This window comes from Aquarana catesbeiana, linkage group LG10 (genome assembly GCF_042186555.1).
Source record: "Aquarana catesbeiana isolate 2022-GZ linkage group LG10, ASM4218655v1, whole genome shotgun sequence".
NCBI classification, from domain to species: domain Eukaryota; kingdom Metazoa; phylum Chordata; class Amphibia; order Anura; family Ranidae; genus Aquarana; species Aquarana catesbeiana.
In genome coordinates, this window is record NC_133333.1 from 71,804,380 (window position 1) to 71,876,468 (window position 72,089).

Genomic DNA, 72,089 nt, shown 5'->3' on the forward strand with positions numbered 1-72,089 from the left:
GATGTGCCAACACAGGAGCAGAAACAAAGGCAGCCTTGAGACTCTCAAAGGCCTTAATGGACTCCGGAGACCAACTCTGTGGGTTACCGTCCTTTCTGGTCATATCAGTCAGGGGCTTGACCAGAGATGAGAAGTTACGAATAAACTTTCGATAATAGTTGGCAAAGCCCAGGAAACGCTGAAGAGGACATAAACCCATGGGTCGGGGCCACTGTAGGACTGCCGAAAGTTTCTCTGGGTCCATCGAAAAACCAGCAGTGGAAATGACATAGCCCAGGAATTTAACCTGTTCACAATGGAACTCGCACTTTTCCAGTTTACAATAGAGATTGTTTTCTCTTAGTTTTTGAAGCACTCGACAGACATCTGTGTGGTGGCTCTCCAGGGACTTGGAAAATATAAGGATATCATCGAGATAAACCACCACACATAACTGCAACAAATCTCAGAGGGCATCGTTGATAAATTCCTGGAAAACTGCCGGGGCGTTACAAAGGCCAAAAGGCATTACAAGGTACTCATAATGGTCTGTTCTGGTATTAAACGCAGTTTTCCACTCGTTGCCCTCCGTAATCCGCATGAGATTGTATGCCCCTCTCAAATCAAGCTTCGTGAAAACTGTTGCTCCCTTGAGGTGGTCAAATAACTCTGTAATCAATGGAATCAGGTAGGCATTCTTAATCGTGAAACGATTGAGACCCCTATAATCAATACAAGGTCTCAGTTCACCACTCTTCTTCACAAAGAAGAAACCAGCACCAGCAGGAGACGAGGATTTCCGGATAAAACCTCGAGAAAGTGCATCTGCAACATACTCCTCCATGGCCTTATCCTCCAAGACCGACAAGGGGTAAACCCGGCCACGAGGGGGTATGGCACCAGGTTGAAGATCGATTGTACAATCATAAGGCCAGTGTGAAGGCAAACTATTGGCTTGACTTTTGTCAAAGACATCACTAAAATCGTGGTACTCCTCCGGCAGGGAGGAGAGTGAAGAGTTGCACAGGACCTTGGCTACCTTCTGCCAATGCCACCTAATGTCTGTCCATGACAGGACCTCAAGGTTTGGGCGTTCCCTGGACGGGTAGGACAAGACTTCAAAAAGTGACCTGCCTGGCCACAATAAAGGCACAATCTCTCCCTCCTCCTAAAGGCTCTCTCATCCGCAGAGAGACGCATGAAGCCCAAGTGCATGGGTTCATCTTCACTGACCGACTCGGTACCAGGAGGCATGGGAGGTGAGGGAGGCACGGGTGGGACTGCAAATCTCGGAGGCAAACGAGTCAATGAGAATGGCAAACGTAATCAACCTCTCCAGCTCAGTGGGTATATCTCGGGCTGCTATCTCATCCTTGATGGAATCCGAGAGACCATGAGAAAAAGCAGCCATGAGGGCCTCATTATTCCAAGCAACCTCTGCTGCCAGAGTACGGAATTCAATGGCGTAGTCGGCAACAGTTCTCGTACTCTGTTTGATGAACGTGAGGCACTTGGCAGCAGAAGCTGAGCATACGGGAACGTCAGATACCCTTTTAAAGGAGGCCACAAAGTCAGGGTAACTCAAGACAATAGGTTTTTGTGTCTCCCATAGAGGGTTTGCGCAGACCAAGGCTCTCTCAGAAAGCAAAGATATCACGAAACCTACTTTGCTTCTGTCCGTGAGAAACACCTGGGGCAGCAAAGTAAGTCTCAATCTGGTTGAGAGTCCCTCTGCATTGAACTGGATTGCCCCCAAATCGCTGGGGAAGCTGAGCGGAACCAGACATACCACTTATAGGGGTAATACTCGAGGCGGGTGCCTGCACAGAGACTGGCGCAGCAGCAGGGATGGCCTGCAACTTAGGTTGTACTGGAGCAGCCACAGTGGGAGTTTCCAGGTGAGTCGTGTGACTCAGGAGCGTTTGTAATGCTATGGCAAACTGATCCATGCGGTGATCTTGCTCATCCAAACTGGAAAAAATATTACCAACAAGTGGATTGACTGTATCTTCTGAATTTATGGCCTTCCCCTACTATCAGGAACCATGAATCAGACCGAGACAGAAGTATAGTTAAATCACACTTGTTTAATAATAATGATATAGGCAATAAAGAATAAATTAAATAAATAAAGTTTTTTCAGTATTGCAGCAGCGCTGCTGCAATACAGAAAAAACTTTATTTATTTAATTTATTCTTTATTGCCTATATCATTAACTGTTATTTAAGTAGCTGCTATTTATTCATTTATTTATGTGCTGCATATATTCTGTTGGATACATCGTACTAGGCGCAGAGCATTGTTGTTTTTAGGCAGGCACATACAACACTTTATTTCTGTTTAATAATAATAAGAAGAAGAAGAAAAACAGAGTAATGCCCCGTACACACAGTCGGACTTTGTTTGAACATTCCGACAACAAAATCCTAGGATTTTTTCCGACGGATGTTGGTTCAAACTTGTCTTGCATACACACGGTCACACAAAGTTGTTGGAAAATCCGATCGTTCTGAACGCGGTGACGTAAAACACGTACGTCGGGACTATAAACGGGGCAGTGGCCAATAGCTTTCATCTCTTTATTTATTCTGAGCATGCGTGGCACTTTGTCCATCGGATTTGTGTACACACCATTGGAATTTCCGACAACGGATTTTGTTGTCGGAAAATTTTATATCCTGCTCTCAAACTTTGTGTGTCAGAAAATCCGATGGAAAATGTGTGATGGAGTCTACACACGGTCGGAATTTCCGACAACAAGGTCCTATCACACATTTTCCATCGGAAAATCCGACCGTTTGTACGGGGCATAAGCGTAGTCAAAACAAGCCAGAGTTCAGTAACCGGATAGGGTAGTCAGCCAAGCAAATGTCAGAGAGCCAGGGATAAACGTTGTAGTACAGTAAGCAGGATCAGGAGCCAGAAGGAATGTCAGCCGAGCAAGTCTTCAACAGGAACGCAGGAGAAAGTCTCTGTGATGTTGACAAAGGCAGAGATCAAGTGAGCTGGATGACTGTAAGTCGGCAGGACTGACAAGCAGAATCAACAACAGCTGGGTAACTGTGGAGAGAAATGGGAGCGGGCAATTAGCCGACAGCTGAGCAGCCAGCTCAGAGAAGGAAGGGCTGAACCCAGCCCTGACAAGAAGTCAATAGAAACAAAGATAATTCATTCCGCATTGACTTCTATTACATGCAATACTGCATGTGGCCAGAGGTGGGGGACGCCGGAGAGCCTCAATAAATACTCAGGGACAGCTCGGCTGAACTCGGAAAGCCTCGGAAAGGCTCGGAAACACTCTGGAAAGGAGTATTTTGGAGTGCTTCAGAGTATCTCCGAGTCATTTCCGAACGGCTCTGAACCATTCCGAGTGTCCCCGGCGCCCCCGTACCTCTGGCCAAATGCGGTACTGCACCACCCATTAGCTTGAATTCTGCCCGTTTTGCGAGACAACACAAACGCAAACCAAGTCAGAATAAAAAAAAAAGTTGCTCGTCTTTCAAAACGCTTGTTAACCGCGTTACTCGTAAACTAAGATTCCATTGTATTGTACATTATTAAATACAATATACAAACAGGATATGTCCGGGCTGTCCACCCATGGTTTACTACCATACAAGGACGGGGTCCCTTTACATGGGGTGTGGTCAAGATACCCCAGAATATATTATCCAACTATGGGCATATAACTTTTAATACATTTTTCAACTTGTTTACTGCGTGCTAGTACATAACATATATTTTACAGTAAAAATTAGATTGCAAGGGGGGCGCATGCGCGGCGCGATGCAGGAAGGACGCGAGTAATTCCAGCTCCATCTGACCCGGCCAGAGCGGCCTGAATAACCAGAGCTGTACACTACGCTGCCGAAAATACTCCACACCCCTCGGGGAACCCTCCGTGCATGCCGGTAAGAAAAACCGGGCATTTTTGCCGTTCACAACACCACCTGTAAAGTTGAACCTTGAAATAAAGGACATCAACGCCAGCTGCATTGTCTCATACATGGTTTACTTCAGAATGAATCGCACTTCTTTGGAATAATGCAATGAAGTTTACAAGGCAGTAGGAGTTTTATAGAGAATGGTTGTACAGTAATCTTATGGTGGGCACAAGCCCAAAGTAACACATCACAAGTACGCATTTCATTAAGTATTTCAACACAGGTTTGGCTAACGGTTTGGCTAGAAAGACTAACTTTTAGGGGTCATCATAACCCAAAATATTTCAAACTGACAAGTTGTTTTGACAGAAAGGGAGAAATAATTGTAGGAATAATTACTTGGAAAGAAGTTAAGTTGACATTTGGACAGGGACTTTCTATGTCAACATCTTTCCCTATCTCATATTCCGAGAATTGTGTCAGATCATTGGCAGAACATTTTAATGTCAACTGGTCAGCCACATGTGTTGCAATACCAAAAGAATTCAGAAACAATAATGGAAAACAAATTAAATGAGTATTATCAAGAATTCAGAAATATATATATATATATATATATACTGAAGAAGAACTCTGGATATACAAGAAGATATGGTTCCTATATTTCCCATATCTTCGCAGCCCCTCCTGTGTTTAGAATTCTTTTGGTATCCCTTTTAAGCCTCTTCTGTGTCTTTAGGTTGATCTCCAGGTATGCGGATCACCATTTCATGAGCAGTTCTGACTCGAGACCTTAAGGGCTCAGAAGAACCAATATTAGTACCAGCACATGTAATTATTTTCAAACAACATTTATATAACATTTATACCTAATTCCTACAATGTATAAAATACCATGTAAAATTCCAGAAAACCATCCTGCAATACCGGAAAACCAGTTGGGAGGATTGAGCCAGGAAAGCCAGCTTTCCCAGTTACCTTCAACCCAAGTAGTTTCGGTATATTCTTTGTGAAATTTAACCTTCATTTGCTGTACCTTTTCTACATGCAAAATGATGGCATCTTCAGTCTTAGTATCATTTCCAATGTAGTTAAAACAAGTAGTTCCCACTATGTCGCATATTCCTCCTTGACTGACCGTGAGATAATCCAGCAAAACCTCTTTTTGATCATTTTCAATTCTATAGCAAGGGCTATAAAGTTTCTATTATACAAGGCAGTAATGTTATCCATCAGGTCTGCCAAATCAATGATGAAACTGAAAGCCTTTTTAATACAACATCTATTTACCCAAGGAATAGAAAACAATGGTTTAATCTCTCTGTCATGTGTTTCAACATTTGTAAAATTATCATCTGACTTAGGATAAAATGTAGGCCTATCAGGAGAATCATCATCTTTCTCATTAATCTCAGAGTCCTCTTCCTCTTTTCCTCCCGGGATTTCATCTTCTCCTGGAGCTGACTGATCAGTGAGGTCCCTTTTAACAAGGTGCACAAAGTCTTTTTTAAGAAAGTGTATAAGTATTTTGTGGAGCTGTGTTTCTTGAAAGTCATTATCCTCCATATACCAAGTAGCATGCATGACTCTACCGAAGTAACAAACCCCATCAGAATTCAAAGGAACCCAAGTGTATGCTTTCTTTCCACAAATGAAATAATAACCTGGTGAGGCAGCACAAGCTTTATTGAAATTATATTCTTGTAGGCACATCAATAGCTTCATATTATTCTGCCGGGAATGTTGACGATGTGTGTAATCATGTAATTCCTGATATCTGTCAGTACTCCACACAACATCCTTACCATCAAACCAGTACTTGATATTGGCATTATCCATGCAGTTGGAGTTCTGGTAGTACTCTGGTAACCCTGGGAAAGCAATTCAGGTGTATAGGTTCTAGTAAAGTTAATGCAAATAGCTGGTTTTCTCAATGAAGCATTTGTGAACAGTAGAAGTGAAATAGCTCTGTCAATCATTGTTCTACTGACTTCACCAAAGTGTACACTGTCCTCTATTTCAGCTAAAGTGCTAGGTATTCCTAACAAAGAGGAGAAAGTCTTATGAGAAATAGGTGCATGTGTGCATATCCAGCAGTTAGTGATATTCAGCTTCTTGGCAGCTTGCATCTGAAACCGGTTCAAGTTGTGACATTTCTTCCACTACAGTAGCATTAAAAAGAAAAGTGTCTTGTATCTTACCCTTTTCTTTCTTGTATGTCCACTCATATGCCATGACTGTAATCGATACCACCACTCCACCGCAGAGGATAACACTCCAGAGCTTCACATTCATCTTAGGCCCTAGGAGATTCATTCTGCAGTCTTCTTGCTCGCGCACGAGTCAGTGGAGGAGATGACCTGGAAGGTAAAGGTACAGAACAATTCTTGCCAGCAGCAGACCGGCTTATATTCTCTTTTGGAACCACAGACTTCTTACAGTATGAACCATGCACCCTATACTTATAGTCTTTCAGCTTCACTGCGGTAGGAGACACAAGAATGACCCGAAATGGTTCTTTCCACTTAGGGGACAAAGTAGTCCGGGGTGTGTGATTCTTGATATACACCCAATCTCCTAACTTTAGTCCATGAGTTCCTTCACTCGTGTCCACAGGTTGTCCTGCTTTCGCTCTGGAAAAAGTATCAGAAAACACATTTGCCAATTTGCAATGTCCATTCATTAAAGTCACTGTCTCTGGCTGCACAAGAGATGAATGCAGTCTTTTAGGCGGTCGCCCAAATAATATGTCAAAAGGTGACAGTCCATGTTTCTCTTTAGGGGTAGTCCTAATGGTAACGCTTCTACCCATGTGCTTTGTCCATTAGCAGTTATTTTGGCCAAATACCTCTTCAGGGTTTGATTGCTGCGTTCCACCATCCCACTAGCCTGAGGTCTGTAAGGAGTATGCAATTGCTGTTTCATACCCAAAATACTTACTACTTCTGCCATGAGTTTATTATCAAAATGTGTACCTCTATCTGAGGAAATTATTGACCCTATACCAAACCTTGGGATCAATTCCCTCGACATTTTACCACAGTTCTGGCATCATTTTTGGACGTGGGCCAAGCCTCTGCCCAGTTAAAAAATTGATCAATGCAAACCCAATAATACTTAAATCGACCACAAGGGGGCATATCCGAGAAGTCAATTTGCACAATTTGAAATGGCTCCTCAGTATGTGGAATATGCTTCATGGGAGTGGGCACCGACTTTCCAATATTATGCATTTGACATATAGAACATTCAGTAACTTTTTTAGCAACATATGCAGAAAAACCTAGAGCCCACCAATCTCTGGCTACCACCCGACATATCCCTCCTGTTGAGACATGGCAAGGCCCATGGCTCAAAGCAAACAAAGAAGGAAATAATGTCGGAGGAGCAACCAGTCTGTTTTTTAATCTCCATACACCATCTGCCCCACAAACAGCTCCCTCTGCGGTCCAAAAGGATGTATGAGGCGAGCTTGCCTGTAGAGCTGATAAAATATCCAGATCCACTTGAAGATCCGTGAGCAGGAATGTTGGAAGCGCTGTAGTTGGCTCATAAGAATGTATAGCATCTTTAGTATACCTATCAGCCAAAACATTTCCAAGTGATATGCTATCATCTGCTCTAGTATGTGCTTTACATTTAATTACTGCAACTTTAAGAAGCAGCTGGACCGCTGCCAATAATCTAACAATTAACTCTTTATGTTGCATAGGGGTTCCTGCTGCTGTCAGATAACCCCTCTCTTGGCAGAGTTGTGCAAAACTATGCATTATGCCTACAGCATAGGTTGAGTCACTATAAATATTTACAATAGCCCCTTGTGCTTGGGGTTAATAAATTGCTGGCATAAGGAGTAAATCTAAAGTCTCCCTTTACTTCAAGTATGTTTTACTCCCATTCCTTCAGTGGTTATAACTATAGTTACTCCTATATGTATTACTATACCTCTGTCTAGTAGATAGTCAGGGGAGTATGGCAATAAAACAAAAGAACATTTATGACACTGACCTCCCATTCTTTCTTATAGAGGTTCAGTGACTTTGGTAGTAATTACATCATTACTTACCCCGACCAAAATTACCTGCTGATTCGAAGTGGAAACATTGGCATCACATATATTTAACAAACTCTTTGAATCGCCTTTATCTATTAAACACAGAATAGACAAACCATTAACGGACACATCAATCATTGGTTCTGTATTTTGTCCCAAATTCAAGACAGCAAGTTCAGGGAAGGAATGACAATTTCATTATAATCAAATCACCATACTCCACTATCTGCTGAAACTGAGCCCCCACTCTTGGGGCATTTCTAACATACATCTTAGTTCTGCTAGACTTAGCTCATCTTTTCCTTCTACTTTAAACAGCTAAGACCTATAATTGTAGAATATTGAGGTAAAAACTGCCTACAATATCCCACTAATGCAAGGAATGCTCTCAACTGTTTTAGAGCTGTGGGCATTCGTTGCTTTGCAATTACCTTTTTTCCTTTTATCTGTCAAATGTTTGATACCTTGGGAGACACAGTGGCCCAGGTATTGTACTTTTAATTTAACCCATTGTACTTTTACAGCATCTACTCTTTGTCCTATACTTGCTAAAAAATTCATTAAAGAGATTGAGAGATCATCCACATATTGCACTAATACTGATCCCATGGATGGCTGCCACTCATCTAATTTACTCTTGAGCGCCTGAGAAAAGCAACTGGGGGAATCATGATATCCCATTGGCAATCTAGTCCAGGGAAGTTGCTTTTTCTCAAACTTGAAGGCTAGCAACCATTGATCATCTGGATGAACAGGAACACTAAAGAAGGCTGAGGCAAGATCAATTACAGTAAAGTGAGTTGCTGAAGGAGGTATTGTTGTCAGTATAATAGAGGGGTTGGGTACCACAGGTACTGATGCTATAATTACCTTGTTGACTGCGTGCAAATCATGCACCAACCTCCATCGACGGCTATCCTCTCCTGTTTTTATTGGTTTGGGAACTGGATAAATAGGAGTATTAGCAGAACTCCTACAAGGAGTAAGAACACCCTCCTGTAGTAACTTCTCTATTACTGGCTTAATACCGTCAACTGATTCAGGAGATAAGGGGTATTGAGGTAGTCTAGGTACTGGCAATGTAGGGTCTCTATTTAACTGTACAGGGGCAACTTTCATAAGACCAGGAGTGTTTACTCCTGTTACCCATATGGAGGAGTTAATTTTTTGTTTGGCCTCTTCTGGAATTCCTCCCTCCATATCAGCTACTAATAAAGACATGAACAACAGATCAGTTGCTTCTTCTTTTAACCTATGCGGTATGTCAATGAAAGTTTTATCCGGAGATAAAGCAATGGTTACCCCCATTTTAGAAAGTAGATCTCTTCCTAATAAATTACAGGGGGAATGTGTAGACAATACAAATTAGTGTTCTGTTGAATGCTCTCCTAATGTCACCGGTACAGATTGTGTAAATCTTGCAGAAATTATATTATTACTTACTCCCACCCAAGAAACTCTTTCATTGGAAAGTGGTCAGTTAGGATCAAAGACATTTAAAAGAGACCGTGAAGCCCCTGTGTCTATGAGACCACACAAATCAATACCGTTTACATTTATTTCAACCATTGGTTCATCAACAGAATCAACTTCAATTACAGCTAAAGCTTGATAAAATGTGTTATCTATATTGTCACCACATCCCAGCTTATCCTAGCGCTCCCTACAGTCCTTGGCTATATGCCCACTCAATCCACACTTGTAGCAAGTGGGGAGGGCACGAGGCTGCAGGGTTGGGAGTCTTACTCTATTTGGGATGATTTGTTGGTATCGGGACTGAATTCTAGGGTTTATGCGTTGTCCCTCATTTTGTCTCCAATTAACACGCTTTTGCTGTGGCGCCCCATAATTAGAGATATATAGCACTCCCGAAGGTGGGTAAGGGGGGGCCGCTACCGGTACACCCTGAGGTGCTACCTGCACTGTAGATACTGGTACCCCCTTAGGTTCAGGGACTTTTTCCTTAACCTCTGGTAGTTGTATATTCATCATTTTTGTTTTATATTCATCATTTTTGTTTTCTCCTTCTTTTCTACCTTGTCTTTCCATTTTTGTAACACTTCGTAAGCTACTTCAACTAATTCAGGAGCAGGTTTCTTTCTCCATCCCACCTTACGAAGCTTTATTTCTTCCCTAATTTCAGGCAACATTCCATCCACCAATACATTCACCAACTCTGGTCGCTTCATATCACTTTCATTATCTGGAATCCAATCAGTATGCTTCTGAATAGCATCTTTGAATCTATTCCAGTAACACTTCCTCACCTTTCTTTTGAACAACATCCATCAATGCTTGCATATTTTGCAAATACATTCCATACATCCACATACTTTTTTGACACTGCACAATCAATCAAGATCCACATATTCATATATGTAGCTCGTTACGTTTTCTCTATCCACATCAACTTTTTATACCATTTCTTTTGACATCTCTCTAAGTTGGGCAGATCTGCAATAATTGCCCTAATCTCATTAGGTTTCCAGGGGACATAAACTTTTCCTAGTCTTGCGGTGTAATTACCCTGGCCATCTTCTTCCCCCGGCAAAGCTACCTCTCTCAAGGGCATTTGTCCAAATGGTTCTAATTTGGATTTAAAATACTCTTTTGTCCTTAGTCTATCTTCTGGGGTATGCTGGGGTAGTAATCCCAAGCGTTTTACCTGTTGCCTAGTTAACACAGGCGAGGCATGATCTCTAGGACTCCCTACTGGAGGAGTATTAGTATCCAATTTACTTAATTTATTAAATCTTGCTAAAGCATCTGCTCTTGCTGGAGTATACTGCCACAGTTCCCCATCTTTTTCAAATGTCATTGTATTATCTACATCATAGAATGATTGTTCTCTACGGTAATGTGGGGAATACTGTTTATTAACAAGTTTACCTATGAGTCTACACTGTGGAGTTTCTGTCATAATACTTGGAGTGGTCTCCTGTATCCCCATTAGCTGACTCCCCTCCTGTAGTCTCCACTTGCTATACCATAGGTGCAGACGCTCCTAATAATTCTTTTCTTATCGTATCATAAGGGGAAGCCCAAGCATTGGGCATTTCATCCTCATCTTCTACCTGTAAAGCAGCTTTCTCTGAACACATTTTATAGGGGGGTGGTTTTAAATTTTACTAGATAACTCTTCCCAGGCTGCTAAACATTCAATCCCCCCACAATCAGACCTTTTAAAAAGCAAATTAAACAATGCATCAATTGTAGGTGTATTAGGGGGACCTCTCTGGTGGCCCCCGTTCAGATGGGTCCCTCCCATACTCCTTTTTGTTAATTTACACCATTTTACATGATGTTTCAGGGCATCTGGGTCTCCACTCACCATCATTTTGATGATAGGAGCACTTGGTTGCAATTTAACAATACTTAGCCCTTTTGCTTTTGCTATTTTCAGTAACTTTTTTTTCTTTTTTTGTTAACCCAAATGTATTCATGACAGGCAAAACATTTTTTTTTCCATATTTATCACAATTTCTCATTAGTCTCTTTAGAAATGACAATAATTTGGAACTCCGGGACTGAGAGCTCCACCGTTTAACATTATGGCTGTGTACCAGCAGCCCAGTACATAAGTTGAGATATCTCACTCGTTCTACTCTCAGAAGGACGTCTCCTTTCTGAGTGGTAATAGGCTAGTCCCTATCTAGACTCCCTATCCCAGAGAACACACAGCAGGTCATTCACCTCACTTGTAGCTATCCGCTGAAGGCAATATCTATCCGCCTTAGGACCACAAATGCGCAAAAAAAAACATACAAAAAAAAAACATACACAAAGAAAAACAACACCACCACCAACTTCTATTCACTCTCTAGAAATTGTGGTACCTGCACTTATACATCCCTTTATACAATATATATATATATTGTCATTTCTGGAGACAAGGAGAAAAAGTCAAGCGCTTAAAATGATCATTCTTTAGCATGCTTTAAATTATAATAGGTACCTTTAACATTCTTTAGTAACCATACAGAGACAAGTATGCAGGCAAAATCAAAATAGGAAACGTGTTACCTTCTGTGCCTGCACTCCCCCAACTAGTCCCTCAACACCGCACAGAAAAGACAGTATTTATAATGAGAAAATAAAAGTTTTCTCACCTGAGGCCTCATTGCTGCTGTCTGTCCTGGAGAGTGTGGAGAGCCAGTGGTGGAGATGCAAACAAGAAGAAACGTTCGGGGTCACCAAATGTAAAGTTGAACCTTGAAATAAAGGACATCAACGCCAGCTTCATTGTCTCATACATGGTTTACTTCAGAATGGATCGCACTTCTTTGGAATAAAGCGATGAAGTTTACAAGGCAGTAGGAGTTTTATAGAGAATGGTTATACAGTAATCTTATGTTGGGCACAAGCCCAAAGTTACACATCACAAGTATGCATTTCATTAAGTATTTCAACACAGGTTTGGCTAACGGTTTGGCTAGAAAGACTAACTTTTAGGGGTCATCATAACCCAAAATATTTCAAACTGACAAGTTGTTTTGACAAAAAGGGAGAAATAATTGTAGGAATAATTACTTGGAAAGAAGTTAACCACTTAAGGACCGCCTAACGCCGATTTACGTCGGCAAAGCGGCACGGGCAGGCAAAATCACGTACATGTACGTGATTTGCCTTCCGCGGGTTGGGGGTCCGATCGGACCCCCCCCCGGTGCCCGAGGCGGTCCCGTTCTGTTCCCCGGCGATCCGAGATGAGGGGGAGGCCATCCGTTCGTGGCCCCCCCCTCGCGATCGCCGCCGGCCAATGGGAACATTCCTTTGCTGCTGTATGCTAAACAGCAGCAAAGGAAATGATGTCATCTCCCCTCGGCTCGGTAGTTTCCGTTCCAGCGCCGAGGGGAGAAGACATCAATGTGAGTGCACAACACTACACACACAGTAGAACATGCCAGGCACACAAAACACCCCGATCCCCCCCCCGATCGCCCCCCGATCCCCCCCCCAATCACCCCCCCCCTGTCACAAACTGACACCAGCAGTTTTTTTTTTTTTCTGATTACTGCATAGTGTCAGTTTGTGACAGTTACAGTGTTGGGACAGTGAGTATTACCCCCCTTTAGGTCTACGGTACCCCCCTAACCCCCCCTAATAAAGTTTTAACCCCTTGATCACCCCCTGTCACCAGTGTCGCTAAGCGATCATTTTTCTGATCGCTGTATTAGTGTCGCTGGTGACGTTAGTTAGGGACGTAAATATTTAGGTTCGCCGTCAGCGCTTTATAGCGTCAGGGACCCCCATATACTATCTAATAAATGTTTTAACCCCTTGATTGCCCCCTAGTTAACCCTTTCACCACTGATCACCGTATAAACGTTACGGTTGACGCTGGTTAGTTCGTTTATTTTTTATAGTGTCAGGGCACCCGCCGTTTATTACCGAATAAAGGTTTAGCCCCCTGATCACCCGGCGGTGATATGCGTCGCCCCAGGCAGCGTCAGATTAGCGCCAGTACCGCTAACACCCACGCACGCAGCATGCGCCTCCCTTAGTGGTATAGTATCTGATCGGATCAATATCTGATCCGATCAGATCTATACTAGCGTCCCCAGCAGTTTAGGGTTCCCAAAAACGCAGTGTTAGCGGGATCAGCCCAGATACCTGCTAGCACCTGCGTTTTGCCCCTCCGCCCGGCCCACCCAAGTGCAGTATCGATCGATCGCTGTCACTTACAAAACACTAAACGCATAACTGCAGCGTTTGCAGAGTCAGGCCTGATCCCTGCGATCGCTAACAGTTTTTTTGGTAGCATTTTGGTGAACTGGCAAGCAAGCACCAGGCAGCGTCAGGTTAGCGCCAGTAGCGCTAACACCCACGCACGCACCGTACACCTCCCTTAGTGGTATAGTATCTGATCGGATCAATATCTGATCCGATCAGATCTATACTAGCGTCCCCAGCAGTTTAGGGTTCCCAAAAACGCAGTGTTAGCGGGATCAGCCCAGATACCTGCTAGCACCTGCGTTTTGCCCCTCCGCCCGGCCCAGCCCAGCCCACCCAAGTGCAGTATCGATCGATCACTGTCACTTACAAAACACTAAACGCATAACTGCAGCGTTCGCAGAGTCAGGCCTGATTCCTGCGATCGCTAACAGTTTTTTTGGTAGCGTTTTGGTGAACTGGCAAGCACCAGCCCCAGGCAGCGTCAGGTTAGCGCCAGTACCGCTAACACCCACGCACGCAGCATACACCTCCCTTAGTGGTATAGTATCTGAACGGATCAATATCTGATCCGATCAGATCTATACTAGCGTCCCCAGCAGTTTAGGGTTCCCAAAAACGCAGTGTTAGCGGGATCAGCCCAGATACCTGCTAGCACCTGCGTTTTGCCCCTCCGCCCGACCCAGCCCAGCCCACCCAAGTGCAGTATCGATCGATCACTGACACTTACAAAACACTAAACGCATAACTGCAGCGTTCGCAGAGTCAGGCCTTGATCCCTGCGATCGCTAACAGTTTTTTTGGTAGCGTTTTGGTGAACTGGCAAGCACCAGTGGCCTAGTACACCCCGGTCGTAGTCAAACCAGCACTGCAGTAACACTTGGTGACGTGGCGAGTCCCATAAATGCAGTTCAAGCTGGTGAGGTGGCAAGCAAAAGTAGTGTCCCGCTGTCACCAAAAAGACAAACACAGGCCCGTCGTGTCCATAGTGCCCTTCCTGCTGCATTCGCCAATCCTAATTGGGAACCCACCGCTTCTGCAGCGCCCGTACTTCCCCCATTCACATCCCCAACCAAATGCAGTCGGCTGCATGAGAGGCATTTTCTTTATGTCCTCCCGAGTACCCCTACCCAACGAACCCCCCAAAAAAGATGTTGTGTCTGCAGGAAGCGCGGATATAGGCGTGACACCCGCTATTATTGTCCCTCCTGTCCTGACAATCCTGGTCTTTGCATTGGTGAATGTTTTGAACGCTACCATGCACTAGTTGAGTATTAGAGTAGGGTACAGCATTGCACAGACTAGGCACACTTTCACAGGGTCTCCCAAGATGCCATCGCATTTTGTGAGACCCGAACCTGGAACCGGTTACAGTTACAAAAGTTAGTTACAAAAAAAGTGTCAAAAAAAAAAAAAATATATAAAATAAAAAAAAATAGTTGTCGTTTTATTGTTCTCTCTCTCTCTATTCTCTCTCTATTGTTCTGCTCTTTTTTACTGTATTCTATTCTGCAATGTTTTATTGTTATTATGTTTTATCATGTTTGCTTTTCAGGTATGCAATTTTTTATACTTTACCGTTTACTGTGCTTTATTGTTAACCATTTTTTTGTCTTCAGGTACGCCATTCACGACTTTGAGTGGTTATACCAGAATGATGCCTGCAGATTTAGGTATCATCTTGGTATCATTCTTTTCAGCCAGCGGTCGGCTTTCATGTAAAAGCAATCCTAGCGGCTAATTAGCCTCTAGACTGCTTTTACAAGCCGTGGGAGGGAATGCCCCCCCCCCACCGTCTTCCGTGTTTTTCTCTGGCTCTCCTGTCTCAACAGGGAACCTGAGAATGCAGCCGGTGATTCAGCCAGCTGACCATAGAGCTGATCAGAGACCAGAGTGGCTCCAAACATCTCTATGGCCTAAGAAACCGGAAGCTACGAGCATTTTATGACTTAGATTTCGCCGGATGTAAATAGCGCCATTGGGAAATTGGGGAAGCATTTTATCACACCGATCTTGGTGTGGTCAGATGCTTTGAGGGCAGAGGAGAGATCTAGGGTCTAATAGACCCCAATTTTTTCAAAAAAGAGTACCTGTCACTACCTATTGCTATCATAGGGGATATTTACATTCCCCGAGATAACAATAAAAATGATTAAAAAAAAAAAATATGAAAGGAACAGTTTAAAAATAAGATAAAAAAGCAGAAAAATAATAAAGAAAAAAAAAAAAAAAAAAAAAGCACCCCTGTCGCCCCCTGCTCTCACGCTAAGGCGAACGCAATCGGCGGTCTGTCGTCAAACGTAAACAGCAATTGCACCATGCATGTGAGGTATCACCGCGAAGGTCAGATCGAGGGCAGTAATTTTTGCAGTAGACCTCCTCTGTAGATCTAAAGTGGTAACCTGTAAAGGCTTTTAAAGGCTTTTAAAAATGTATTTATTTTGTTGCCACTGCACGTTTGTGCGCAATTTTAAAGCATGTCATGTTTGGTATCCATGTACTCGGCCTAAGATCATTTTTTTATTTCATCAAACATTTGGGCAATATAGTGTGTTTTAGTGCATTAAAATTTAAAAAAGTGTGTTTTTTCCCCAAAAAATGCGTTTGAAAAATCGCTGTGCAAATACTGTGTGAAAAAAAAAAATGAAACACCCACCATTTTAATCTGTAGGGCATTTGCTTTAAAAAAATATATAATGTTTGGGGGTTCAAAGTAATTTTTTTGCAAAAAAAAAATAACTTTTTCATGTAAACAAAAAGTGTCAGAAAGGGCTTTGTATTCAAGTGGTTAGAAGAGTGGGTGATGTGTGACATAAGCTTCTAATGCCGCGTACACACGGTCGGACTTTTCGTCTACAAAAGTCCAACGGACGCCGACGGACTAAAGCTGGCTGGTAATCCGATCGTGTGTGGGCTTCTCCGGACTTTCAGCAGACTTTTTCAGCCTCAAATCCGACGGACTTTAGATTTGAAACATGCTTCAAATCTTTACGTCGTAACTACGACGGACCCCGAAATCCGCTCGTCTGTGTGCTAGTCCGATGGACAAAAACCCATGCTAGGGCAGCTATTGGCTACTGGCTATGAACTTCCTTATTTTAGTCCGGTGTACGTCATCACGTACGAATCCGTCAGACTTTTGTGTGGTCGTGTGTAGGCAAGTCCGTTCGTTAGAAAGTCTGCTGCAAGTCCGCCGGAAGTCTGTCGGACAGGCTGTCGGACTTTTGTAGACGAAAAGTCTGACCGTGTGTACGCGGCATAAATGTTGTGCATAAAATGCCAGGACAGTTCAAAACCCCCCCAAATGACCCCATTTTGGAAACTAGACACCCCAAGCTATTTGCTGAGAGGCATGTCGAGTCCATGGAATATTTTATATTGCGACACAAGTTGCGGGAAAGGGACACATTTTTTTTTTTTTTTTTTTGCACAAAGTTGTCACTAAATGATATATTGCTCAAACATGCCATGGAAATATGTGAAATTACACCCCAAAATACATTCTGCTGCTTCTCCTGAGTACGGGGATACCACATGTGTGAGACTTTTTGGGAGCCTAGCCACGTACGGGACCCCGAAAACCAAGCACCGCCTTCAGGCTTTCTAAGGGCGTGAATTTTTGATTTCACTCTTCACTGCCTATCACAGTTTCGGAGGCCATGGAAAGCCCAGGTGGCAAAAAACCCCCCCAAATGACCCCATTTTGGAAAGTAGACACCCCAAGCTATTTGCTGAGAGGTATAGTGAGTATTTTGCAGACCTCACTTTTTGTCACAAAGTTTTGAAAATTGAAAAAAGAAAAAAAAAAAAGTTTTTTCTTGTCTTTCTTCATTTTCAAAAACAAATGAGAGCTGCAAAATACTCACCATGCCTCTCAGCAAATAGCTTGGGGTGTCTACTTTCCAAAATGGGGTCATTTGGGGGGGTTTTGTGCCACCTGGGCATTCCATGGCCTCCGAAACTGTGATAGGCAGTGAAGAGTGAAATCAAAAATTTTCACCCTTAGAAATCCTGAAGGCGGTGATTGGATTTTGGGGCCCCGTACGCGGCTAGGCTCCCAAAAAGTCCCACACATGTGGTATCCCCGTACTCAGGAGAAGCAGCAGAATGTATTTTGGGGTGTAATTTCACATATGCCCATGGCCTGTGTGAGCAATATATCATTTAGTGACAACTTTATGCAAAAAAAAAAAAAAAAAGTATCACTTTCCCACAACTTGTGTCAAAATATAAAATATTCCATGGACTCAATATGCCTCTCAGCAAATAGCTAGGGGTGTCTACTTTCCAAAATGGGGTCATTTTGGGGGGTTTTGTGCCACCTGGGCATTCCATGGCCTCCGAAACTGTGATAGGTAGTGAGGAGTAAAATCAAAAATTTACACCCTTAGAAATCCTGAAGGCGGTGATTGGTTTTCGGGGCCCCGTACGCGGCTAGGCTCCCAAAAAGTCCCACACATGTGGTATCCCCATACTCAGGAGAAGCAGCTGAATGTATTTTGGGGTGCAATTCCACATAGGCCCATGGCCTGTGTGAGCAATATATCATTTAGTGACAACTTTTTGTAAATATTTTTTTTTTTTGGTCATTATTTAATCACTTGGGACAAAAAAAATAAATATTCAATGGGTTCAACATGCCTCTCAGCAATTTCCTTGGGGTGTCTACTTTCCAAAATGGGGTCACTTGGGGGGGTTTTGTACTGCCCTGCCATTTTAGCACCTCAAGAAATGACATAGGCAGTCATAAACTAAAAGCTGTGTAAATTACAGAAAATGTACCCTAGTTTGTAGACGCTATAACTTTTGCGTAAACCAATAAATATACGCTTATTGACATTTTTTTTACCAAAGACATGTGGCCGAATACATTTTGGCCTAAATGTATGACTAAAATTTAGTTTATTGGATTTTTTTTATAACAAAAAGTAGAAAATATCATTTTTTTTCAAAATTTTCGGTCTTTTTCCGTTTATAGCGCAAAAAATAAAAACCGCAGAGGTGATCAAATACCATCAAAAGAAAGCTCTCTTTGTGGGAAGAAAAGGACGCAAATTTCGTTTGGGTACAGCATTGCATGACCGCGCAATTAGCAGTTAAAGCGACGCAGTGCCAAATTGGAAAAAGACCTCTGGTCCTTAGGCAGCATAATGGTCCGGGGCTCAAGTGGTTAAGTTGACATTTGGACAGGGACTTTCTATGTCAACATCTTTCCCTATCTCATATTCCGAGAATTGTGTCAGATCATTGGCAGAACATTTTAATGTCAACTGGTCAGCCACATGTGTTGCAATACCAAAAGAATTCAGAAACGATAATGAAAAACAAATTAAATGAGTATTATCAAGAATTCAGAAATATATATATATATATATATATATATATATATATATATATATATATATATATATATATATATATATATATATATATATATATACTGAAGAAGAACTCTGGATATACAAGAAGATATGGTTCCTATATTTCCTATATCTTCACACACCTAACCCACTATCTTCTGAACGCTGCAGGCAAGCAGGCCAGGAAGATGTCCCAAGATGGCGCCAGCGCTGGCACACACGCGGCTGCAATGAAACAGCTTTCTAATCCATCCATCCACCCTCTCAACAATGGGAACTGTGAGTACTCATCCCCATTATCTAAAGCTGATTTGGATGCCAGCCTTACCACAATCTTTGATAAGCTGGTAAATAAAATAGAGAGCAAAGTGCATAAAGCTACTACGGCCCTATCTCAGGAGATAGCCAATATAGGAAACCGCACAGACATATTAGAAACCAAACACATATTAGAAACCAAAACTTTCACTTGCTCATAATGATTTAAGAAAGGACTATGAATCTCTGGCTGATAGCTTTGCCTTTATTTGGATAATAGGATAATAGGAACAGACGCCACAATATCAGACTGCGAGGTGTCCCTGAAACAGTCACTGATCTGATACAAGCGGTTTCCAAGATCTTCCATAATCTTCTCCCTGACAAACCAATGTCAGCGTTCACATGCGACCGTATACACAGAGCCTTGCGCCCCAAACCCCCACCTGACAAACCACCTAGAGATATTATCATGTGCATGAAAGACTTTCTTATCAAAGAAGAAATCATGCATGCTTCCAGAACCTCCCCAAACATTGCTTTTGAGGGCAATAGGCTGCAAATCTACCTTGACATCTCCCCAGCCACCCTGGATAGAAGACGCAGAATGAAGGAAGTCACAAACATCCTACAAACAGCCCGAATAAAATATAGATGGGGATTTCCTTTCAAGCTTACAATTCCACATAATGGCTCCACATACACTGTGTATAATGTAATTGAAGGCAAAGAACTGCTCGTCAAACTAGGCCTACTTGATCCAGAACCACCGAACAGATTTCCATCCACTCCAAGACTCTCCCCAATCTGGTTGACTCCAACTTCCAGACGCAATACAGCTGAACAAAGAAGATGGCGTCAACCTTTCCAGAACCAAGCCACTTGATCACTTTAATTAATTGACGTTTCTTTCTACACAAGGTTCCATTTGTTTTGTTGCCCTACCCTGATAGAATTTTGGTTCTTCTTTACCATTCCCCATTTGAATGGATCATTTTGAGCACAGACCTACTCACCATATTGCCAACATTTGAACTTCCCTCACAATTGGAACTTGGACATCATCGAGATCACTAAGAATTTAAATGGAAGAACAAAATATCCACAACCCCACCCCAAACCCTCTTCTTCCCCCACTCCTTCCCATTCCCTCCCTCCTACCCATCCCTTCAATTTTGCCTCTTCCCCCCCACCCCCTCCCTTTTTTTTTCTTTTTTTTTTTTTTTCTATTTATCACTAAATGGTATACCTGTGGCTAAAATGTGTTTTTACTAGTGCTTAGAATTGTAACTCTTTAATAGGAGAACTTGGGGTTAGTTAAAAGATGAGACATAATCTTCTTGTATTTCAACCCTCAAAGGTAGATAGTACCTATCTCTGCTGTTACATTAACCCCTCTGGTTGGTATTTAATAGTTTTTGTTCCAGTTTACTCAAATAGCCTGCTAAGTCCGTCGTCGCTGGATTGTCCCCCCACCTGCCTAGGCGGTTAACTGCTGCATCCTTAATTTGGAGGATGACGCACTTGATGGCATTCGCAGGATCAGGACATGTTTGTCCTCTTGATTCAAGTTTAGATTTTTGTGACAAGATATTTCTTGTCCCTTTGTTTTTGTTATTTTACATTGCAGTATTTACCAATTTTGTTTTTTTGGTTGATACTTTTTCTAAAGTAAAAAATGGAAGTTACAGTAAGACTTTTCAATCTCATCTAATGATCCAATGTTATATTCTTTTCTGTTTCAAATACTCATGTTTATAATTTGGTATACATTTGATAATAATTTCTCTACAAATATGGTATGGAGAGTCACACCTACTCAGAGTGCTAAGCTTTAATCCTCCTTTATACTCTCATATGCTTTTCACTTATATTCCACTTTGTGGAATTATGATTGTCTTTTTTCATAAGCAGACTTCCCTACAAGTTACCAATGGTTCTTAAAGTAATATCTCATAATGTTCATGGCTTTAACACACCCCACAAAAGGAAAATGGCCTTTCAACACTACAAAAGAATTGGTGCAGATATTATCCTCTTACAGGAAACTCATTTTTCTTCTTCTAGACACCCAAACTATTTTGACAAAACATACAACCAATTTTATTATACCACATATCACAATAAAACCCGTGGAGTTGCTGTCTTTATACTTAACATTATTATTTTTGACCCACAACATATATACAGAGACCCAGATAGCCGCTATATCATTATTAAAGGTCAGATAAATAACAAAGAAATCACCATTGCATCAATTTACGCACCTAATGATTCTCAATCTACCTTTTTCCAGAGCTTTTTCGAGTCTCTGGAAAAACTTACCCTATTTGATTATAGGTGGTGACTTTAACCTAACAGCACACCCAGCCCTAGACAGAAGCAAAATTTCCCCATCCACCAAAGCTTTCCCTAAGTCTTTAAACCGATCTCTTAATAAATTTCAACTTATTAACTCCTGGAGGACACATAATATAGGTGCAAAGGTTTATACACAGTACTCACACCCCCATGATGTCTACACTAGACTAGATTATATTTACTGCACGCCTATATTGTTAGCAAACTCCTCTAAATCTATTATACACCCATGCCCCTGGTCGGACCATGACATTACATTTTTTGAAACTTCACATATAGGTCTCAAACTCTCCCCCTACAATTGGAGATTAAATGATACAATCCTAACAGATGCCTCAACGACACAGGCCATTACAATACAAATTGAGAATTATTTTACTGACAATGTCAATGATGAAACTCCTCCCACTATGCTTTTGGGTGGCACATAAAGCAGTCCTAAGAGGCCATTTAATTAGCCTCACTGCAAACAGAAACAGACGGAGACTCGCAGACATCAAAAGTCTTACCAAAGAACTAAACAACTTATACCATAAACTGCAAGTAACTCCATCACTAGATATTACCAAACAAATACAAGACAAGCGTAAAGCTTTGGATCTTATACTTTCAGCAAACACTGAGAAATCATTAAGATTTTCCAAGGCTAAATTTTTATTACATAGCAACTCCCTCTCATCTATGTTTGCTAAAAAACTTAGTCATGAACACAAACCCCCACATACATATAAACTCAGGGACCCCAACGGAAATATGATCACACACCCTCAAGAAGTACTTAAAATATTCTCCTCATTTTATAAGGACCTTCTCTCAAGCCCTCAACCTCCTATAGACCAAACATCTAGACTGTGGATGGATGACATTCGACTACCCTCTCTCACCCCACAGCAAATAGAGTCATTGAACGCCCCCTGTTCAGAAATGGAACTGACCCGAATTATAAAACCCCTTAAAACCTCCACAGCTCCTGGCCCAGATGGTTTTTCATCTTCATATTATAAAAAATTTGCCCCCCTTCTAACCCCTCATTTGACTAACCTTTTTAATTACATTCTCAACGGCGGTCAATTTCCTAATGAGATGCTTCTAGCTAATCTTTCCCTTATTCCTAAACCGCTTAAAGATCACTCTCTTCCTCAAAATTTTCGCCCTATATCAGTATTAAACAATGATCTCAAAATCTTTGGAAGACTACTTGCAGACAGACTGGCAAAAGTTATCACGAATCTAATACACATTGATCAAACCGGTTTTATCCCTGGAAGACAAATTGTCGATAATGTTAGACTGGTCACTAATATTATCCAAGACGCAAATCTACACTCGCGTAAGCTTTGCCTCTTAAGTCTGGATATTCATAAAGCGTTTGACAGCGTTAGCTGGTCATACCTTAACTTTATACTACCCAAATTTGGGATATCAGACAAATTCTTGCTGGGATTTAACGCCCTTTATCATAATCCCCGAACTAGAATAAGAATCCCAGGTCATAACTCAGAATTTTTCCCCCTTAGTAGAGGAACTAGACAGGGATGTCCTCTTTCCCCACTTTTATTTGCCCTTGCTCTTGAACCATTAGCCCATAAAATAAGGAATAACAATGATATAAAAGGATATACTAAAGGGGAAAACAAATTTAAACTCAGTTTATATGCTGATGATGCTCTTATATTCCTCACAGAACCTATTACCTCTATCCCATCCCTCCTTAAGGAACTGAAACTTTTTCATAACATCTCTGGTCTCAAAATTAATATAAATAAAAGTTCTGCCATGCCAATTAACCTTTCTCAAAACACGCAAAATTTATTATCGAGCAATTTTCCTTTGATATGGTGCCCTAATTCATTTAAGTACCTTGGAGTTTCTATAACCCCAACACATAATCAATTATATAAGTCCAATTATATTCCTCTCTTTTCCAACATCAACACTATCCTTAACTCTTGGTCTTCATTTCATATCTCGTTCCTAGGCAGAATATGTGCCATCAAAATGACAATCCTACCCAAACTTTTATATTTTTTTCACACCCTACCAATTAACATCCCAAAATCCAAATTATTCTCTATACAAAGAAATATTAACAAATTTATATGGGCAGGTAAAAAGCCCAGATGCAGCTATGCCTTGATGCATAGACCCCAGTCTGCGGGAGGTTTAGGTCTTCCCAACATCTGGCTATATTACCTTGCTGCTAGACTAACCCAGCTTTCCCAATGGTTTAACCCCCATACACGAGACCCCTTGGAAAAAAATTGAAATTACCTCTATTAAACCACTGTATCTACAAGGAATATTATGGTCTAACACCACATCATACAGTAAACTTTCTAAACTAAATATTATAGTTGCCCAATTTCTCCAACTTTGGAATATACACAAAGATACTTTCAAACTTTCCTCTAACACCCCCCCCTTAGCATCCTTTTTAGGTGACACCAGATTTCCACACGCATATAATAACGAAAGAACCTTCTTAAATTGGATTAATAAAAATCTTACTACACTTAGATCCCTACAACTAAAATGGAATTTTACCCCATTCCCTTCATTACAATCTATACATGGCCTCCCTTCTTCAGAACTTCATCATTACCAACTAATTAAGAGATTCTATGCTGAGTGTTTTGCACTTTCAACAAACCCCTCCAACACAGTATTTGAACAGATCTGTATTTCCTTTTCTAGAGACAGAGGTTTGATCTCGAAACTATATAATTTCTTAAACAGTGTTGGAGTCCCAGATAAATCCGCGCAGATGATTAAATGGGAGTCAGATTTAGGCATCACATTCAGCATAGATGACTGGTCGTCTATGTCAATTAATCTACGGAAAAGTAACAAAGCCATATCATTCAGAGAAACCCCAATTAAAGTATTCTCAAGGTGGTACCTAACCCCAGTGAAATTACATTCATACTACCCTTCAGTGTCTCCAAATTGTTTCAGAGGTTGTTCAGATCCTGGCACATTCATTCACATATTCTGGTCCTACTCCCACCTAGACCTAATATGGCGTAAAGCCTTTGAAATCATTGAATCCTCCTCAAAACAAAAAATAACACCTATACCACAAATTTGTTTATTATTTGCTAATGTCCCAAATGTCCCCCTTCCATGTACCAGACTAATTCATTCTCTATGTAGCTCTATACTCTGGATGATTGCTTACAATTGGAAATCCAATAATCTCCCATGGCTACAAGTTGTTTCTAGAATGGAATTGATTAAACTTGCTGAATGGATATACCACACCCTTAACGATACTATACATATACACAAAAATAAATGGTCTTTTTGGATTTCAGATTAGCACTTATATGTTTTCGCTTACTTTTTATCTATATGACTTTTGTACCTGTAAGTTTTTGTATACACAGTCTTCATGATTACATGTTTTCATTTTGGACTTATAATCCAAAAATGTATCTCAGTTTCCTACTTTAAAGATAACTCTGTAACATTGTGACATGCTCTGTTAATATTCTTATTTTTTTTATACCTCTGTGAAACTTCCAAATAAAACTTTTGTAAACAAAAAAAAATTAGATTGCAAAATTATGTTCCAGGGACATAACCAGCATTGTGGTTAGTTTGACAAGAATTATTCAACTTACTCTTTTCTATAGAAGCCTCATTGTTTAACACAAACGGCAAAATAATAAAATAAGCTTAACCACTTGACAACTGGGCACTTAAACCCCCTTCCTAACCAGACCAATTTTCAGCTTTTGGTGCTCTCACATTTTGAATGACAATTACTCAGTCATGCAACACTGTACACATATGAAATTTTCGTCCTTTTTTTCACACAAATAGAGCTTTCTTTTGGTGGTATTTGATCACCTCTGGGTTTTTTATTTTCTGTGCTATAAATGAAAAAAGACCGAAAATTTTGTAAAAAAATGCATTTTTCTTCATTTGTATTATAAAATTTTGCAAATAAGTAATTTTTCTTCATAAATTTGGGCCAAAATTTATACTGCTACATATCTTTGGTAAAAATAACCCAAATTAGTGGATATTATTTAGTCTGTGTGAAAGTTATAGAGTCTACAAGCTATGGTGCCAATCACTGAAAATTGATCACATCTGATCACACCTGATGTACTGAGGCCTATCTCATTTCTTGAGACCCTAACAAGCCAGGAAAGTACAAATACCCACAAAATGACCCCTTTTTGGAAAGTAGACATTCCAAGGTATTTAGTAAGAGGCATGGTGAGTTTTTTGAAGTTGTTATTTTTTCACACAATTCTTTGCAAAATGAAGATTTTTTTTATTTTTATTTTTTTTCACACCAAATTGTCATCACAACAGGTTATTTCTCTCACATGGCATGTACATTACACAAATGACACCCCAAAATATATTCTGCTACTCCTCCTGAGTATGGGGATACCACATGTGTGAGACTTTTACACAACCTGGCCACATAAAGAGGCGCAACATTGAAGTAGCACATTCAGGCGTTCTGGGTGCATAAATTACACATCTAATCTCTCAACCACCTATTACACTTTTGAAGGCCCTGGAGCACCAGGACAATGGAAACGCCCACAAAGTGACCCCATTTTGGAAAGCAAACACCCCAACGTATAATCTATGAGGCATAATGAGTCTTTTGAATGGTTCATTTTTTTCCAGAAGTTTGTGGAAAATGTGGAAAAAAAATGAAAACGCATTTTTTTTTACACAAAGTTGTCCATTTCTAAGATATTTCCGACACATAGCATGTACATAGCAAAAATGACACCCCAAAATATATTCTGCTACTCCTTCCGAGTATGGCGATACCACATGTGTGAGACTTTTACACAACCTGGCCACATACAGAGGCACAACATTGAAGTAGCACATTCAGGCGTTCTAGGAGCATAAATTACACATCTAATCTCTCAACCACCTATTACACTTTTGAAGGCCCTGGAGCACCAGGACAATGGAAACGCCCACAAAGTGACCCCATTTTGGAAAGCAAACACCCCAATGTATAATCTATGAGGCATAATGAGTCGTTTGAATGGTTCATTTTTTTCCAGAAGTTTTTGGAAAATGTGGAAAAAAAATGAAAACGCATTTTTTTTTACACAAAGTTGTCCATTTCTAAGATATTTCTGACACATAGCATGTACATAGCAAAAATGACACCCCAAAATATATTCTGCTACTCCTTCCGAGTATGGCGATACCACATGTGTGAGACTTTTACACAACCTGGCCACATACAGAGGCGCAACATTGAAGTAGCACATTCAGGCGTTCTAGGAGCATAAATTACACATCTAATCTCTCAACCACCTATTACACTTTTGAAGGCCCTGGAGCACCAGGACAATGGAAACGCCCACAAAGTGACCCCATTTTGGAAAGCAAACACCCCAACGTATAATCTATGAGGCATAATGAGTCTTTTGAATGGTTCATTTTTTTCCAGAAGTTTTTGGAAAATGTGGAAAAAAAATGAAAACGCATTTTTTTTTACACAAAGTTGTCCATTTCTAAGATATTTCCGACACATAGCATGTACATAGCAAAAATGACACCCCAAAATATATTCTGCTACTCCTTCCGAGTATGGCGATACCACATGTGTGAGACTTTTACACAACCTGGCCACATACAGAGGCGCAACATTGAAGTAGCACATTCAGGCGTTCTAGGAGCATAAATTACACATCTAATCTCTCAACCACCTATTACACTTTTGAAGGCCCTGGAGCACCAGGACAATGGAAACGCCCACAAAGTGACCCCATTTTGGAAAGAAAACACCCCAACGTATAATCTATGAGGCATAATGAGTCTTTTGAATGGTTCATTTTTTTCCAGAAGTTTGTGGAAAATGTGGAAAAAAAATGAAAACGCATTTTTTTTACACAAAGTTGTCCATTTCTAAGATATTTCCGACACATAGCATGTACATAGTAAAAATGACACCCCAAAATATATTCTGCTACTCCTTCCGAGTATGGCGATACCACATGTGTGAGACTTTTATACAACCTGGCCACATACAGAGGCGCAACATTGAAGTAGCACATTCAGGCGTTCTAGGAGCATAAATTACACATCTAATCTCTCAACCACCTATTACACTTTTGAAGGCCCTAGAGCACCAGGACAATGGAAACGCCCACAAAGTGACCCCATTTTGGAAAGCAAACACCCCAACGTATAATCTATGAGGCATAATGAGTCTTTTGAATGGTTCATTTTTTTCCAGAAGTTTGTGGAAAATGTGGAAAAAAAATGAAAACGCATTTTTTTTACACAAAGTTGTCCATTTCTAAGATATTTCCGACACATAGCATGTACATAGCGAAAATGACACCCCAAAATATATTCTGCTACTCCTTCCGAGTATGGCGATACCAAATGTGTGAGACTTTTACACAACCTGGCCACATACAGAGGCGCAACATTGAAGTAGCACATTCAGGTGTTCTAGGAGCATAAATTACACATCTAATTTCCTTACAATCTATCACATTTTTGAAGGCCCTTCATATTTCTAACACATAGCATGAACATACCAAGAATTACACCCTAAAATACATTCTGCTGAGCAAAGGGTAAACAAAAGATTACCTGTAGTTTTAGTAGTGCAGTTGTCCACAGGAGGAGAGCCCTGATCCAGGCAGCAGGCAGGGACGTGGTCCTCCACAGTGAATGGAATTGTCCAAGCAGCGGGCAGGAATATTGTCCATAGTACAGGCAGGGATAATGTCCTTGTACAGTCCAGGGTCAGTGCACGTAGAGACATTGCCAGCAGTGCCAAAATATTGGTCCTGGTAGTAAGCAGGAACATGGTTCAAGTAGCAGACCAGGAAAGAATGGGGACAGGGGTAGAGGCTTCTCCCACCCAAATCTCTTTGAAGCCTCCGAGTCTCCAGACCCTAAATCTGGGAATGAGAAAACTAAAACGTTAGATTTCTTCATCCAGAAAAACATTTCTGGAGCCCCTCACATATGTGAGACCCCTGTGTTCCCACTAGCATAGCAGGGTAAATGATCAGTCCAAGAGGCAGGCAAAAAACGTGGTCAAACAGTCCAGGGTCAGTTCCAGAGCAGGCAGAGGTAGGTACAAATCAGCGTTAGGCATAAGCTTGGTCGTATAACAGGCCAGGGTCAGTTCCGGAGAAGGCAGAGGTATGTTTATCGTTAGGCAGAAGCTTGGTTGTATAACAGGCCAGGGTCAGTTCCGGAGAAGGCAGAGGTAGGTACAGTTTTAGTGTTAGGCAGAAGCTTGGTCGTATAACAGGCCAGGGTCGATTCCGGAGAAGGCTGAGGTAAATCAGGTTCAGTGCAGTGGCATAAGGGGTGTGGAGGAAAATTACAGGAAATGAGAATTACGTTTACCATACTTCCCTAATATTGTAGAGAAGTATGGTAACGGCGGAAACATTCACTTATACAGAGGCCTGGTTGGGAAGGACAATCGGGACAATAATACGTGGTGTCTCTTCTAATTCCTCTTCTGGAGCACACCCGGCATTTTTTCTGACGTCTGTGGCCTGTTTCACGGGGGGGGGATTTTGTCAGGAAAGTGGCGTTCGTGGAGTCTGCTCACGGAATCAGAGCGAATATTTTCTGGTGGGCTTTCAGGGTACAAAAGGGAGGAGATTACTTGTTCCTGGTATTGCAGATAGGATACGGGGGTCTCAGTAGATTCTTGGTAAATTACGTAAGTGTTGTACATGGCCAAACTGAAAAAATAAATGGACACTTTTTTATACCAGTGACGGGATTTTCTTGTGGGAAGGTAGGGTTCAATCATCTGATCGTTGAAGTCCACTCCCCCCATAAATAAATTGTAATCATAAATACAAGCAGGTTTCTGGATTGGGCCGTTTCTTCTTGGGACTTCCACGTAGGTGTCATTGTGGATTGTCGTCAGCATGTGGACGTTTCGTCTGTCCCTCCACTTGACAGCCAATAGCTCCTGGTTCCGCAAAGCCACCGTATCCCCTCGGCGTAGCCTTTCATTTACCAATTTTTGCGGGAAGCCTTTTCTATTGGTTCTTACAGTACCACATGCTGGGGTGTCCCTCCGGTGAAGATTGCGGAAGAGGGGCAAGCTAGTATAAAAATTATCCACATAAAGGTGGTACCCCTTTCCAAGCAGTGGATAAACGAGCTCCCAGACAACTTTGCCGCTGGTTCCAATATATTCTGGACATTCAGGGGGATGCAGTTGGGTGTCCTTGCCTTCGTACACCCGGAAGGCGTAAATGTACCCCGTGGCTCAGTCGCAAAGTTTATACATTTTAACCCCATATCGGGCCCTTTTGCTTGGGATAAACTGTTTGATGCCAAGCCTGCCTGTAAATTTTACAAGGGACTCATCAACAGAAATATTCTGGTCGGGGGTATATAGCTGGGGAAATTTTTCTGAGAAATAATTTAGGAGTGGCCGAAGTTTGAATAATTTGTCAAATGCTGGGTCATTTCGGGGAGGGCACTGGGTGTTGTCATTATAGTGAAGGAAGCGCAAAATCATAAGGTATCTTGATCTTGGCATTTTTGAAGATAAGAGTGGCATGTGGTGGACGGGGTTAGTTGACCAATATGAGTACATTTCGTTTTTTTTTGTGAGACCCATTGTAAAAGTTAGGCCTAAGAAAATTTTAAATTCTGCTATGGTAAGCTCTCTCCACTCAAAGGGACGGGCATAACTAGAGCCAGGGTTGCTTACGATGTACTGCTGTGCGTAAAGGTTGCACTGGGCCACAATGGATGATAGAAAGTCTTCGGTGAAAATCAAATTAAAAAAATCGAGCATGCAAAATTATCGGTGTTCACCTGGACACCTGGCTGGGCGGTAAAAGGGGGGATATTTGCTGCTCCGGAATTAGGGGGAAGCCACAGGGGGTTTTGAAGGGCATAGGGTAGGCTGGCATGGCCTCTATCCCTTTGGGGCTGAGATGACACCCTACTGGTGCCTGGCCTTTGTTGCAGTGGCTCTTCACTGGAGGTGGACGGCACTGCGCTGGAGGTGGACGGCACTGCGCTGGAGGTGGACGGCGCTGCCCTGGAGGTGGACGGCACTGCCCTGGAGGTGGACGGCACTGCTCTCGAGGTGGTAGTAGGCTGCTGCTCCACGCCAGAACGCCTTCTTTTCACGGGCACACGTTCCTCTTCTGATTCTGTATCGGACCCGCTGCTTGTCACGGGTTCATAGGCCGAATCCTAATCGGACAGAGACTCAGAGAGCTCCCCGCTGCTCTCATCGGTCATGCTAAGACGCTGGTAGGCCTCCTAGGCCGTAAATAATTGTTTTGCCATACTGGTAGCTGGTGAGGTTGATGTGGCGCAGATGAGCACTGATGGGCACAGGTGGCACTGGTGTGGCTCTGGCTGCACTGGTGTGGCTCTGGCTGCACTGGTGTGGCTCTGGTGGGCACAGAGGTGGCTCTGGTGGGCACAGAGGTGGCTCTGATGGGCACAGGTGGCTCTGATGGGCACAGGTGGCTCTGATGGGCACAGGTGGCACTGGTGTGGCTCTGGCTGCACTGGTGTGGCTCTGGCTGCACTGGTGTTGCTCTGGTGGGCACAGAGGTGGCTCTGGTGGGCACAGAGGTGGCTCTGGTGGCACTGGTGGGCACAGGTGGCACTGGTGGGCACAGGCGGCACTGGTGGGCACAGGCGGCACTGATGTGGCACTGGCGGCACTGATGTGGCACAGGCGGCACTAATGGGCACTGGCGGCACTGATGGGCACAGGTGGCACTGGTTGGGCACAGGTGGCACTGGTTGGGCACAGGTGGCACTGGTGTGCACTGTAGTGGCACTGGTGTGGCTCTGGTTGCACTGGTGTGCACTGTAGTGGCACAGAGGTGGCACTGGTGGGCTCAGGCGGCACTGGTGGGCACAGGCGGCACTGGTGGGCACAGGCGGCACTGGTGGGCACTGGTGACACTGATGTGGTACTGCAGTGGCGCAGATGAGCACAGGTGGCAATGATGGGCACAGGTGGCACTGATGGGCACAGGTGGCACTGGTGTGGCACTGGTGTGGCACTGGTGGGGCACTGGTGTGCACTGGTGTGGCTCTGGTGGCACAGAGGTGGCACAGAGGTGGCACAGAGGTGGCACAGAGGGTACAGATGTGGCACAGGTGGCACAGATGTGGCACAGATGACACTGTTGTGGCACTGTTGGGGCACTGTTGCGGCACTGTTGGGGCACTGCTGTGGCACTGCTGGGCACTGGTAATAAAAAAAAACTCACTGTTCGGCACTGTGAAGCTCTCCTCTCCTCTCAAGCTGCATCGGTGTGAGGAGAGGAGAGCGATGAACTTGTGCTGACCCTGCAGCACAGCCTTTGTTGACATTTGTGATCGCTCCGTCATTGGACGGAGCGATCACATGGTAAAGGGCCGCTGTCATTGGCCCTTTACCGCGATCCGTGTTGCGCCGGGTCCCGTGGACCCGGCGAACACGGATGTTCCCGTGTGCGCGCCCGTCATAGTACGTCCTCCCAGAGTTATCCAACCGCCCTGCAGCCGTCATTCGGCTATGGGCCGGTTGGTAAGTGGTTAAAGAAGTCTTCCAGACTAGGTTTCACTAAAGCACAAAGCATTGTAAATATTTCAAGGGGCATTTACAAGATCCTTTAAACCTCCTCTTTTGTCACATCGTGACAACCTGTCTATTGGATCTTTACAACGTGAAGTTTGCCCCTCAGTAAAATCAAGCTGTCCATTTATTTCATCTAATGCTTTTGTATTAAATGTATGAAATGTTCTATTTGTGCTAGTTAAAATGCACTTATAGCATTGTTCCTCGACACTTCAATCGCAGGTGCTCTCTCTCCACCTCCGCGCCCTGTTCTGACGATTGGGAATTTTTCCACTAGTGTGACTCCTCGTAAGCCACGCATGAGCATGTTGGACTCCCCTTCTGATGTGCCGGTCAACCGGGGACTCTTGTGGGATCAATTTAAGAGGTCTTAGAGAACCTTAGGATCAGGAGATACTTTACAACACAGTGTGACTGGTAACTATACAATATGATGTTTGCTATTATTTCTATATTTATATATATGAATTCCAATATATGAAAACACTTTTTCACAGCGAACAAATCCTCTGAAGAAGACCCAGTGGGGTTGAAACGTGTCAGAATTCGTGTACTATCAACATTTTTGTGTTTTAATGTTTTGTACTATTGTGTTTAGCTTCATTTGTTTTGTTTTTATATCTCCTGTAGCACAGCTCATATTTTAACTTTCATTGTTATTGATGCCATTAATAAAAACCTATTTTAAATCCCATGCAGTATTTTTCTACCATATCTACCATATCCGCTGCCTGGAAAACCCCATATGGGGGACACTCCCTTTTTCCAGCCTAATTTCACTGACCACCCTCAGGGAGTGGTACGGTAGCTTCCCTCTTGACTTTTGGCGATATCGTCAACTCACTGATTTTGTCTCCCAACAGCGCCACATATCTCCAATTACAATTGCCTACCCTTACAGAGTTTGAACGCATGTGGGTAGCCGAAGAACCTCTACAGCATATGATCTCAACTCTTTATAAATTACTTGATTCGGCTCCCCCTAACCCTAAACCATTCTTCATTAGGGAATGGGAGTGGGATCTCAGGTGTGAGTTCGCCAAGGAGCAATTGCTCCACTTGTACCATCTCACACACTCTAGCTCAGTAGACTCTAAAACACAAGAAAAGAACTATAACATGCTGTCCCAGTGGTACAGAGTGCCCACTTCCCTTGCTAGAATTTACTCATCAGTCTCTGAGTTGTGTTGCAGGGGATGCGGGCAGAGGGGAACACTCCTCCATGTTTGGTGGGACTGTTATTATTATTATTATTATTATTATTCAGGATTTATATAGCGCCAACAGTTTACGCAGCACTTTATAATATAAAAGGGAGACAATACAGTTATAATACAATAAAATACAAGAGGATTAAGAGGGCCCTGCTCAGAAGAGCTTACAATCTAATAGGGTGGGGCAGGTGGTACAAAAGGTTGTAACTGTGGGGAATGAGCTGATGGAAGTGGTAGGAGATTAGTTGGAGACGTGATAGGCTTTCCTGAAGAGATGAGTTTTCAGGGATCGCCTGAAGGTAGCAAGAGTAGGGGATAGCCGGATAGATGGAGGTAGCGAGTTCCAAAGGATGGGAGAGGCTCTGGAGAAATCCTGGAGACGAGCATGGGAGGAGGAGATGAGAGAGCTTGAAAGCAGGAGGTCTTGAGAGGAGCGGAGAGGTCGATTTGGATGATATTTGGAGACAAGATTAGTGATGCAGCTCGGGGCAGACTGTTCGTTGGTTTCACCCTTTTGGTCTGCTGTCCGCAGACGCATATCGGATAGTCTAGGTATAGATGTACCTTTTTCGCCGAAGCACTTTCTGCTTCACATCCCTCCCATCCCCCTCTCTCACTATAAACGCAGTGCTCTCCCTTACCTCCTCAATGCCGCAAAGCACCTTATATCGATTCATTGGAAAAGCCAGCGGGTTCCGAGTGAGTTGGACTGGTTTGGGAAGGTGACAGTGATGTTGCTTTGTTAACTTTGGTGAATCCTGCGTTTTAGCAACTTGTCCAGGTGAACCAAACCCTGAATCAGGTTCAGAACCAGATACAGAATTAGCATTGATGTTCCTAGTGTATCTACAATGAACCAGGTGCGTAGGTACACACCTGGTTCATTGGCTGATAGGATATATCTATATCCCATCAGCCAATGAACCAGGTGTGTTTGCCAATTTATAAAGGCCTTAGCGTTACTTGTATATAATTTTCTTTTGTATATTTTTTTTCTTGTCTTATATGTTCCTTCTTTACTTTATTTTTATTGTGCGAGCCCTCTCTCCTTCCCCCAAAGTGTCAGGGGAATGTCCACTTAGATCGAAAATCTAGGACAGGGATGGGCTTGTACTAGTAATAGTTATACTCATAGTGTAATGTATTATGGTGCTACTGATATCAGTATTTGTTCTTGAAGTGCATTTTGCCTTCCCTTTCCCCCTACCCTTTTGCCTGTACAAGGTTTTGTATGACTTAAAATGTAAAATAAAATAAAGATTATTTAAAAAAAAAGATCAATTCAATTTCCCCCACCCACTGCACTGATCACCTGCTCAAAAGACATGCAATTCCCTCTTCTGGGGGGAGGGGAACTGCAGGGGCTTCCCCGTGCACCTGGGGCCAAAAAAACCCTCTTATTTTCCTTTATCTCTGTTACTAATTAACAGGAGCAACGTATATTAAGTCACACTTGGACCAAAATTAATATGCCACTCGTTTATTTCCGGGTACAGTGGAACCTTGGATTACGAACATAATCCGTTCCAGGAGAATGCTTGTAATCCAAAGCACTCGCATATCAAAGTGTAACGCTTCAGGCAGTGAACTATGTTGGGTTGTGTGGATCACAGCTTCGGGAGTCTATGAATACTATTTTCATAACAGTTAACTTTAAATTTGACAGCTATCAGGTAGGAAGACTCAGATAAGTTTGGAAATACAAATGGTTTTATTTAGAGTGGTAATACACAGCCATAACAGGGAGCTTCAGAGGTAACTTAAGCGTGGTAGCAGTACACAGGAATAAAGTTTATAGGAAACGTAAAGATACTTGCAGTGAGAGGATTTCTGGTGATGGGGTCACCCAGTGGCTTCTTGAGAGATGTACTGGTCTCCTATGTGGAAAGGAACAGGTAAGGTTTTCTGCTGGCAAAGTAAGCTGACTGTGGGTAGGGCAGAGGAGAGCCCCTGACTACTAGTGAGGAAGGGGCTCTGTCCGGCCCAACAACTGGAAGTTGGAGGGGCTCTGTCCGGCTCAAGTTTGAGGTGGTAGACGGGGCTCTGTCCGGCCCAAAAGAGAGATGATAGTCGGGGCTCTGACCGGCCCAAAAGAGAGATGATAGTCAGGGCTCTAACTTGCCCAATAGAGAGTGAAGACAGCAGTCTTCTGATGGAGATCTTTGCATGGCATCAGGTTCTTAGCACGAACGTCAAGTAAATGGCGTTGGCTGTTTAAATAGGGACAAGAGGTGGAGCCGGGTGATGTCGTTGTGACGTCATCAATCTGCGACTGAGTTTTTGGAGATATCAGAGCTCCCAGTGGAAAGATAAGAACACTGCAGGAGAAATGTCGGAGCCTCCAGTGGAGGGATAAGGACATTACAGGATAAGAACATTACAGGAGAGATATCGGAGCCTCCAGTGGAGGGATAAGAACATTACACAAAGTGAGTTTCCCCATAGAAATATCAGGAACCAGGAATCAGACCGAGACAGAAGTATAGTTAAATCACACTTGTTTAATAATAATAATAATAATAATAATAATAAAAACAGAGTAAGCGTAGTCAAAACGAGCCAGAGTTCAGTAACCGGATTGGGTAGTCAGCCAAGCAAATGTCAGAGAGCCAGGGATAAAGGTAGTAGTACAGCAAGCAGGATCAGGAGCCAGAAGGAACGTTAGCTGAGCAAGTCTTCAACAGGAATGCAGGAGAAAGTCTCTGTGATGTTGACAAAGGCGAAGGCAGAGATCAAGTGAGCTGGACGACTTTAAGTAGGCAGGACTGACAAGCAGAATCAACAACAGCTGGGTAACTGTGGAGAGAAATGGGAGCTGGCAATTAGCCGACATCTGAGCGGCCAGCTCAGAGAAGGAAGGGCTGAACACAGCCCTGACAGTACCCCCTCCTCAATGACCTCTCCCCCTCAGAGGACCACGGTGCTTAAGTGGAAAACGTCTATGGAAATCACGGAGGAGGACAGGGGCATGTACGTCTGAGGATGAGACCCAAGAGCGTTCCTCCGGACCGTACCCCTTCCAATGCACCAGGTACTGTATGCGCCCACGGCACCTACGGGAGTCAACAATGGATTGTACTTCATACTCCTCATGGTTCTCAACATGTATAGGGTGAGGACGTGGCACCGAGGTGGTAAAGCGATTGCATACCAAAGGTTTCAATAAGGAGACATGAAACACGTTTGAGATGCGCATACTAGGAGGAAGGTCCAAGGCGTAAGCTGCTGGGTTAATACTATACAGGATATGGAAAGGCCCGATAAAACGAGGTGTGAACTTCAAAGTAAGAACACGAAGTCGGAGGTTGCGAGACGGCAGCCAGACTCTGTCCCCAACCTGGTAGGAAGGTGCAGGCAGGCGTCTGCGGTCAGCATGGAGTCTGTACCTATCATTAGCATGTTGCAAAGCCTCCTGAACTTGTGCCCAAGTGGAACGAAGACCACAGAGATGCTCCTCTAACGCAGGAATACTCTGCGGAACAAACGAGTCAGGAAACATGGAAGGTTGGATGCCATAATTCGCCATAAACGGGGACAATCGGGAAGCCGAATTCAAGGCACTGTTGTGAGCAAACTCTGCCCACAGTAATAGGTCTGACCAGGGTATGGGTTGTAGGAGGCCCACTGGAAGGTGTTGTGGAGTCTTACTCTGAGCACACACGGAACAGGCAGCTATGAAGGCAGTTACATCAGCCCGTAGACTAGGCCACCAGAATTGTTGGGAAATGGCCCAAACAAGTTGATTCTTCCCAGGGTGGCCAGCTGCCTTGGGAGAACGAAAAGAGCCAATTGTGCCCTTCTGGGAGAGAGGCGCTTAGCCTCAGACATGAATGTGAGAGTCTCTATGGTCAGTAAAAATGAGAACCGGCACAGTGGTACCTTCAAGGAGATGTCTCAAAGTTAGGACGTTGATACAGAAGGGCGTCAACTCCAGTCTCAGAAGCATCAACTTCTAGGATAAAAGGCAACGTAGGATCAGGATGTGCCAACACAGGAGCAGAAATAAAGGCAGCCTTAAGACTCTCAAAGGCCTTAATGGACTCCGGAGACCAACTCTGTGGGTTACCGTCCTTTCTGGACGTACTTTCGATAATAGTTGGCAAAGTCCAGGAAACGCTGAAGAGGACGTAAACCCATGGGTCGGGGCCACTGTAGGACTGCCGAAAGTTTCTCTGGGTCCAAAAAAAACCAGCAGTGGAAATGACATAGCCCAGGAATTTAACCAGTTCACAATGGAACTCGCACTTTTCCAGTTTACAATAGAGATTGTTTTCTCTTAGTTTTTGAAGCACTCGACAGACATCTGTGTGGTGGCTCTCCAGGGACTTGGAAAATATGAGGATATCATCGAGATAAACCACCACACATAACTGCAACAAATCTCGGAGGGCATCGTTAATAAATTCCTGCAAATCTGCCGGGGCGTTACAAAGGCCAAAAGGCATTACGAGGTACTCATAATGGCCTGTTCTGGTATTAAATGCAGTTTTCCACTCGTCGCCCTCTGTAATCCGCACAAGATTGTATGCCCCTCTCAAATCAAGCTTCAAGAAAACCGTTGCTCCCTTGAGATGGTCAAATAACTCTGTAATCAACGGAATCAGGTAGGCATTCTTAATCGTGAAACGATTGAGACCCCTATAATCAATACAAGGTCTCAGTTCACAAAGGTCTTCTTCTTCACAAAGGATTTCCGGATAAAACCTTGAGAAAGTGCATCTGCAACATACTCCTCCATGGCCTTATCCTCCAAGACCGACAAAGGGTAAACCCGGCCACGAGGGGGTATGGCACCAGGTTGAAGATCAATTGTACAATCATAAGGCCAGTGTGAAGGCAAACTACCGGCTTGTCCTTTGTCAAAGACATCGCTAAAATCGCGGTACTCCTCCGGCAGGGAGGAGAGTGAAGAGGTGCACAGGACCTTGGCTACCTTCTGCCAATGCCACCTAAGGTCTGTCCATGACAGGACCTCAAGGTTCAGGCGTTCCCTGGACGGGTAGGACAAGACTTCAAAAAGTGACCTGCCTGGCCACAATAAAGGCACAATCTCTCCCTCCTCCTAAAGGCTCTCTCATCCGCAGAGAGACGCATGAAGCCCAAGTGCATAGGTTCATCTTCACTGACCGACTCGGTACCAGGAGGCATGGGAGGTGAGGGAAGCACGGGTGGGACTGCAAAGCTTGGAGGCAAACGAGTCAATGAGAATGGCAAACGTAATCAACCTCTCCAGCTCAGTGGGTATATCTCGGGCTGCTATCTCATCCTTGATGGAATCTGAGAGACCATGAGAAAAAGCAGCCATGAGGGCCTCATTATTCCAAGCAATCTCTGCTGCCAGAGTACAGAATTCAATGGCGTAGTCGGCAACAGTTCTTGTACTCTGTTTGATGAACGTAAGGCACTTGGCAGCAGAAGCTGAGCATATGGGAACGTCAGATACCCTTTTAAAGGAGGCCACAAAGTCAGGGTAACTCAAGACAACAGGTTTTTGTGTCTCCCATAGAGGGTTTGCGCAGGCCAAGGCTCTCTCAGAAAGCAAAGATATCACGAAACCTACTTTGCTTCTGTCCGTGAGAAACACCTGGGGCAGCAAAGTAAGTCTCAACCTGTTTGAGAAACCCTCTGCATTGAACTGGATCGCCCCCAAATCGCTGGGGAAGCTGAGCGGAACCAGACATACCTCTTATAGGGGTAATACTCAAGGCGGGTGCCTGCACAGAGACTGGTGCAGCAGCAGGGTTGGCCTGCAACTGATCCATGTGGTGATCTTGCTCATCCAATCTGGAAAAAATATTACCAACAAGTGGATTGACTATAACTTCTGAATTTATGGCCTTCTCCTACTATCAGGAACCATGAATCAGACCGAGACAGAAGTATAGTTAAATCACACTTGTTTAACCACCTCAGCCCCGGAAGGATTTACCCCCTTCCTGACCAGAGCACTTTTTACAATTTGGCACTGCGTCGCTTTAACTGCTAATTGCGCGGTCATGCAATGCTGTACCCAAACAAAATTTGCGTCCTTTGATGGTATTTCTTTTGATGGTATTTGATCACCTCTGCCGTTTTTATTCTTTGCGCTATAAACGGAAAAAGACCGAAAATTTGGAAAAAAAAATGATATTTTCTACTTCTTGTTATAAAAAAAATCCAATAAACTCAATTTTAGTCATACATTTAGGCCAAAATGTATTTGGCCACATGTCTTTGGTAAAAAAAATGTCAATAAGCGTATATTTATTGGTTTGCGCAAAAGTTATAGCGTCTACAAGCTAGGGTACATTTTCTGGAATTTACACAGCTTTTAGCTTATTACTGCCTATGTCATTTCTTGAGATGCTAAAATGGCAGGGCACTACAAAACCCCCCCAAATGACCCCATTTTGGAAAGTAGACACCCAAGGAAATTGCTGAGAGGCATGTTGAGCCCATTGAATATTATTTTTTTTGTCCCAAGTGATTGAATAATGACAAAAAAAAAAAATTACAAAAAGTTGTCACTAAATGATATATTGCTCACACAGGCCATGGGCATATGTGGAATTGCACACCAAAATACATTCAGCTGCTTCTCCTGAGTACGGGGATACCACATGTGTGGGACTTTTTGGGAGCCTAGCCGCGTACGGGGCCCCGAAAACCAAGCACCGTCTTCAGGCTTTCTAAGGGCGTAAAATTTTGATTTCACTCCTCACTACCTATCACAGTTTTGAAGGCCATAAAATGCCCAGATGGCACAAAACCCCCCAAATGACCCCATTTTGGAAAGTAGACACCCCAAGCTATTTGCTGAGAGGCATGTTGAGTCCATGGAATATTTTATATTTTGACACAAGTTGCGGGAAAGTGACACATTTTTTTTTCTTTTGCACAAAGTTGTCACTAAATGATATATTGGTCACACAGGCCATGGACATATGTGGAATTGCACCCCAAAATACATTTAGCTGCTTCTCCTGAGTATGGGGATACCACATGTGTGGGACTTTTTGGGAGCCAACCGTGTACGGGGCCCCGAAAACCAATCACCGCCTTCAGGATTTCTAAGGGTGTAAATTTTTGATTTCACTCTTCGCTGCCTATCACAGTTTCGGAGGCCATGGAATGCCCGGGTGGCACAACTCCCGCCCCCCAAATGACCCCATTTTTTAAAGTAGACACCCCAAGCTATTTGCTGAGAGGCATGGTGAGTATTTTGCAGCTCTCATTTGTTTTTGAAAATGAAGAAAGACAAGAAAAAACTTTTTTTTTTCTTTTTTCAATTTTCAAAACTTTGTGACAAAAAGTGAGGTCTGCAAAATACTCACTATACTGCTCAGCAAATAGCTTGGGTAAGATAAGTTTGGAAATACAAATGGTTTTATTTAGAGTGGTAATACACAGCCATAACAGGGAGCTTCAGAGGTAACTTAAGCGTGGTAGCAGTACACAGGAATAAAGTTTATAGGAAACGTAAAGATACTTGCAGTGAGTGGATTTCTGGTGATGGGGTCACCCAGTGGCTTCTTGAGAGATGTACTGGTCTCCTATGTGGAAAGGAACAGGTAAGGTTTTCTGCTGGCAAAGTAAGCTGACTGTGGGTAGGGCAGAGGAGAGCCCCTGACTACTAGTGAGGAAGGGGCTCTGTCCGGCCCAACAACTGGAAGTTGGAGGGGCTCTGTCCGGCTCAAGTTTGAGGTGGTAGACGGGGCTCTGTCCGGCCCAAAAGAGAGATGATAGTCGGGGCTCTGACCGGCCCAAAAGAGAGATGATAGTCAGGGCTCTAACTTGCCCAATAGAGAGTGAAGACGGCAGTCTTCTGATGGAGATCTTTGCATGGCATCAGGTTCTTAGCACGAACGTCAAGCAAATGGCGTTGGCTGTTTAAATAGGGACAAGAGGTGGAGCCGGATGATGTCGTTGTGACGTCATCAATCTGCGACTGAGTTTTTGGAGATATCAGAGCTCCCAGTGGAAAGATAAGAACACTGCAGGAGAAATGTCGGAGCCTCCAGTGGAGGGATAAGGACATTACAGGATAAGAACATTACAGGAGAGATATCGGAGCCTCCAGTGGAGGGATAAGAACATTACACAAAGTGAGTTTCCCCATAGAAATATCAGGAACCAGGAATCAGACCGAGACAGAAGTATAGTTAAATCACACTTGTTTAATAATAATAATAATAAAAACAGAGTAAGCGTAGTCAAAACGAGCCAGAGTTCAGTAACCGGATTGGGTAGTCAGCCAAGCAAATGTCAGAGAGCCAGGGATAAAGGTAGTAGTACAGCAAGCAGGATCAGGAGCCAGAAGGAACGTTAGCTGAGCAAGTCTTCAACAGGAATGCACGAGAAAGTCTCTGTGATGTTGACAAAGGCGAAGGCAGAGATCAAGTGAGCTGGACGACTTTAAGTAGGCAGGACTGACAAGCAGAATCAACAACAGCTGGGTAACTGTGGAGAGAAATGGGAGCTGGCAATTAGCCGACATCTGAGCGGCCAGCTCAGAGAAGGAAGGGCTGAACCCAGCCCTGACAGTACCCCCTCCTCAATGACCTCTCCCCCTCAGAGGACCACGGTGCTTAAGTGGAAAACGTCTATGGAAATCACGGAGGAGGACAGGGGCATGTACGTCTGAGGATGAGACCCAAGAGCGTTCCTCCGGACCGTACCCCTTCCAATGCACCAGGTACTGTATGCGCCCACGGCACCTACGGGAGTCAACAATGGATTGTACTTCATACTCCTCATGGTTCTCAACATGTATAGGGTGAGGACGTGGCACCGAGGTGGTAAAACGATTGCATACCAAAGGTTTCAATAAGGAGACATGAAACACGCTTGAGATGCGCATACTAGGAGGAAGGTCCAAGGCGTAAGCTGCTGGGTTAATACTATACAGGATATGGAAAGGCCCGATAAAACGAGGTGTGAACTTCAAAGTAAGAACACGAAGTCGGAGGTTGCGAGACGGCAGCCAGACTCTGTCCCCAACCTGGTAGGAAGGTGCAGGCAGGCGTCTGCGGTCAGCATGGAGTCTGTACCTATCATTAGCATGTTGCAAAGCCTCCTGAACTTGTGCCCAAGTGGAACGAAGACCACAGAGATGCTCCTCTAACGCAGGAATACTCTGCGGAACAAACGAGTCAGGAAACATGGAAGGTTGGATGCCATAATTCGCCATAAACGGGGACAATCGGGAAGCCGAATTCAAGGCACTGTTGTGAGCAAACTCTGCCCACAGTAATAGGTCTGACCAGGGTATGGGTTGTAGGAGGCCCACTGGAAGGTGTTGTGGAGTCTTACTCTGAGCACACACGGAACAGGCAGCTATGAAGGCAGTTACATCAGCCCGTAGACTAGGCCACCAGAATTGTTGGGAAATGGCCCAAACAAGTTGATTCTTCCCAGGGTGGCCAGCTGCCTTGGGAGAACGATAAGTCTGGAGCACAGCAGTACGGAGACTCTCTGGGACAAAGCAACGGTCACAAGGTTTCTCAGGAGGAGCGTGGACCGGAGCAGCAAGAATTTTGTCACCCAAAAGGAGAAGTAAGACTGGTGCGAACCGTAGCCAGAATACGATCAGGAGGAATTACAGGAACCGAAACCGACTCCAACTTGGAAATGGAGGAAAATTGTTGTGACAAGGCGTCAGCCCTTACATTCTTAGTACCGGGTAAGAATGAGACAATGTAATTAAAACTCGACAAGAAAAGAGCCAATTGTGCCCTTCTGGGAGAGAGGCGCTTAGCCTCAGACAAGAATGTGAGATTCTTATGGTCAGTAAGAATGAGAACCGGCACAGTCGTACCTTCAAGGAGATGTCTCAAAGTTAGGACGTTGATACAGAAGGGCGCCAACTCCAGTCTCAGAAGCATCAACTTCTAGGATAAAAGGCAACGTAGGATCAGGATGTGCCAACACAGGAGCAGAAACAAAGGCAGCCTTGAGACTCTCAAAGGCCTTAATGGACTCCGGAGACCAACTCTGTGGGTTACCGTCCTTTCTGGTCATATCAGTCAGGGGCTTGACCAGAGATGAGAAGTTACGAATAAACTTTCGATAATAGTTGGCAAAGCCCAGGAAACGCTGAAGAGGACATAAACCCATGGGTCGGGGCCACTGTAGGACTGCCGAAAGTTTCTCTGGGTCCATCGAAAAACCAGCAGTGGAAATGACAGGAATTTAACCTGTTCACAATGGAACTCGCACTTTTCCAGTTTACAATAGAGATTGTTTTCTCTTAGTTTTTGAAGCACTCGACAGACATCTGTGTGGTGGCTCTCCAGGGACTTGGAAAATATGAGGATATCATCGAGATAAACCACCACACATAACTGCAACAAATCTCGGAGGGCATCGTTAATAAATTCCTGCAAATCTGCCGGGGCGTTACAAAGGCCAAAAGGCATTACGAGGTACTCATAATGGCCTGTTCTGGTATTAAATGCAGTTTTCCAGTCGTCGCCCTCTGTAATCCGCACGAGATTGTATGCCCCTCTCAAATCAAGCTTCGAGAAAACCGTTGCTCCCTTGAGATGGTCAAATAACTCTGTAATCAACGGAATCAGGTAGGCATTCTTAATCGTGAAACGATTGAGACCCCTATAATCAATACAAGGTCTCAGTTCACAAAGGTCTTCTTCTTCACAAAGGATTTCCGGATAAAACCTTGAGAAAGTGCATCTGCAACATACTCCTCCATGGCCTTATCCTCCAAGACCGACAAAGGGTAAACCCGGCCACGAGGGGGTATGGCACCAGGTTGAAGATCAATTGTACAATCATAAGGCCAGTGTGAAGGCAAACTACCGGCTTGTCCTTTGTCAAAGACATCGCTAAAATCGCGGTACTCCTCCGGCAGGGAGGAGAGTGAAGAGGTACACAGGACCTTGGCTACCTTCTGCCAATGCCACCTAAGGTCTGTCCATGACAGGACCTCAAGGTTCAGGCGTTCCCTGGACGGGTAGGACAAGACTTCAAAAAGTGACCTGCCTGGCCACAATAAAGGCACAATCTCTCCCTCCTCCTAAAGGCTCTCTCATCCGCAGAGAGACGCATGAAGCCCGAGTGCATAGGTTCATCTTCACTGACCGACTCGATACCAGGAGGCATGGGAGGTGAGGGAAGCACGGGTGGGACTGCAAAGCTCGGAGGCAAACGAGTCAATGAGAATGGCAAACGTAATCAACCTCTCCAGCTCAGTGGGTATATCTCGGGCTGCTATCTCATCCTTGATGGAATCTGAGAGACCATGAGAAAAAGCAGCCATGAGGGCCTCATTATTCCAAGCAATCTCTGCTGCCAGAGTACAGAATTCAATGGCGTAGTCGGCAACAGTTCTTGTACTCTGTTTGATGAACGTAAGGCACTTGGCAGCAGAAGCTGAGCATATGGGAACGTCAGATACCCTTTTAAAGGAGGCCACAAAGTCAGGGTAACTCAAGACAACAGGTTTTTGTGTCTCCCATAGAGGGTTTGCGCAGGCCAAGGCTCTCTCAGAAAGCAAAGATATCACGAAACCTACTTTGCTTCTGTCCGTGAGAAACACCTGGGGCAGCAAAGTAAGTCTCAACCTGTTTGAGAAACCCTCTGCATTGAACTGGATCGCCCCCAAATCGCTGGGGAAGCTGAGCGGAACCAGACATACCTCTTATAGGGGTAATACTCAAGGCGGGTGCCTGCACAGAGACTGGTGCAGCAGCAGGGTTGGCCTGCAACTTAGGTTGTACTGGAGCAGCCACAGTGGGAGTTTCCAGGTGAGTCATGCGACTCAGGAGCGTTTGTAACGCTATGGCAAACTGATCCATGCGGTGATCTTGCTCATCCAATCTGGAAAAAATATTACCAACAAGTGGATTGACTATAACTTCTGAATTTATGGCCTTCTCCTACTATCAGGAACCATGAATCAGACCGAGACAGAAGTATAGTTAAATCACACTTGTTTAACCACCTCAGCCCCGGAAGGATTTACCCCCTTCCTGACCAGAGCACTTTTTACAATTTGGCACTGCGTCGCTTTAACTGCTAATTGCGCGGTCATGCAAAGCTGTACCCAAACAAAATTTGCGTCCTTTGATGGTATTTCTTTTGATGGTATTTGATCACCTCTGCCGTTTTTATTCTTTGCGCTATAAACGGAAAAAGACCGAAAATTTTGAAATAAAAATGATATTTTCTACTTCTTGTTATAAAAAAAATCCAATAAACTCAATTTTAGTCATACATTTAGGCCAAAATGTATTTGGCCACATGTCTTTGGTAAAAAAAATGTCAATAAGCGTATATTTATTGGTTTGCGCAAAAGTTATAGCGTCTACAAGCTAGGGTACATTTTCTGGAATTTACACAGCTTTTAGCTTATTACTGCCTATGTCATTTCTTGAGATGCTAAAATGGCAGGGCACTACAAAACCCCCCCAAATGACCCCATTTTGGAAAGTAGACACCCAAGGAAATTGCTGAGAGGCATGTTGAGCCCATTGAATATTATTTTTTTTGTCCCAAGTGATTGAATAATGACAAAAAAAAAAAATTACAAAAAGTTGTCACTAAATGATATATTGCTCACACAGGCCATGGGCATATGTGGAATTGCACACCAAAATACATTCAGCTGCTTCTCCTGAGTACGGGGATACCACATGTGTGGGACTTTTTGGGAGCCTAGCCGCGTACGGGGCCCCGAAAACCAAGCACCGTCTTCAGGCTTTCTAAGGGCGTAAAATTTTGATTTCACTCCTCACTACCTATCACAGTTTTGAAGGCCATAAAATGCCCAGATGGCACAAAACCCCCCAAATGACCCCATTTTGGAAAGTAGACACCCCAAGCTATTTGCTGAGAGGCATGTTGAGTCCATGGAATATTTTATATTTTGACACAAGTTGCGGGAAAGTGACACATTTTTTTTTCTTTTGCACAAAGTTGTCACTAAATGATATATTTTGGACACACAGGCCATGGACATATGTGGAATTGCACCCCAAAATACATTTAGCTGCTTCTCCTGAGTATGGGGATACCACATGTGTGGGACTTTTTGGGAGCCAACCGCGTACAGGGCCCCGAACACCATTCACCGCCTTCAGGATTTCTAAGGGTGTAAATTTTTGATTTCACTCTTCACTGCCTATCACAGTTTCGGAGGCCATGGAATGCCCGGGTGGCACAACCCCCCCCCCAAATGACCCCATTTTTTTAAAGTAGACACCCCAAGCTATTTGCTGAGAGGCATGGTGAGTATTTTGCAGCTCTCATTTGTTTTTGAAAATGAAGAAAGACAAGAAAAAACTTTTTTTTTCTTTTTTCAATTTTCAAAACTTTGTGACAAAAAGTGAGGTCTGCAAAATACTCACTATACTGCTCAGCAAATAGCTTGGGGTGTCTACTTTCCAAAATAGGGTCATTTGGGGGGGTTTTGTGCCAACTGGGCATTCCATGGCCTCCGAAACTGTGATAGGCAGTGAAGAGTGAAATCAAAAATGTACGCCCTTAGAAAGCCTGAAGGCGGTGCTTGGTTTTCACACAGTATTTGGGGAAAAAACACACTTTTTTAAATTTTAATGCACTAAAACACACTATATTGCCCAAATGTTTGATGAAATAAAAAAGATGATCCTAGGCCGAGTACATGGATACCAAACATGACATGCTTTAAAATTGCGCACAAACGTGCAGTGGCAACAAAATAAATACCTTTTTAAAAGCCTTTAAAAGCCTTTACAGGTTACCACTTTAGATTTACAGAGGAGGTCTACTGCTAAAATTACTGCCCTCGATCTGACCTTCGTGGTGATACCTCACATGCATGGTGCAATTGCTGTTTACATTTGACGCCAGACCAACGCTTGCGTTCGCCTTAGCGCAAGAGCAGGGAGCAGGGGGGGGCAGGGGTGCTTTTTTTTTTTCTTTTTTTCTTTATTATTTTTTTGCTTTTTTATCTTATTTTTAAACTGTTCCTTTCATTTTTTTTTTAAATAATTTTTATTGTTATCTCAGGGAATGTAAAGATAGCAATAGGTAGTGACAGGTACTCTTTTTTGAAAAAATTGGGGTCTATTAGACCCTTGATCTCTCCGCTGCCCTCAAAGCATCTGACCACACCTAGATCGGTGTGATAAAATGCTTTCCCAATTTCCCAATGGCGCTGTTTACATCCGGCGAAATCTAAGTCATGAAATGCTTGTAGCTTCCGGTTTCTTAGGCCATAGAGATGTTTGGAGCCACTCTGGTCTCTGATCAGTTCTATGGTCAGCTAGCTGAATCACCGGCTGCATTCTTAGGTTCCCTGTTGAGACAGGAGAGCCAGAGAAAAACACGGAAGACGGTGGGGGGGGGGGGGGCATTCCCTCCCACTGCTTGCTAGGATTTCTTTTACATGAAAGCTGACCGCTGGCTGAAAAGAATGATACCAAGATGATACCTAAACCTGCAGGCATCATTCTGGTATAACCACTTAAAGTCGTGAATGGCGTACCTGAAGACAAAAAATGGTTAACAATAAAACACACTAAACGGTATAGTATAAAAAATTGCATACCTGAAAAGCAAACATGATAAAACATAATAACAATAAAACATTGCAGAATAGAATACAGTAAAAAAGAGCAGAACAATAGAGAGAGAATAGAGAGAGAGAGAACAATAAAACGATAACTATTTTTTTAAATTTTATATATTTTTTTGTTTTTTGTTTTTTTTTACACTTTTTTTTGTAACTAACTTTTATAACTGTAACCGGTTCCAGGTTCGGGTCTCTCAAAATGCGATGGTATCTTGGGAGACCCTGTGAAAGTGTACCTAGTCTGTGCAATGCTGTACCCTACGCTAATACTCAACTAGTGAATGGTAGCGTTCAAAACATTCACCAATGCAAAGACCAGGATTGTCAGGACAGGAGGGACAATAATAGCGGGTGTCACGCCTATATCCGTGCTTGCTGCAGACACGACATCTTTTTTGGGGGGGTTCATTGGGTAGGGGTACTCGGGAGGACATAAAGAAAATGCCTCTCATGCAGCGGACTGCATTTGGTTGGGGAAGTGAATGGGGCAAGTACGGGCGCTGCAGAAGTGGTGGGTTCCCAATTAGGATTGGTGAATGCAGCAGGAAGGGCATTATGGGCACGACGGGCCTGTTTGTCTTCTTCTTGGTGGCAGCGGGACACTACTTGTGCTTGCCACCTCACCAGCTTGAACTGCACTTATGGGACTCGCCACGTCACCAAGTGTTACTGCAGTGCTGGTTTGACTACGACCGGGGTGTACTAGGCTGCTGGTGCTTGCCAGTTCACCAAAACGCTACCAAAAAAACTGTTAGCGATTGCAGGGATCAGGCCTGACTCTGCGAACGCTGCAGTTATGTGTTTAGTGTTTTGTAAGTGACAGTGATCGATCGATACTGCACTTGGGTGGACTGGGCCGAGCGGAGGGGCAAAACGCAGGTGCTAGCAGGTATCTGGGCTGATCCCGCTAACACTGTATTTTTGGGAACCCTAAACTGCTGGGGACGCTAGTACAGATCTGATCGGATCAGATATTGATCCGTTCAGATACTATACCACTAAGGGAGGTGTACGGTGCGTGCGTGGGTATTAGCGGTACTGCCGCTAACCTGACGCTGCCTGGGGCTGGTGCTTGCCAGTTCACCAAACCGCTACCAAAAAAACTGTTAGTGATCGCAGGGATCAGGCCTGACTCTGCGAACGCTGCAGTTATGCGTTTGGTGTTTTGTAAGTGACAGTGATCGATCGTTACTGCACTTGGGTGGGCTGGGCTGGGCCGAGCGGAGGGGCAAAATGCAGGTGCTAGCAGGTATCTGGGCTGATCCCGCTAACACTGCGTTTTTGGGAACCCTAAACTGCTGGGGACGCTAGTATAGATCTGATCGGATCAGATATTGATCCGTTCAGATACTATACCACTAAGGGAGGCGTATGGTGCGTGCGTGGGTGTTAGCGGTACTGGCGCTAACCTGACACTGCCTGGGGCGCCGCATATCACTGCCGGGCGATCAGGGGGCTAAACCTTTATTAGGTAATAAACGGTGGGTGCCCTGACACTATAAAAAATAAACGAATTAACCAGCGTCACCCGTAACGGTTATACGGTGATCAGTGGTGAAAGGGTTAACTAGGGGGCAATCAAGGGGTTAAAACATTTATTAGGTAGTATATGGGGGTCCCTGACGCTATAAAACGCTGATGACGAGCCTAAATATTTACTTCCCTAACTAGCGTAACAAGTGACACTAATACAGCGATCAGAAAAATGATTGCTTAGCGACACTGGCGACGGGGGGTGATCAAGGGGTTAAAACTTTATTAGGGGGGGTTATGGGGGTACCCTAGACCCTAAAGGGGGCTAACACTAACTGCCCTACCACACTAACTGTCACAAACTGACACCAATGCAGTTATCAGAAAAAAAAATTGCTTGGTGTCAGTGTGACGGGGGGGAAGGGGTGATCGGGGGGGATCGGGGTGTAAAGGGGGGTGTTATGTGTGTTATGTGTGCCTGGCATGTTCTACTGTGATGTGTAGTGTTGTGCACTCACATTGCAGTCTTCTCTCCTCGGCGCTGGAACGGAAAATACCGAGCCGAGGAGAGATGACATAATTTCCTCTGCCTCTGTGTACTATACAGAGGCAGGGGAATGATCCCATACGTGATTCTGCCTACCCGTGGCATTCTGCAGACGTATATCAGCGTGAGGCATTCGGCAAGTGGTTAATAATAATAATAATAAGAAGAAGAAAAACAGAGTAAGCGTAGTCAAAACAAGAGTTCAGTAACCGGATCGCGTAGACAGCCAAGCAAATGTCAGAGAGCCAGGAATAAACGTTGTAGTACAGTAAGCAGGATCAGGAGACAGAAGGAATGTCAGCCGAGCAAGTCTTCAACAGGAACGCAGGAGAAAGTCTCTGTGATGTTGACAAAGACAGAGATCAAGTGAGCTGGACGAATTTAAGTCGGCAGGACTGACAAGCAGAATCAACAACAGCTGGGTAACTGTGGAGAGAAATGGGAGCGGGCAATTAGCCGACAGCTGAGCGGCCAGCTCAGAGAAGGAAGGGCTGAACCCAGCCCTGACAAGAAGTCAATGGAAAAAAAGATAATTCGTTCTGCATTGACTTCTATTACATGCAATACTGCATGTGGCCAGAGGTGGGGGGAGCCGGAGAGCCTCAATAAATACTCAGGGACAGCTCGGCTGAACTCGGAAAGCCTCAGAAAGGCTCGGAAACACTCTGGAAAGGAGTATTTTGGAGTGCTTCAGAGTATTTCCGAGTCATTTCCTAACGGCTCCGAACCGTTCCGAGTGTCCCCGGCGCCCCCATATCTCGGGCCAAATGCAGTACTGCACCACCCATTAGCTTGAATTCTGCTCGTTTTGCGAGACAACACAAACGCAAACCAAGTCAGATTAAAAAAAAAAGTTGCTCGTCTTTCAAAACGCTTGTTAACCGCGTTACTCGTAAACTAAGATTCCATTGTATTGTACATTATTACATACAATATACAAACAGGATATGTCCGGGCTGTCCACCCATGGTTTACTACCATACAAGAACAGGGTCCCTTTACATGGGGTGTGGTCAAGATACCCCAGAACATATTATCCAACTATGGGCATATAACTTTCAATTTTTCAACTTGTTTACTGCGTGCTAGTACATAACATATATTTTACAGTAAAAATTAGATTGCAAAATTATGTTCCAGGTACATAGCCAGCATTGTGGTTAGTTTGACAAGAATTATTCAACTTACTCTTTTCTATAGAAACCTCATTGTTTAACACAAACTGCAAAATAATAAAATAAGCTTAAAGAAGTCTTCCAGACTAGGTTTCACTAAAGCACAAAGCATTGTAAATATTTCAAGGGGAATTTACAAGATCCTTTAAACCTCCTCTTTTGTCACATTGTGACAACTATAAACCTTGTCTTTAATATGCATCATCCCAGATTACTTTCCCATAAATGTGTTAACCTATCCTAAGCATGTATAAAATAGAAAGTAATAAATACATCAAAATTAGTAGATGACAAGATCTCAACTATATAACAAATGTCCATGAAAAAATAAGGAGGAGGGGGCGTGACAGTCTTTAGGTTAATGAAATAGTCCTCAGCAAAAACTGAAAAGAACACAAAGGAGTCTCTTTTGTATGGCTTACAAATGTCCATTAGGTTCCAGATTATACAAAGTCCACAATTTTTCGCTCCATAAAGCGGAGTTCCCCCCCTCCAAAAATTAAAAGTCAGCAGCTGACTTTTAATATTAGAACACTGCTGCAGTGAGGTCCGACGGAGGTGGGGACAGGGTACCTGTCAACAACAGATAAACGCCCCCCCCCAAAAGTTGCCAAATGTGGGGGACCAGATAAGCGGAAGTTACACTTTTGAATGGAACTCCGCTTTAAGTTGTTTTCCAAAACTTTCACATACCCCCAAGGATTTATTCTGTACCTACACATGCTGCCAGGAAAGACCCACCGCCCCATAAAGGCTTGCCTCTCGATATGAACAGGACTTGACATCCACAGGCAGACTGGAACTTATGTTTGTGTTCATGTTATGTTTGACACCTCAGATATCTCTCTTGTGGTTTAGGAGTTTGGCTGAGCAACCCTTGGTGTGATACGACACCTCATCCCAGTAATTTGAAACTCAGTTTGGAGGGGGAAGAAGTATAGGGATTATGGCGGTGCCAAGAGAATACAATATTTGAGAATAAAAAAATTCTATTTATTTAACATCATTCAATAAAGTTTAAACATAACAGTCACATAGACGAGGTGTGCGAGGAAATTTCTAAAATCAATTCTGTAGCAAGAGATATTTCACATCACTTGGCCTGATGATTGTGACGGCCAGTTCTGTGAGTGGGTATTCAGATGTCCGACATGTTTCGCCAGTCTTGGCTTCTTCAAGGACAGTTGTTTGATACCTAAAAATTTACATGGTTTTCTATAAAGAAAGATATAGCTGTCAATGAATATTTTGGAGCAATTGATACATTAAGATACAAAATAATAAATATATACACACATGTCACCGTATGTTTACGAGCCGTCTAGGCAGACTATGCCCCACCACCCAAAATGGCCTCTACAGGCCCCCCCACATCACAGGGTGCCAAAAATGCCCCAAAACAGGCTATCTAGGATGGATTACCTGCAGTTCACCAGGGATAGGTGCTACATGCCTCCGAAGCAGAGCCTCAGAAATAGAGATCAAAGTAGGTAGCTGCAGGGGACAGTAAGAGAGACCTGACGGAGAATATACCTAAAGAAATATATACAGGCAAAGTTACGTATATATAGCTGGGCCTTGGGGCCATATAGCAATTAAAGTAAGAAATTTCAAGTTGGACTAACATAGTCTCTAATTTTACTTACACGTAGAATATTCAAATTGGGAGACAGGACATCGGAGAATAGCCAATATTAAGAGTAGTTCAATTATGGAATGAGGAGTGTCACTAAAATGGTAAGAGAGGGAAAGAGAGGAAGGGGTAACATTTATGTGCCACATAATGATATCCAGAAAATGTAAGTGGGCAACGCTAGTTGCAATACAACTGTAGCAGGTGACAAATCAAAATGTAAATAGATTTACACTCACCAATAGTGTAAACGAGCATGGGATACTGTGGCTAAGAAAGCCAATCTGCAGCCAATAGACACACCAATCAAACAAGCTAGGGGATGAAAATATGTATGTATCAACTTAGTATAGGTATGATCCCAGGGAGAGTGAGGGAAAACAGCCAGCAAGGCAAAAAAGTGCTTACCCAATCCTGCTACAGTTCGTGTGACCGAGTCCTGTGGTTCCCTGGCGTATCTAATGGCCTCGGGTGCCGGCGCTCTTATGTCCCCCTCACACGAGCGGCGTCTGACGTCACCGCGCGCGTGAGTGGACAAAGGGGCCACTGCGCATGCGCCACCCGCTGTCCATCCGGTCCTACAAGGTCCAGAAGGCACAGCGGTGGTGTCCATGGTGATGTAAGAATACATCACAGACACTGCGCAGTATACAATGCCGCAATAGGCAGCGAGATACCTGGAAGATGGAAAAATGAGCCAATGCGCAGTGGCAGGGGCGGGCAAAGGACGTACCAGTGCCCTTGGGTGTCCATACAGCTAAGATGCATCTCATATAAACGGGCTAGTGACACCAGAGACAGCACCAAAACCATCCCGGCATGCAGGGACCCGTGGACAATTAGCCGCAACGGGTGACAGACTGGAAAGGGGAAGAGAGGCAACCATGGAGGCAGGGTGTAAGGGGGACATATTGGGATGGGGGAAAATATGTAGGGGGCGCCTGCACACAAGGCTAGAAAAGGGAAAGGAAAAGGTACAGAAAACCTAGTCCCCGGCATGTACCCACACAGGTCACCCAGACAGCTCGCAAATTAACACACACGTAATAATAAAGTGATATAGGCAGAACAACTGATGGTATGGCAACATGGAACAATCTAAACATAAATGAAACACTAAGAGTATCTCAATGGTACTACATAAGTCTATCTGTTTGAATTAGGTTGGATAGTATCAAAAGGGAATATGCAAGATAAGAAAGGGGACAAGGGATGCCATAATTTGATGTCAGGACCGATATCCTTTTCTTTTGGTCTGGTACTCGCGAACACCTCACGAGATTCATAGAGATATTGGCTGTTAACTCAATTAATCTTAAGTTCACAATGGAGTGTAGCCAGAGAAGGATTACCTTCCTTGATCTGGAAATACGAGTCGATTCCAATGGAAACATCTCTTCATCCCTGTACCGTAAGGAAACATCAGGGAACACTATCCTGCATGCTAACAGCGCTCACCCGAAACCATTGTTAAAGAGTATCCCCTATAGTCAATATTTACGGATTAAACGAAACTGTACGGACGAGAAGGACTTTCTCGTGGCCGCACAGGACCTGTATGAAAGATTAAAAAGAAGAGGTTACAGCCAAAAATTGTTGAAACAGGCTTTCAACAAGGTAAAAAAATTAGATCTGAAAAAATTGTTGTATACTATTAAGAAGAAGGACACTTCTCAGTCGGTCCGACTTATTACTCAATTTTCCCAACATCATAATGAGGTGAGGAATATTCTTCAACAATATTGGCCCCTCCTTACAGCAGATCACACTATTAAAAAATATATTCAATCTCAACCTCAAATTACCTACCGTCGTTCCCCCTCGTTACGGGATAAAGTCATAGCGAGCCACCATGCACCCAAACTAGAATTTTCTTCATCAGTGACCGGCATATTTCCATGCGGTCACTGTGATATATGTGAGTTCATTTATGATGTACGTGAGAAACCGCTTCCGAATGGTCAAAGACACAAAATCAAACATAAAGTCACCTGCCAAACCACCGGCATAGTTTTTCTTGCTACTTGTACTTGTGGCAGTTACTACGTCGGCAAAACTAAACGTCAGTTCTGTGTCAGGATTCGTGATCACATTAAACCTTTATACAAAGGTAAAATTTCTACATCTATCAACCGACATATAGCAGTACACCATGACTTTAATCCCCATGTTGTGGGATTTACAGCATTGGAACACATCCCTACGCATGTTAGGGGTGGAGACATTGACCAAAAATTACTGCAATTAGAAACCAAGTGGATACACACCTTGGATGCCACCAGACACCCGGGGCTCAACGAAGGCATCAGTTTCAAGCCTTTTTTGTAGGTCGGCTGTTTCTCTCCCCATTTATTCCCCCCCCCCTTCTCCTCCCCTTTCCCAATGGGATTGACACAGCCCACCTTTAAATTATGGTCATGTCTCATATTTATATTTATATTTATATTTATTTACGTTATTTGCTTTTGTACTTTGTATATTCCTCCCTAGGTAGCTCCTTCCCACTCTAGATATCGGTCCTGACATCAAATTATGGCATCCCTTGTCCCCTTTCTTATCTTGCATATTCCCTTTTGATACTATCCAACCTAATTCAAACAGATAGACTTATGTAGTACCATTGAGATACTCTTAGTGTTTCATTTATGTTTAGATTGTTCCATGTTGCCATACCATCAGTTGTTCTGCCTATATCACTTTATTATTACGTGTGTATTAATTTGCGAGCTGTCTGGGCGACCTGTGTGGGTACATGCCGGGGACTAGGTTTTCTGTACCTTTTCCTTTCCCTTTTCTAGCCTTGTGTGCAGGCGCCCCCTACATATTTTCCCCTTTGCCCACCCGTCCCCGGTCTGTTCCTACCGATTCCCCCATCCCAATATGTCCCCCTTACACCCTGCCTCCATGGTTGCCTCTCTTCCCCTTTCCAGTCTGTCACCCGTTGCGGCTAATTGTCCACGGGTCCCTGCATCCCGGGATGGTTTTGGTGCTGTCTCTGGTGTCACTAGCCCGTTTATATGAGATGCATCTTAGCTGTATGGACACCCAAGGGCACTGGTACGTCCTTTGCCCGCCCCTGCCACTGCGCATTGGCTCATTTTTCCATCTTCCAGGTATCTCGCTGCCTATTGCGGCATTGTATACTGCGCAGTGTCTGTGATGTATTCTTACATCACCATGGACACCACCGCTGTGCCTTCTGGACCTTGTAGGACCGGATGGACAGCGGGTGGCGCATGCGCAGTGGCCCCTTTGTCCGCTCACGCGCGCGGTGAAGTCAGATGCCGCTCGTGTGAGGGGGACATAAGAGCGCCGGCACCCGAGGCCATTAGATACGCCAGGGAACCACAGGACTTGGTCACACGAACTGTAGCAGGATTGGGTAAGCACTTTGTCCTTGCTGGCTGTTTTCCCTCACTCTCCCTCGGATCATACCTATACTAAGTTGATACATACATATTTTCATCCCCTAGCTTGTTTGATTGGTGTGTCTATTGGCTGCAGATTGGCTTTCTTAGCCACAGTATCCCATGCTCGTTTACACTATTGGTGAGTGTAAATCTATTTACATTTTGATTTGTCACCTGCTACAGTTGTATTGCAACTAGCGTTGCCCACTTAAATTTTCTGGATATCATTATGTGGCACCAAAATGTTACCCCTTCCTCTCTTTCCCTCTCTTACCATTTTAGTGACACTCCTCATTCCATAATTGAACTACTCTTAATATTGGCTATTCTCCGATGTCCTGTCTCCCAATTTGAATATTCTACGTGTAAGTAAAATTAGAGACTATGTTAGTCCAACTTGAAATTTCTTACTTTAATTGATATATGGTCCCCAGGCCCACCTATATATACGTAACTTTGCCTGTATATATTTCTTTAGGTATATTCTGCGTCAGGTCTCTCTTACTGTCCCCTGCAGCTACCTACTTTGATCTCTATTTCTGAGGCTCTGCTTTGGAGGCATGTAGCACCTATCCCTGGTGAACTGCAGGTAATCCATCCTAGATAGCCTGTTTTGGGGCATTTTTGGCACTCTGTGATGTGGGGGGGCATAGTCTGCCTAGACGGCTCGCAAACATACGGTGACATGTGTGTATATATTTATTATTTTGTATCTTAATGTATCAATAGCTCCAAAATATTCATTGACAGCTATATCTTTCTTTATAGAAAACCCTGTAGCTTTTTAGGTATCAAACAACTGTCCTTGAAGAAGCCAAGACTGGCGAAACATGTCGGACATCTGAATACCCACTCACAGAACTGGCCGTCACAATCATCAGGCCAAGTGATGTGAAATATCTCTTGCTACAGAATTGATTTTAGAAATTTCCTCGCACACCTCGTCTATGTGACTGTTATGTTTAAATTTTATTGAATGTTGTTAAATAAATAGAATTTTTTTATTCTCAAATATTGTATCCTGTTTCTCTTGGCACCGCCATAATCCCTGTACTTCTTCCCCCTCCAAACTGAATCTCTCTTGTGGTGTTCACTGGAAGTTTCAGGTCTTATGTTGGCATCATTGCTCTTCTTCTAGGCATTCCCAGGAATTTTTTGCGACAGGAGTCCCCTTTCAAACCTTAAAAGGTAGGGAAGTGTCATACTGAAATGATGGCTTGGCAAAGCTTCTGGAATCATTCCAGGACATCCTGTGTGGCTTTAAAACAACAAGGATTTCCATGCAGAGATTTAGTCATTTCTTCAAGTAGAGCATCCGGATAGAGGCATGAATGAAGGGGTCGGGGGGGGGGGGTTGATTCTCCAGTCAACATGAATAACCAGAGAATCACCTAATCTACTAAATAAAGTCTTTCTTAACCTTGGAGGTGTTAAAAATAATATTCTGCCATTTTAAGAATTCAAACATAAGAGTTCATAAGTCCATTGCGCATGTGGAAATAAAGTGTTTCCTGGCAGCAATTTTTCATTATTAAACATGTATATTCAATTGAACATGTTTCTCAAACCCAATATTGCAGCAGAAGTGGAACCAGGGGTCCCAGAACAGCATACCTTACTTAACTACTTCAATACTGGGTGCTTTCACCCCCTTCCTGCCAAGGCCAAATTTCAGCTTTCAGTGCTGTCGCACTTTAAATGACAATTGTACCCAAATTAATTTTTTTTATCATTTTCTTCACACAAATAGAGCTTTCTTTTGGTGGTTTTTAATCACTGCTGGTTTTTTATTTTTTTGCTAAAAAAAAACAAAACAAAAAAAATTGTGAAAAAAAAATGTTTTTCTTTTTGCCAGCACATTTTTTAAATAAGTATTTTTTCTCATACACTGATGTGCGCTGATGAGGCTGCACTGATGGGTTGCACTGATGGGCACTGATGGGGTGGCACAGATGAGGAGGCACTAATATGCAGCACTGATGAGCACTGATAGGCGGCATTTATGGGTAATGATAGGTGGCACTGAAGGGTGGCACTGATGGGCACAGATTTGTGTCACTGATGAGCACAGAGTGGCATCACTGATGGGCACTGTTGGGACTGCATTGTAATCATTTTTTTTTTCTGTGAGGAGATGCCGCTTATCAGCTCTATACAATGAGTAGCAAAAGTTTGGTTCCGATTAATGGTGAAACACCCAAATAAATTTGCACCACATCCCTGGAAAAAATGTGAATAGCAGTAACAGGGGATAAGGGATTTTAACGGTGCCAAAATAATAAACCGGAAAAAAATTTAAATAAAACAAATTTTTTAATTTAACATTCAGAGTTAAAAAACATGTAAGTAGTACATAATTAACATATATTGCCGTATTTAAACAGTTACAGTGGTCAGACAGGACACAAACTTGTTGTTTGGAAGATGATATGGCTGCATACTAGCCCGACATATTTCGCTGAATTGCTTTCTCAAGGGATATGCAAGCCCAGGGTTAATATCATCCAACACTTTTGTAAGTAAGAAGCAACAGTATGAGCGACAAACATTTATGAAAAATAATATATTTACAGTTATAGAAACATTCTACATAAAAAAAGCACAGTGTCCACCAGACATAGCACAATAGGTACTTACCCCCAAGTGACCCCAGCCAAGTCAGCCTCCGCAACAACTATCCACTAACACTGAAAACCTGGTTTGTCCATATAGGTGCAGTCACAAGGGACAGAAAGGTAAAACTGTGGATAAGGCAAGATACATATATATATATGAAGGAATTAGCAACTTGTGTGGAATTGATGAATATAGCTATATATAGACACTAAATAGGTTGAACAATGGAGTCAGTCAAAAGTAAGAAATTAGACCGAGAGGTTGGTCGATACTTACTTTAAATAGTTTAGGTTAACAGGGCATATTGATGGAACGGGAACCTCAGAACACCTGCTGAAGATGATTGCAGGGGATTGTTCTGGTAGCTGATGCAAAAAAAAAATATATATATATAAAAAAATAAATAAATTAGGGGAATAATATAGATGTATTAGGTCCAAAAGAAAAGAAAAATACAACATTGAACAGTACAATTAATATTGAGTAATAAACACCTTCCCGCTGAGGCCTCAACACACAGACCAAAATGCAGTATATATTCTTCATAGTATATATTCTTTACATTCAAGAACACAGTGTAAAGTCTAGAATATACTCAATGACTCCCCCTAGGCTATAATTTAGTGTTCAACTTATAAGTAGAGCAGCAATACTTGGTAAAAGAGGAAGATGATGAAAGTTCTTTCAACTCTGGATATCTTCAGCTAGCCTGATGTTTAAACTGCAGTATTGGTAATCCACAAAGACGAAGGAAAAGAAATGACTATAGAACAAAAGATATGCTGATGACTGCCTAACTGAAGAAATATCACCACTTGTAGATTCCTCCTTACATGTGAGTGCAATACAGTACTGACCTTACATTACCCCAATGCTGTTTCTTTTCTGGGGGTAGAGTTCCCAATATGTTTAGCAAAGTCCGATTGAATCGTTCAGGTTGAGGTTCTCCTTGAGGGTGATACGGTGTAGTACGAGACTTCTTGATACCCAATGGGGCACATAGCTGATGGACTAGTCAACTCTCAAAGTCTCTTCTTTGGTCTGAATGGATTCATAGGGGTAGCCCATAGTGCACGAAAAACTTCTCCATGAGCACATTAGCCACAGTGCTGACCTTCTGACCTTTAGTAGGATAAGCCTGTGCATAGCGGGTGAAGTGATCGGTCACAACCAAGATGCTGTTTCCTCCACCTGTATCGGGTTCCAGGCACAGAAAGTCAATGCAAACCAGATCTAACTGGCAAAGTTTTCCGCTGGATACAAGTCAGACCAGAGTGACAGTAACTCTCTACCTCCCCTCTCAAATTGGGCCAATAAAATCTATCTCTAATCAAGCGAAATGTCCTTTGTGCTCCCAAGTGGCCATGATCATCATGTAAGGACATTAGGACAGTAGGACGATGTTTTTCCAGGCGGAACAGCTGCCACCTCTCCTCCTTGTCTCCAGACGGGCAACGCCTGTATAACACTCCATCTCTGCTTTGCAACTGGTCCTATTCTCTGTGCAGAGTCTTTGCTCCCTTTATGGGGCTTTTCAGCAACAGTCCGGGATCCTGCTTGTTCAAAGCCTGCAGCACCAAATGACCCAATGGGTCCTGTTCTTGGTCTCTCTTCAAATCTCTCTTTGTCAGTTGGGGTAGGCCTTCTCCTCTCACCTGTGTTAATCCACAGTAGCGTCTTGGTATCCCAGATGGGTGAACCCCAATGTTTTCAGCAGTCACTCCTCCTTTCATCTTCTGGTCCAGGCCCTGACACAGGCATATACTGGCCATCGGGACTACCGGGATATTCCAGGTGGGCCAATGGCTCAGTGGACCAGTCAGGTGCGGTCCTGGAGCCGCTCCTCTCTGACAGTGAGTGATTGCAATTTCACTCCTGTCAGGAGGAGCAGCTTCCATCATATGCTGGAGAGAGCATTAGGCATTATGCTCCCTCCAGCCTGCAGGGGGAGATAGACCAACGGCAGACTTTCCTTACTCTCTCCCCTTATCACTTGTTATCACATGACTGGAGAGAGGAACGAGAAGCTGCCTTCAAAACTGTGAGTACATGTGGGAAGGGGAAGACACTCTGATGTGAAGGTGACTGCTGATGGGGGCTCTCTGATGTGAAGGGCTTCTCATGGGGACACACTGATGTGAAGTGGGCTGCTTGGTGGGGACTCTGATGTGAAGGGCTTCTGATGGGGACACACTAATGTGAAGGGAGCTGCTGGTGGGGACTCTCTGGTGGGGACTCTCTGGTGGGGACTTTGATGTGAAGTGGGCTGCTGATTGGGACTCTCTGATGTAAGGGGGACGCTGTTGGGGACACTCTGATGTAAGGGGGATGCTGTTGGGGAAACTATGATGTAAGGGGGACGCTGTTGGGGACACTATGATGTAAGGGGGACGCTGTTGGGGACACTCTGATGTAAGGGGGATGCTGTTGGGGACACTCTGATGTAAGGGGGACGCTGTTGGGGACACTCTGATGTAAGGGGGACGCTGTTGGGGACACTCTGATGTAAGGGGGACGCTGTTGGGGACACTCTGATGTAAGGGGGATGCTGTTGGGGACAATCTGATGTAAGGGGGACGCTGTTGGGGACACTCAAGATTAAAGTGGGCCGGTCATGAGGAAGTCCAGGGCCAAATTTTTGTTCCAGTCCAGCCCTGCCCTGACACAAGGCTTGCACTCCTTCTTCAATTACATAAGTCCATCCATCTGGGTCTTCCTCCTCCCTATGAGGCCTGCGGGACAAAACATCCGCATCTCGGTTCCCAACTCCAGGCCGATACTTCAGACTACACCGGAACCCTGCCAAAGCTGCCAACCACATGTGTCCTGTGGCATCCAGTTTTGCCGAGGTTAAGATGTAAGTCAAGGGATTGTTGTCATTTTTGACAATGAACTCAGCTCCATACAAATAGTGTCTCAACTTATCCACCACAGTCCACTTGAGTGCCAAAAATTCCAATTTGTGTACGGGGTAATTCTTCTCCAATGGGGTAAGGCTCCTACTCACATAGGCCACCGGTCTCAATCCTCCATTTTGTTCCTGATACAGTACTCCTCCCAATCCTTCTCTACTAGCGTCCACATGCAACTCATAGGGCAGGCCAGGGTCAGCGTAGGCCAAAACTGGGGCCTCTGTGAGACTCTTCTTCAACCGCCAAAACGCTTTTTCACATGGAGAGGTCCATTGGCTTTGGACGGACTCTCCTTTCTTGTGAGCACAGCTCTTCTTGGGTCTGACTCCATCTTCTTCTTCTCCCGTGAACACTTGCAACAGCTCATTAAGGGGCCGAGCAATCTTAGCAAAGTTGGCCACAAATCATTGGTATTAGGAGCAGAATCCCAGGAAAGATCTCAACTTGGTTACAGTTCTTGGTCTGGGCCAGGTGGTGACAGCCTCCAGCTTTCCTGGATCTGTGGCGACTCCTCCTGCAGGGACAACATGGCCCAAATAGGTGACAGAGGTTCTGTAGAACTGACATTTTTCCAGTGACAACTTCAGTCCTTCCTCGTGGAGGCGGGAGAATACCTTTTCTAGTCGAGTTCCGTGCTCTTCCAGTGTCTTCCCAAACACAATGATGTCATCCAAATACACCACTACTTCTACGAGATTCATGTCTCCTACTGTTCTTTCCATCAAACGTCGATCTTCGGGGTGCATGGGAATCTGATAATACCCGCTTTTCAAGTCAAGCACACTAAACCACTTAGCTCCAGTAAGGCACTGCAAAGCGTCTTTGATAAGAGGTGTGGTGTACTGGTCCGGGATGGTGCACCGATTCAGGGTCCGGTAGTCGATACACATGCGTAACGACCCATTTTTCTTCCTTACTACCACGATGGGGGATGCATAGGGACTCCGAGATTGCTGAATGACTCCTGACCTTTTCAACTCTGCCAGCTGCTCTCTTAAGTCTTCCAGGTCACCGAGAGGTATTCCCCTGGCCCGCTCTCGGAAGGGTTTGTCTTCCTCCAGCCGAACTCTATGTTGGGCACTTTTTGCACATCCCACATCAAAATCGTCTCTGGAAAACAGCTTCTCCCATCTCATCAGTTGAGACTTCATCCTTTACTGCCAGGCAGGGGACAAGACCTCCGCACATCACTGAAACCATCTGTAACTGTTGGCCATTCTTCAAATCCTTGGCTTCTTTGGGGAGTACAGGGGTGGCGGCACTCACCTGCCCCACCAGCATACGGGCTCCCAATGTAATAGGCTGATCGGTAACATTCTTCAAGCGGATGGGAACTTTCCTTTCTGTTCTGGACAGGTCTCGGGTAGGAACCAGCTTAGGGACCATTTCTAGTCCAGCTGCCCTGGCTTGCTCATCCGTCTCCAGCACTACAAAGGGGCCCACTTGGTCCCAAGTCAACTTGATGGTGGCCTTCACATAAGCAACTTCCCCCGGCTGTAGTACCCTCTCTTTGGTCTCCAACTTCCACAACCTCCCAACACCTCCTTTAGGGGCCTTCTTCTCTCTTGCCACTCGCTGACAAGCTTTCAGTAACTGCAAGTGAATTGGTGGATCCATCTTTGCTCAGTACTGATGTTAACAGTCTTCTCACTAAGTCGGTATTGAAAAAGAGGGGGGAGGTTGGGACTTTAAATGAGGTGCGCATGATGGAGCCCAATCACATTCACAGAGGTGCAAACATATGTATGTTTATTGGGGACCAATGATCAACATGGCATAAAAATGCATTGCATACATTTGGCATAAAAAGTAATCGCATATAGACAATAAATATATGTATATACAACAACATGGCATAGGTAGGTACAATTATGCATCATAATCCCCCAAACAAGGTGAAAGTCAGGTGAAGTAAAAAACATCTGGAAATTGATCAATATGTGTTTGATGCATCAAGGTAGGTCTGACAAAATCAACAAGAAAGGGGGAGGGGAAAAAACAAAAAAGGGAAATTTGGACATAATGGGCCATGCCAAAAAAAAAAATTTTTACTCACATGATAGCCAAAACTGGGACCGTGCGACAAAGAAAGCCAGGGGTGAGCCATGGAGCCTGGCCCGGGAGCTGAGAAGGGGACCTCAACGAGGAACACTGGACCGCACACACAAACACCCCGCAATTGGAAGGGACTTTTATAATGTAGGAGATATATATAAAATGTATCTATGAGGATACGAGTAACAAAAAACGGGGTAATGTAAACTGCGGGTAAAACCAAGATGATTGAATAGAACACCTGGAAATTACCTCGGTGAATACACATAAGTGTTGGAAGCCACATAGGTGAGGGATGGTCAGGGTGTGCATAGGTTGTATCAGCACAATCTCTGGATACCATAAAGTGGGGAGTGAGGTGCAGCCCCAGTACAGAACGCCAGCTTCCCCTCAGCGTCACGTAGGCACGACAAATGGAGCGGAGACTCAGCAGACGCCAGAGAAGCTCACTGCATGTCAGCCAAGCTGATATGCCGGATGTCTGCACATGCAACGCCCACCCAGGGACGTCACATGCACAGCGCTGGAGGCGTGGTGCCGATGCACGGTGGAGAGGTCCGCCCAGTCCCCCACCCCCAACAAGTGTGGAGGGGAGGTGGGAGGGCGGACACCAGCATGCATCGCAGCTCCCGGGAAACAGCTCTGCCGAGTCTCCGCTCCATTTGTCGTGCCTGCGTGACGCTGAGGGGGAGCTGGCATTCTGTACTGGGGCTGCACCTCACTCCCTGCTTTATGGTATCCAGAGATTGTGCTGATACAACCTATGCACACCCTGACCTTCCCTCACCTATGTGGCTTCCAACACTTATGTGTATTCACCAAGGTAATTTCCAGGTGCTTTATCATCTTGGTTTTACCCGCAGTTTACATTACCCCGTTTTTTGTTACTTGTATCCTCATAGATACATTTTATATATATATCCTATGTTATAGAAGTCCCTCAATTGCGGGGTGTTGGTGTGTGCGGTCCAGTGTTCCTTGTTGAGCTCCCGGGCCTGCGTGATGCTGAGGGGGGAGCTGGCGTTCTGTACTGGGGCTGCACCTCACTCCCTGCTTTATGGTATCCAGAGATTGTGCTGATACAACCTATGCAAAATTAGATTATCTTTTTTTTTTTTTTTTTTTATTGCTTTCAACACTATCTATTTTACAATGTGTGCTAAATTATACAATTATAAATTGATATCTTGCGACTAGGGAGCACAGGGAGCACAGTCAGACCAGACAGAAACCAGGCAATCACTTTCGAGTCTTCTGTGGAGCCTTCCCTCCACGCTTCTCTGCAGCCTTCCTCGGAGGCTGGGCCTCTGGTGGTGTACTTGGGGCAGGAGGAGGAGGAGGAGGAGGGGTGGCTTCATCTGCCAGATAGGTTGTAGCAGTAAGCTCCCCTCTCAAGCCCTTCTGATAGGCCTGAAAAATCAAACCCTCACAGAGGAGGCGTTTCCCCTTTTCCAATTCCAGCAATCTGCTGGCTATATAGGTCCCATACGCCTCCTCTGCATTGGGTGGTGTGCTCAGGATTTGGCTTGCTTCACGTATGAGGGCTAGGGATTCCTCCTCAGTTTGGATCATTCTCCTGGGCCTTTTGGTGAGAATGCGGAGGGGAGGCACCTGACACTCCGTGCGGCTTCTACTCGGCCCAGCCACAGCCTCCTCCTCTCTCCCACTGGTCAAGGCCTCCTCCTGGCTGAGGTCATCCTGTGTCAAAAAAAGGGACATAGTTGTAATTTTGTGTTACGCAATCACACACAATTTTCAGCTCATGACTTGCAAATATAATTCTCAACAAATAGTAAAGGCTATCTATTTGACACCACCATTATTCCAGCGGATCGACAATATCTGAAGTACATAGGCGTGCGCACAGGGTGTGCCAGGTGTGTCTGGTGCATATTCCCCCCTGTTTAGACCACTGATATTTCATCCCCCAAAAAAATGTTACAAAAGAAAATAATTTAAAAAAAAATAAAATAAACAAAAATTACTGTCCACTGCCCTACTGACACCATCAGTACATATACACATGCATATGTATTTGAGCTTTGGGGTGCACCCCCTAATGCAAGAGGCTGCGCACACCTATGCAGAAGTATATTTTTGGCCACTACTGTCTAGTGATATGTCTACATATTAATATTTGTGATGAAGTCATTTTTTTAGGAAGCTCTTAAAAATTTGACACGTTAACATCATTAATAACATTTACACAATCACAAATTCCACAAAAAAGGATACCTGGCTGAAGCTGGGCGCATCCACTTCATCAGGGATGAAAAGGCCCAGTTCTTCCTGGGACTCCTCAGCTCGGGTGGAGGTGGATGGAAGGCTGGAGGGAAGAGTGGGGGGAAGGCTGGAGGGAAGGGTGGGGGGAAGGGTGGGGGGAAGGGTGGGGGGAAGGGTCGAAAGTGATTGCCTGGCTTCCGTCTGGTCATCCAGGAATCGCATTTTGTGGTAGTACCACAACTTGGGTACATAAACTTGGTCGGCTGCTGCTCCGGATCTGAGCGACTACTGGATTTTATTGTGTTCCTGCGCACATGCACATGTTTCGCAAGATACCAATTTTCTTGTCCACAAACTTGAGGTCTGCCTGGGGGACTTGAGTCTTCACAAATTCTAAAAGTGTGCCCAGTGTTGCCTTCCTTACAGCTCGGTTGAAAATAGTGGGTGTCATAGCGAATGCGCGGCAGCTTCCAAGATGGCCACCAGCATCTGAAGCTCCGCGCCACCGCAGCCTTCTCTGTTCCCCGTGAGCTGACAGAGCGCTCATCCGACGATCTCAACAGCACTGCAGGGTAGGGGAAACCCCCGGGAAGCCTCCTATGTCCTCGGGCACCGCCAGAAGGAACCTCACTGGCCAGATGACGGCCGCGAACGGACCCCTCAGCTATGCCAAGATGGCCGCCGCACATCTGAACCTCAGTATGGCTGTTACTGCTGAGGATTCAATAGCAGACCAGGACCTCCTCTCCCCACATACACCAGGTACTGTGCACGGCCCGCAGCCCCAGAATCATTCACCAGCCTCCACCGAATCACTCCTTCAAAGCCTGCAAACTGGATTACCATCCACCCCCATGATGGATCCTCAGACAGGCCTTCTGTTGTCGGTCAGCGAAGCACAGGAGGTGGCCCCTACCGCCACAGATTTCCCCTCCATGATGGAAGCTTTTGCTCTCATGCTTTCAAAAAGCCTAGCTCAAAATGCAGCTCAAATCACATCCTCTATTCACGTTGACATGCAGAAGTTTGGCCTCAGATTAGACTATATTGAACAAAAAGCAGACCAAGCTGGGGCTCGCATTAACCAGAATATGGCGCGTACTCAAGAAATGCAGGATCAACTCGAGACGGCCTTTGCGAAGATAGACATCTCGAAAACAGATTGAGACGTTACAACTTCAGGGTACGGGGGCTCCCGGAAGCCGAACAAGAGGTACAGTCAGCGGTCAAAGACCTTATCAAAGACTCATCCCAGGGATACCTAAAATACTGCCTAGAGCTGGACAGGGCTCACAGAGCACTACAACCCCTCAAGCAAAGATGGCCTCCCAAGAGACATAATTGTTAAACAACATTTTTACGCCGTGAAGGAGGAGATTATGTGGAAAGCCAGAAACATAAAGGAATTATCTATCCATGGACATAAAATTCAACCCTTGCTACTATTGCTGCAAGAGAAAGATATTCCCTACAGGTGGTCATTCCCTTTGAGACTAAACTTCACATATAAAGGCATAAATTGCGCCTTTTCCACCTTTCCTGAGGGCGAACATCTATTTCTACAATTGGGACTAATCAATCAAAATCCTTCCTCGTCTCAGACAAGCAAAGCGACCCCTTCCTCCACCAAGAGACCCCCTCCGTCAAGTCCCCTTCAACCTTCCTGGATGAAACAAGGCTCCAAGAGATCGAAGGAAAATCTCCCGACGTGAATCTTATCTCTTTGATGGTGGTTTGAAACCCAACAGTAGTTGGTTGGTGGCGAATCCTAGCCTTTAGGATACCGGGGAAAATTCATCCCGGTTCTTTTTTGTTCTTTTTCACTGGTCCTCTCCAGAGACTCTTTTGGATGTTATAGAGGGCAGTTAGCATGGTTACCACCAGATGGAGCCAGAAACTTCTCTCTTTTGTATCTGACTGTTTTACCGGCCTGGGCTCCCAGGGCAAAGTTTATGTTTTTTTTTTTCTTTTTTTTTTGATTCTTGTCTGGCTCAGGGGCTCTGGGGGGAGACAGGGGGGCTCCCAGGGAAGACATACCCACGATTGAGCCCGGAAGGGCTTGCGCGACCTAGGCTCCCGTCACTTGTGAGGGGGGAGCCTGGCTCGCCACATTTCTCAGTGTCTTATCGCATTTTTATTATTACCCTTCAGTTTATAAAGGTTATTTATTCATTTTGAACGCTCTGTCACAGGTTTTTGATGGACTCATTGTAGTCCTCAATCAATAGGGTTAGAGGGGCTGGGGCTGTGGTGGACCCAGTGCGCTGCTCCTAGTTCCCAAGAGAACTTCTGAGTCCCTTGGGATCTTAGTTGCACCCCTATTCTTGGGCTGCTCCAGTCCAACTGGATGCAAGGGAGGGACCGACCTTTTACTCCCTCCCTTAGGGTCATTTGGGGTATGAGACCCCATCCTATTTTTGTACAATCTACTGTGATAGGTTTGATCTCATGGTTGTTTACATTGCAATGTTCACCATTTTTTCATCTTTTTTCATCTTTCTCTCTTCCATTTCATCTCTTTTTCCCATCCCTCTCCCTCTACTTATCAATTCTTGATTGTAGGCTCTTCAGGACTTAAAGGGAATCTCTGGCTCAACTTCCCAGGTCGGAGCAATCCAGATATTGCAGCTGTGGGTCCTCGCATTACTCAAAATCATCCCCTTAGAATTTTCTCACACAACACGCAAGGCCTTAACTCTCAGGTTAAACGTAGAAGGGTATTCCAGACATATAAATCCATGCATGCTGATGTCCTTCTGCTTCAAGAAACACATTTCCCGGCTAGCTATAAACCCTCATTCATGCACCAACATTACCCCCAATTTTTCCTGGCTTCCACTGAAAACAAAACTAAGGGAGTAGCGATCTGCTTCGCTAAACATATAAATGTTTCTCAACCAGAGACGGTTGTTGATCCGCAGGGTCGCTTCCTGCTAGTTTCGGGTAACACTGATGGTGAACTCTACACCTTTGTTTCCTATTATGCACCTAATAAGGGTCAAAGACAATTCTTTGATTCGATGCTCAAAAAACTTCATATCCACCTGAAAGGGACTGTGTTTATGGGAGGAGACTTAAATATCGCCTTTGACTCTGGCCTTGACAGACTTACAAGTGGACATTCTAGACCCAAACGCCCAACTAAACAAAGTTTGAAGATTGCAGCTCTACTGTTTGAGGAAGGTTTGATAGATATATAGAGGGAAGCTAATCCACACAAAAAAGATTATACTCACTTTTCCGCCCCCTACAACTCATACGCCAGGATAGACCACATCTTCTCAGGCTCCCGCACTATCCCACTTATCATGAACTCAAGAATATTGGATTCCCCTTTGTCAGATCACGCGATAGTCTTGGTAGTAACCCAGAGAGCGGGACCCACAAAGGGACCTCCTCGATGGAGACTACAGGAATCACTCCTCAGTGATCCTATACTTTACGCGGATACTGAAAAAGCCATTAAAGACTATTTCAGCATCAACCAAACGGCGGATGTCTCCCCGACAAGCGCCTGGGCAGCACACAAAGCAGTCCTCCGTGGACACTTCATTAGTTTATCTTCCCACCTAAAAGCAGCTCACAAAGCGGAAGTCCTCAAACTAATGCTGCGTACACACGGTCGGACTTTTCACCTGCAAAAGTCCGACGGACGCCGCCGGACCAAGTCCGGCGGACAATCCGACCGTGTGTGGTCTCCATCGGACTTCCGACGGACCGTTTCGGGCGGAAATCCGACGTACTTTAGATTTGAAGCCTGCTTCAAATCTTTACGTCGTACCTCCGCCGGACTCAGTTCCTGACGGAAAGCCCGTTCGTCTGTATGCTAGTCCGAAGGACCAGATACGACGGAGGAGCAGGTTACTGTATCTCGCGCTCGCTGCAATAGGAAAACTAATTTTCCCATTGCGGCGAGCACGGGGGGCATCCCAGGCCCTTAGGTCTGGTATGGAACTTTAAGGAGAACCCCCTACGCCGAAAAACCGGCGTGGGGGTCCCCCCAAAATCCATACCAGACCCCGATCCGAGCACGCAGCCCGGCCGGTCAGGAAAGGGGGTGGGGACGAACGAGCGCCCCCCCCCCTGAATCGTACCAGGCCGCATGCCCTCAACATGGGGGGTGCTTTGGGGGAGGGGGCGCCTTGCGGTGCCCCCCCACCACAAAGCACCTTGTCCCCATGTTGATGAGGACAAGGGCCTCTTCCCGACAACCCTGGCCGTTGGTTGTTGGGGTCTGCGGGCGGGGGGCTTATCGGAATCCGGGAGCCCCCTATAATAAGAGGGCCCCCAGATCCCGGCCCCCCCACCCTATGTGAATGAGTATGGGGTACATGGTACCCCTACCCATTCACCTAGGTAAAAAGTGTCAATAATAAAACACAACACAGGTTTTTAAAATAATTTATTAAACAGCTCCGGGGGGGGTCTTCTTCCGTCTTCGGGGGTCCCTCTGGTTCATCTTCTCCCGGCGTCCGGTTGGTTCTTCTCCGCTCTCCGGCCTCTTCTCCCGGTGTCCCAGGTCTTCGGCCGGCCCCTCCGCTGTCTTCAGGTAGCTCTATTGCCAGCGGAGGTCCGGACTTCTTGGCTTCTTGGCTTCTTGGCTTCTTGTGTTCTCTTCTCTTCCCCCAGATGTTGACACAACGCTCTCTCCGGCTGGACTGGTCTCTGAGGGCTGCGTTGTGACTTATATAGGCGGAGACCCCGCCCCCATATGATGTCACAGTCCCTGGGCATGCTGGGACTGTGACGTTTTAGGGGGCGTGGTCGGCCTGCGACGGGGCTCGCAAAGTTTCAATCTCGCCAAAAAAAGCGGCGAGATTGAATTCCTTTTCTAGTCCCGTCGTACCCAAGTCACGTTCAAAATGAACGGACTTGTCCGTGTGTGGGAAAGTCCGTTCATTCTGAAAGTCCGGCGGAAGTCCGTCGGGAAGACCGGATTCCGGAAAGTCCGGCCGTGTGTAGGCAAGTCCGGCCGTTCAGAAAGTCCGGCGGTAGTCCGCCGGAAGTCTGGCGGCAAGTACGTCGGACCTAGCTTTCTAGAAAGTCCGACCGTGTGTATGCGGCATAACAGCTGACTATCGCACTGCGAGGGCACACAAGAACCTTCTTACCGCTGAATCTCTGAACAAACTAGACCAATCCCGTACCCTCCTCAATCTTGCTCTGACCTCGGCAGCAGAAAAACACCTAAGATGGACTGGAGCCAGATTCTACCAACAATCTGATCAAATTGGCTCTAGACTAGCGACCAAACTTACCCCTAAACCACGCACATTAGCTTTCCCTAAAATTAAAACCGTGGCAGGTGATTTGACCCAAAACCCGACGAAGATTATGGAGGCCTTTTCTCAATTTTACACTAAGCTGTACAGAGCAATTGACCATACCCCACATCCACAACTTGACGGCTTCTTAGACAATCTTCCACTACCTAAACTTTCTAAAGAGCATAGAGAACTGATGAAAGACCCTTTTTCAGTGGAGGAAGTACTAGCTACGAACCGATCCTTAAAGAAGGGTTCGGCCCTGGGACCGGATGGTTTTTCTATGGGCTATTACAAAAAGTTTGCCCCATTCCTGGCCCCTCATCTTACTACATTTTTCAATTCCCTTAGGAATGGAGCCCCCCCTGGAACATGAGCTCAATACAGCATTTATAACTGTAATCCCGAAGCCTGGGAAAGATCCTAGTGAAATAGTCAACTACATGCCTATATCGCTTATTAATAATGATATTAAAATTTTTACGAAGATCTTAGCGAATAGGGTAGCAAGCTTTATTCCAACTTATATTCAAAGGACCAGGTGGGCTTCATCCTGGGGAGACAGGGGCTAGACCAAATCCGTAGAACAATTGACGTTATCTCCCTGCTCAAGTCCGGGTGGGACGGGGGCCCCCATCAAAAAGGTTTCCTCCTTTCCATCGATCTGCATAAAGCTTTTGGCTCCGTACACTGGGCCTACATGACTGATTTACTTCACAGATGGGGGTTTGGCCCCTGTTTCCTGAACAAATTTAAATCCCTGTTCTCTACCCCCTCGGCCCAGATCAGGCTCTTAGGGAGATACTCAGAGAAATTCGCAATTGGGAGGGGGACCAGACAAGGTTGTCCACTATCCCC

The 72,089-nt window shown here is 44.4% G+C and overlaps 2 pseudogenes; both read right to left on the reverse strand.

Annotated features, from left to right (window-relative positions):
- Positions 1-33,233: 33,233 nt before the first annotated feature.
- Positions 33,234-36,768, reverse strand: LOC141109845 (uncharacterized; annotated as a pseudogene).
- Positions 36,769-41,137: 4,369 nt separating this feature from the next.
- Positions 41,138-42,411, reverse strand: LOC141109846 (uncharacterized; annotated as a pseudogene).
- Positions 42,412-72,089: the final 29,678 nt, after the last annotated feature.